Source organism: Charadrius vociferus, unplaced genomic scaffold, assembly GCF_000708025.1.
Source record: "Charadrius vociferus isolate BGI_N301 unplaced genomic scaffold, ASM70802v2 scaffold56, whole genome shotgun sequence".
Taxonomy (NCBI): Eukaryota; Metazoa; Chordata; class Aves; order Charadriiformes; family Charadriidae; genus Charadrius; species Charadrius vociferus.
The window spans coordinates 701532-770726 of record NW_009649057.1 but is presented as its reverse complement, the minus strand read 5'-3'; the positions used below and the strand labels follow the sequence as shown (position 1 = coordinate 770726).

The 69195-nt window shown below is 45.2% G+C and overlaps 4 protein-coding genes across 5 annotated transcripts in view; 2 read left to right on the top strand and 2 right to left on the bottom strand.

Moving 5' to 3' along the window:
• The window catches only part of PHYHD1 (phytanoyl-CoA dioxygenase domain containing 1), a 6522-nt gene extending 612 nt beyond the window's left edge, over positions 1-5910 (top strand). The window contains exons 2-11 of one of the 2 annotated variants that reach the window (XM_009888019.1): positions 232-390; positions 933-1008; positions 1141-1188; positions 2813-2868; positions 3053-3115; positions 3217-3238; positions 3583-3711; positions 5282-5398; positions 5546-5672; positions 5865-5910. In XM_009888019.1, coding sequence (XP_009886321.1) covers positions 232-390; positions 933-1008; positions 1141-1188; positions 2813-2868; positions 3053-3115; positions 3217-3238; positions 3583-3711; positions 5282-5398; positions 5546-5672; positions 5865-5910 — 843 coding nt within the window. The remainder of the gene's footprint in view (positions 1-231; positions 391-932; positions 1009-1140; positions 1189-2812; positions 2869-3052; positions 3116-3216; positions 3239-3582; positions 3712-5281; positions 5399-5545; positions 5673-5864) is intronic. The other variant, XM_009888020.1, reaches the window with a different exon arrangement.
• A 2937-nt stretch (positions 5911-8847) lies between these two features.
• Positions 8848-10690, bottom strand: DOLK (dolichol kinase). The gene has a single exon (XM_009888017.1). The coding sequence runs from the start codon at positions 10589-10591 to the stop codon at positions 9020-9022; it is 1572 nt and encodes a 523-aa protein (XP_009886319.1). The 5' UTR covers positions 10592-10690; the 3' UTR covers positions 8848-9019.
• Positions 10691-13854: 3164 nt separating this feature from the next.
• Positions 13855-43255, top strand: NUP188 (nucleoporin 188kDa). The gene is made up of 44 exons (XM_009888016.1): positions 13855-13877; positions 15746-15803; positions 16405-16478; positions 17070-17154; positions 17870-17950; positions 18454-18498; positions 19125-19217; positions 19350-19469; positions 19885-20096; positions 20855-20969; positions 21742-21942; positions 22767-22856; positions 23396-23461; positions 23986-24105; positions 24572-24698; positions 24819-24974; positions 25322-25448; positions 26154-26241; positions 26328-26404; positions 26568-26682; positions 27025-27145; positions 27382-27448; positions 27859-27987; positions 29175-29308; positions 29715-29821; positions 30637-30843; positions 31488-31657; positions 31996-32065; positions 32709-32776; positions 33395-33590; positions 34111-34188; positions 34540-34625; positions 35043-35188; positions 36357-36538; positions 36926-37126; positions 37800-37892; positions 37995-38153; positions 38945-39082; positions 39485-39559; positions 40263-40472; positions 41243-41374; positions 41515-41585; positions 42027-42156; positions 42389-43255. Exons 1-44 carry the CDS (start codon positions 13855-13857, stop codon positions 42557-42559), a joined length of 5214 nt encoding a protein of 1737 aa, XP_009886318.1. The 3' UTR covers positions 42560-43255.
• A 3207-nt stretch (positions 43256-46462) lies between these two features.
• Positions 46463-63966, bottom strand: SH3GLB2 (SH3-domain GRB2-like endophilin B2). The gene is made up of 8 exons (XM_009888015.1): positions 63804-63966; positions 63327-63455; positions 61964-62097; positions 61389-61481; positions 49724-49813; positions 49106-49206; positions 47711-47975; positions 46463-47045 (listed from the first exon to the last, which is right to left on the bottom strand). Exons 1-8 carry the CDS (start codon positions 63964-63966, stop codon positions 46938-46940), a joined length of 1083 nt encoding a protein of 360 aa, XP_009886317.1. The 3' UTR covers positions 46463-46937.
• Positions 63967-69195: the final 5229 nt, after the last annotated feature.

The following is a 69195-nucleotide window of genomic DNA, read 5'->3' as shown; positions in this document are numbered from 1 at the left end:
GATATATTGTTCTTAACTGTATGGTATCTGAGCCTGTTAACAAACTATCTTTTTTACAACAGAAACCTCTAATGAAATTAAAAACAGAGCAGGTTGTCCAGCTGCAGAGCTGAAGTTGGGATGCTTTTCACACTGAGCTGAGGCACAGTAAAGGGCCAGAATTGTTCTCTCTTGCTTTGTGCTGCTTCCCCTGAGGACTCTGGAGGAGAGCAGTCACCCCATCTCTTCCAGTTCCGTGAGGATGGCTTCCTCGTCCTAGAGCATTTTTTCACCACGGAGGAGTGTGACAGCATGAGGAACCAGATTCAGAGAATCATAGCGGAGATGGAAGTGCCACCGCACTGCCGCACCGAGTTCTCCACCAAGGAAGAAGAGCAGCTCCAGGCGCAGGTACTGAGAAGGGCAGGGCTGTCCCTGTCGGAGCGTTGGAAGGAGAAAGGGAAAAAGCAAAGAGCTTCTCAGGATTCACTCTGGGGGCATGTGACTCTTTCTTCTAATTGAACGTAACACTGTGAGAGGCATTTGCTCTCCAGCTTTCTACAAATGTTTGGTGGTGTCCTCATCAGAGGGTGAAGGAGTGCGTGTGGCTTTGTGGGGGCTGAAAGCCCAGCAGTTATTGCCCCTGGTAGCCACGAGCAGCTCTCACAGTTCACTTTGTACTTGTTCTGCAGACAGAAAATAGGCTTTTTTTCCAGGCAGGCAGCAATAGAAAAGCAAGGGTAGCCTCTGTGAGAGGTTCTTGTAAAGTCCTAATCAATGCCAAGAGATGTGGTTTTGTGTAAAGCCTTTGTATGAGTGATTTCTATTGACTTGTTTTGTTTATGCCGCGGCTTGATGGGGAAAAAGATGCAGGTGAGTATTAGCACTTTGATAAAAGGTTCATTTATGTTTTTGCAAGGATGCTATCTTTACTGGGCTCTTATCCCTGGCAGGGTAGCTCGGATTATTTCCTAACCAGTGGAGACAAGATTAGATTCTTCTTTGAGAAAGGTGTTTTGGATGAGAGAGGTAAGCCCTGGCCTGAGCTAGCCACAGGGAGGGGACAGCAGAAGGCTGAGTGAGGGGTCAGGGGCCAGTTTCCAGATCTAGGGACAATTCTTGCTTTGCAAACAGTGTTAAATTCTGATTTTTGTTTTGTAGGTAACTTTCTAATTCCGAAGGAGAAATCCATCAGCAAGATCGGCCACGGTATGTTTAAAAGATGGGGTTTTGAGAGGGATGAACAAAAGCGATGTGGTTTTCAGACATGAGAATTTCTCCAGACTTACTTACTTTAAATAACCTTGGCTACCTGAGTTGAAGTCTTTCTGAGCAGAGAAATGACGTCTTCCCCCTGCTGTTGCTTTCCTGTGCCTCCTCGGGACAACTGCATCAAATATTGCAGTCCTCACCCCTTCTTGCCATTGAGGCCATGCAGCTACCGTCATTGCAGCCCTGGACTGTTTTACTCTGTGTTTCTGCATTAAATTCTTCAACTAGATTTCTACATGTCAGAATGCTTTTCCCCATGTTGCTCTGTCACTGTCTCTGCAATTCTCTCTGTGCTGCCCCTCACTCTCTGCTGTCAAGGTCTTAAAAAAACCAAACCCTTCTGTTATGATCCTTTTTTTAAAAACAAACAAACAAAAAAAACCCAACACCAAAACAAACCAAAAAACACCTTCCGGGAGGTTTTTCAGCTATGCATATCTCAGAGTCACTGACATGCAAAAGTTTGGACTTCAGCCCTTGTCTCTCTTATGTAAGAAATTGCTCTGACTAATTTACCACCTAAGACTGGTCACATTCAGTACAGACCAAACTGTGTCTTCTGTGTCCTGTGCAGTGGTGAGTTGCCAACGCCGAAGCTGTCCTCCCTCCTTTGGTGTCAGCAGCACCTTTTCTTTACCCTTTCTGGTTTCAGTTTGACCTATTTTCTTTCTCCCAGCCACCAAACGGGTGTTTTGATCCCTTTTGTTTTCAAACAATACGTGGAAAAGGAGAGCAGGTTTCCCTGCCTCTCCAAACCCATGAACTTTGTTCTGATTAAATGTCATGAAACTTGGAAATTCAGTACTGAGAGTTCTCGGTTCTTTCATTTTCTCAGAAAAACACTCTTCCCCCCCGCAGCCCCCTGCCATTCCGTTATACTTCAGCTTTTCCCCAGGGGAAGTGAAAACAACTGTAGATGCCTCCTGACTCAGCAACTTAACAATTCAAATGGCTTCTTCTCTTGACTTATTTTTTGTAATTAGTCCTTTTGGTTGAGTCTTGCCTCATCCCTTGCTCGGGAGCAGCCCCTGCTGGAGCCAGTGTTGGGTCCTCCAGGCAAATTTGATCATGATGAGATGGAGCCACGATCACAAGCCTGTGCACAATCAATTCTGACCTGTGGGCTGTAGCGCCCTGCAAAGGGCACCAAAGATAAGCCCTAGCTCATTTTTGCAGTAATTGCTTTTTTGGTAGGTCTTCAGAGCTGTGTTTTTAAAGAGTGAATTCACCTGTGTGCCTCAGGGTCATGAATAGTGGTTGTCGTGTTAGCATTTGCATAATATAATACTTAATCACATAATACTGTTATACACTATTTTCTATATAGCTGCAGTTTGTGGCCAGTGAGTGATTATATTTTGGGCCTCTAAAGATTGTACAAATTACAAGTTTTTTATCACCTTAGGCATTATAAGGCATCTATATCCACTCTGGGGAGGGATGAAAGTTTCCGACTGCAATTTATCTTGCTTGGTTGTCGTCTCTGCAGCTCATCACTGAGAGCTGTTGAGTGTCCATCTGTTAATGAAATCTTCCTTCTGAGCCTTTTCTTTCCCCTTAGCTTTACATGCTTATGATCCAGTCTTCAAGCAAATCACCCACTCCTCCAAAGTGCAGGTGAGCTGTTACTGTTTCCTAAAATGGTCTGGGGAAAAAAATAGTTATAGAGTAGATAATTTGTTTTCTAGACTCCCATGGGTGGTAATTTTGTCTGTAAAAGGAAATTTAAGTATCTTCAAAGGATCTTGCTTTATAGTGTGCAGAAAACAGCAAACATAAATCTTGGGAAGTTTTCTTGCAGGAACTGGGAAGAAAACTTGGCCTTGAGAGACCAGTAGTTGTGCAAAGCATGTATATCTTCAAGGTACAGTAATTCAAGTAGTCTTGTCACTCAAGAAATAAGACCCTGTCAGGTGGGAAGCTGTGAAACTCTTCTCTTCACCCATCACCTTTCTTTCCTTGCAGCAACCTGGCATTGGCGGTGAAGGTGAGACTCGTATTATCTCTGTATCACACTGCATCTAATACTCCTTTGGGAAAGGAATATTACCAGGAAAAAGGCTCAGAATCAGACTTAAGCCTGTGAGTTTTGCGGTGTAAACCTTAAAATTATTAAAAAGCATCCACGTTTTCCAGAGATGTTTCTACATCGTATGGAACTTGGAACAAAGAGCTACTTTTGGGTTTGCAGCAGGCTGAAAGGTGGTATTTTTATGTAAGATTTAATGTGTCTGACAGATGGGTGGGTCAAGGAGAACAAGCCTGCCATTCTTCTAGCAGTACTGAATCCCTCAGGCATTAAAAGACCCTAAGGACTGTCTTTTGTTGCAGTGACTCCGCACCAGGATGCCACCTTCCTGCACACGGAGCCTCTGGGCAGAGTCCTGGGGTTCTGGATTGCCCTGGAGGATGCCACGCAGGAGAACGGCTGCTTGTGGTTCATTCCTGGCTCTCACACCAGTAAGCCTCATGGTAGTTTGGTGCGTGCTGTGAAACATGCTCCCTCATCTTGATCAAGGGTGGAGGGCAACACAGCCCGTGTTATGTTCTGTGCATCGCGCGGTGCCTGCGGAAACACACTGCTATTCTTGTTTGTTGAAAGGACGACTTTATTTACTACAAGGATCTTCTCCTGTGCTGTTGTCAAATCTACAACCACATTTTTCAGCAGATTAACTGCTTCGCTTTTGCTCTTGGCCACCACATGAGTCTAATATAACAATATTTTAAAATTAAAAATAGGTAGTATACATGACTGACACTGCGTTAGTTTTAAGTTGATATCTAGCCTAGAAACAAAGAATCCAGGGTACAGGGGCAAGGAAGGACAGTCGTCCTGGATATTTATTTACTCCAGAGCCTGTTAAGGGGAGACCGACTATAAACTACTCCCGAATCTTTTCACTTCAGTATTATTTCAGAAGCTTCCCCTGCAAGATTCAGTGTCTCCCTTGCCAGGCCACTGAGATTTAAGACTCTTATGTAAAGAAGCTCTTAAACTACTGGGTCCTTTTCTTCCTGTAGTGAAACAGGTCATTGCTCTATGTTGGTGCTCCTTCCACAGTTTTGACTGTAGCCTTGAAAATGTTCATCAAGTCTGATCTGGACTGCAAAGAGTAATAATCCTCCTTTTGCCTTCCAGAGTAGGAATACACTGAGAGATCACTCTTTTTTTTCCCTTTTTTTCCCTGTCCACTCACAAAATTGTTTCTTTTCCAGATTGCATCCCCTTCACAAAGATTCCCCCTTTTTTTTTTTTTTCCCCTGACCAATAAAATTTTTAGTCCTGACAGCCCTGTGTAAGGGGAATAAAAATCCTCTTACACAAACAACTGTCCATACCAAATTGTGGTATGAACTTCAGTAAACAAGGAAAGCCTCCAAGTCTACGCAAGGAGCTTTTGGGCAGCATCAGAGAACAGTCAGTCTCCCAGGGGAACACACAGACAAAACCAGATCAGTGCGGACTCAGGGAACGGCTGTTGTGACCGATGGTGGTTGCTGTGTGTGCGTAACCACAATTGGATTGCCAGCACAGTCTTTCTGTTTTTTCACTGCCTCTAGGGCACGCTAATCAGCGTTAAACTGTTGCTCACCTGAGCATTCCCTCAGTGAGCACAATCATAGTGCTCTTAAGATTTTAACGCACTCATCCTTCATAATTCTGGAGTCAGCTGCACTCTGATTGCAACTTACGCTCTTATAGAAAGGAGAAATAGACCAAAGGTTGGCTTTGCATAAGTCTGTGACTATTTGTGCTCCTAAAGGGCTATGTTGCAATGCACAGAAAGAGCCAGAAAGGCAAACAAAAGGCAGTTGTTTTATCTGTTTCTGCCACAGCTGGAAAATCCTAAACCTTTGTGTAATGAAAAAAAGCCCCACCCAAATTACTAAGGAGCAAAAGGAATATATTATAATAATAAATTTCGTATTGCTGCCAAGAGAAATCACAAATACTGTTCCTCTGCTGTGCAAAATGTAGCTAGCTGTCTAATTTTTATGTGTGTTTGCTTATTCTGTGGATTTGCAGGTGGAATTACCCGGAGAATGGTCCGTGCAGCTCCAGGTACCTCAACGTGTGTGGAGTTTGTAGGGTCAGAGCCAGCCTACGACGACAGCCAGTTCATACCTCTGCCTATAAGTAAAGGTAAAAACAACCCCCAAACAAGCCCTCTTTACAGCTCAAGATAAGCAAGAGAGCTAAAATTGTATTTTAACAATTTCAACTTCCATTATATATTATAGCTAGCACTTGCAATTTGAAAAAAGCAGTGCAGATGTTTCTTTCATTCAGGTGGACTCATTCTTATCCATGGTGAAGTCGTCCATAAGAGTGAACTGAACAGCTCGGACTCTTCTCGCCACGTGTTCACCTTCCATGTGATGGAAGCCAAAGACACCAGCTGGAGCAAAGAGAACTGGTAAGGTCACCATCCTAACAAGCAGCTGAGAAAACTACAGCTTTTCCAATGCAATAGCTGGGATAAACTTCTATTGGTGGTCTTGCATGTCACACAGTTTCTGTTGGCAGTACCTCAGTTAGCATGGATTTTGTATCTGTAGAACTGGAATAGCCTCTAAAGCTTTGTTTTTCCCTCTTCCTTACTTCCTAGGCTCCAGCCAACTCCTGAACTGCCTTTTCCATCGCTCTACACTTGAAGTTAGTGCTTGGCTTCTGGAGTCAATAGCTGATCAATGCTCCTTTCTGATTATGTTCCCTTTAAATACAACTTCCACTAGATCAGCTTTCAAGATTAATTTATCCTTTCCTCAGAACGAGGACCCCTGACACAGCCAAACACACCTGCATTAGGCAGAGCTTCTACTACAGCATGAGCCCTACTGGTATGAGAACAGTTGCCCAGTCCTTTTGGTAAGGAAACTCCTTCAGTCTTGAGAATAGGCCATTAAAGACCACTGCACGTTGATTGGGACCAGTTAAGAAGTATCGCAGATCCTCAGTATTTTCTTCTGTTCACATCAAGAGCTTGTCTAGTGAATTTCTTGGCTGTGTCGATCCCAGCAATGCAGGTGAATGTGTCATGTGAAGATGGCTGACTTCTTACCCTTAGGTCTCTGTCCTATTGTTTGAATAATAGTGACTAAAAATAATCCTATTGTGGGCAAAATTAAGCCAGAGGTCTACTTTTATAATCAATCTTTTAAGTATTTCTAGCAAAATGTAGCTGAGTGTTTGATCTCTGGGTGTGTTGATTAAAAAATATTACAGTTCTTAAAGATTTGTGTTGAAATTATGAAAACAAAAAACCCCAATCAAACTCCTTAACATTTAAATAAAAAAATAAATTCTCCTTTTAATGTCTTTCATCCTTTCTTTGAGGAAGACAGTGTGACCTTCTCCCAATAGCTGGGGCCGGCGCTGAGTTGTCTGATGACCGGTTTGAACCCTCAGTGTGCACAAGAACAATTACTATCCCCAAAACCCCAATAAAAGCAAACCAACTTACAGCAAGGTGAAACCTAGGGAATGTAAAGAAACGTAAGTTACAGCTGAGACAAGCTCAAGCCTGTCTCCTAAACTGAAGGTGCAGAGGCAACCCTGAGATACGAGCCCAGTATCATCAATGCACTAATTACATGGTGGAAACCTTAAGACTGCCTCGGAGCCCTGGCAGAGTCAGCCCCAGTTCTTGCTGACTCGTCCCTTTCGAAAGTATATTGCCTGTCTCTGGCACTTGTTTGATGTGAAACAGTCAAATTTGGTTTCTTTATGGGAAGAAGTTTCTTTTCAGCCCTTTGCTGGGCAATGCAGAATAGGTTCAGTACAGCAAAGAATTCATCGCAGAGGAGCGCTGAGGTGGCTGTAGTGGGAATTGAGAAGCTGGGTAATGGCAACAGCAGTAACCTGGAGTCCAAAGTTTGGGCAGGTACAGCTGCTGCCCTCCCCTGCCTTTTCTACAGTTTGTTTGAAAGCTGTGAGCGGGGTGGAGGGAAAATGACCTCGACTCTGGTACTATCTTATGATGTTAATGGTGAAGGTGGCAGCTCATGATGGAAGGAGGTAAAGCTTTTTCCCTGTCTTTCCCTTATAAGTTAATTTAGAATAGCACCTTTCTGCTGAGGACTGGTAGTTTCCCCTCTGATTACGTGCACCACTACCTGCAATGTACAAAGCCATCTAGTTCAAGTGCATCAAGAAAAGCAAGAAACCGGATTGATTTGCAGGATTTCCTGTTAAACATGAAGGAAGCTCAGGCTAGCACAATCACTGAGTTTGGCTTCCTACGAAGAGTATCTGACAACTGATTGCGTAATTAACCAAAACCAACTCTGGACAATTTTGGCATCCTCAGGAAAAGCAGTATTAAATCTCAGGAGCCCTGCCAAGGCAGGGGGGCAAATTGGGCAACGCTGCCTCTCCGCTGGTCGAGTCTTGGCTTGTCACAGGGACAAACACAGTATTAGATTCTGGGGCCAATTTTGCTGGCTCCATCTGCTGGCCCGGAGCACCAGTTTCACTCCACCCCCGGTCTTATTCCCACTCCTAAGACGGTCCCAGGGCTAGGGCTGCAGGACAGTATTGTGTAAGGTATCTTGGACTCGCACAAAACTATTCCTAAAAGTGAATAAAAGAAGTGTCAGCAGTTAACTCCATCCTGCAAACAAGACTTCTGGGAAAATGTTCTGCTTGGACACTCCTCAGGGGAGGAGGCGGCAGGAAGGGGACGTGTTAATGTGTCTTGTTCTATGGGACACTTGGCAAACTGGTGAGAAGAGATATTCAATACAAAAGCGTTTAATACATTAAAAATTAGGTGGTGTTTTTGGCCACAAAAATCATAGTTGTAATTAAATGGCTTTGCTCAATTGGTTGATAGAAGCATTTTTATAAATTATTTGATTAAACATCTAGTTGAAAAAATGTGGAAAGTAGAAAACTGCAATAGTATTAAAGAAGTTTATTGACCTTAACAGATTTTCTGCTTTCATGATTAATGCGTAATTAGATTTGTCTGTGACTTTGCTTAGTTTTTTCCCCTTATTGAATGTTATTCCAAATTAATTTAGAGATTAAAATCTTGAAAAAGATAAAACATTCTCGTTGCATAAACTTCCAGAGCTAAAATTGCAACCATCTTGTTAGTACTGTTTAGAATAAACAGTCTCAAACCCACTGCACCCGCCCTGGATAAACTTCAGTATTATAGCTGCTGAATTTGAAGTCGTGTTCATATATTGCAGTGCATTAGTATGGCTCTTGTTGATGGTGACTGGATACACTGGGACAGTCATAGTCGCTTGGTGTAGACGGTGGTCACCCTCATTATAAAACATGCTTTAAATGGTGCTTATACAGAAGTGGGGAGTTCGCATATGCAGTAATACCGAGATGGCAGGGCTCAGTACAGTAAAACAAGTTTTGGCTAGGATGCAATACAGAAGTGGCATAATCCAAGAGGTCTGCTTATTTATTTTTTTTTTTCCTCATTGACTTACCTCTTCTTCCTCTACCTCTGAGCACCCAGAAGAGACATAAAAATAGCTTTTGTGTTTAATAATCCAATTTACAAGTTACATTTGTGTTCTTGTGAGAACAAAAATAAACTCATGCTGTTTTAAATAGGGGGGAGAAACAAGACCAAATCAAAACCTTTATTTTAAATAGGTCTTTTTCATTTCTGTTTTTAACAATTTTATCTGCTGTACCAAAAGCAGTGTTTAGATCAGCTTTGAGTTCTCATTACAGTGCACATTCTATTACCACTTTTCTCAAGAAAGGGAGAAACCTCTGTTCCTGGAAGTGTTTCTAAGCCATAAACATTATCTGGAGGTAGAGAGGCAACAGCAGATTATCAATTTGGGTAGTATAAGCTTCCAAAAGAGAAACTAAACTCACAGATGCCAGAATCCAGGCATAGCTGGAGTTCAGATTCACACTGCTGTCAAAGATCAGAATGAGAGCTACAGCAATGATCTGAGCAAATATAGCTGTCATTGTCCCTTCAAAGGTCTTTTTTGTTCCTGGCCATTTGATTTCCCCCATTGTACTACCAAAAACAGAGGCAATGGTGTCTCCTACCCCTACTGCCAGTACCCCAGAGTAGGGGACCAGCGCTCCTGCCCCGGACAAGGTACCTTTAGGAGCACAAGGTCTGGGGAACAACCATACTGGGAGGGACATGCCAAGGAGGAGATAAATATGAGTCAAGATTAGAGGTCCACTGTCTCTTTCATCCAAGAAGAGAGACAGCAAGTGCCTGAGGGTTTGGCCAAATGGTTTGATCCTGAAGTACCGAATATACTCTAAGAAGATAAACACTGCCAGACACAGTACTGCAGCAACATAGAGAAGCTGGCGGTCATAGATTAGTCCAGGAACATAAGTAGCTACAACAATGAAATGGAAGTATTTCCTGGTTATAGTTGAGGCCTGGTGCTTTTTAGATTCAGATGATCTCTTAGCATTCTGGTAGAAAACTACGCCGCATGCTGAAGCAGCCAAAAAGGTCCAATATACAAGAAGGTAAACTCTTGTCTGTGTCTGAAACAGAAACTGCAGTAGCCAAAACAAAGGGTTCCTCTGGATCAGTCGGTAAAGCCAAGGCATGATGACCCCTAAGCCTAGCACTGCTGTCATCATGTGGAAAAACATGGAGGAGATCCACGTACCCGAATCCATGAAAATGAAGAGCACAGTGAAAAAAAGCCCAAGAAGAACAACTCCAACAACTGCCACCAGAAGGAAAAAGTCTATGGGATCACCTCTGCCCTCGATTACATTCAGTGAGCGTTTAATGAGCTGATTGAGAACAAAACTTATACCTCCGAGAACTAGCAAAGCTTCTCCAGGAGTAAAACATCGAGGCAACAAGTACAGCAAGATCATACTGAGGTAGACAAAAATTAGCAGCACTTCTAGGACCTCTATGACTTCTGAAACAGTCAAGGAGTGCTTCATGGTATAGATAATGATACTGCCAGCAACACCAGTGAGTATGCAAGTGTTGGTTGGCACAGGTTTTGTGACGCCAACCGCTATTACAGACAGAAAGAGAGCAACCAGCATGCCAGTGGAAGCTACAACTATGCCAAAACGTTCGAAGTACACAATGCCAGCAGACTTGCACCTCTCCTTCATCACTATCCCCAACAAAGGGATGACCATGCTAGCCGGCAGGAGGCCACTGTTTGCTGCTGTACGGAACTGGAATACAGCCCCACCCAGCTGGAGCAGACGGTCCCATTTGAATTGGACGTAAAAAGCCTGGACGGCGAGAGCGACGGCACACCAGGAGTACCGGTCCCACACCACTGCGTGCACAAAGACAACGATGACAAACACGATCAGGGATTCCACCAGCACTGGCTTGTTTAACATGATTCCACTCTGACGTGGCTCAAGCTTTCAAAATCCTTCTTGGGAGTCCCAATGTGCTCAATAGTTGTCCATTATGAAGAATTCCCTTTCATGCTACTGCAATTCCTATTAAAAAAAAAAAAAAAAGAAAACAGCAAACAATTAAAGCTATTACTAGAAAAGCTAAAGGTTCTGCACAGCTGTTTTGTTCTTAAGCTCAATTTACACCGACAGTTATGTGCCAATTGTTAATGTCAACACACAGGTGAATAAAAAAAAATAAATTAAAACCAGTGAGGTAATGGATCAGCCAATGGATCCCCCTCTGAGAATCAGAGAAGTCAGCCTGCAGTGACAGAAATGAACCATTGAATACTGGGGTGTTCAGATACAGTTTTAAACATTTCTGTTGCAGCATTTTTGAATTGAAATGTAAAGTAGAACAAGCCACAAATCTTCCCAGAAGGCTTCATTGTGATGGTGTGAATTTGAAATATAGTTAATTTAAAAGTTTAAAGTTAATTTTAGAACCTAACTTTGTATGTGGTTTTCACTGTATTTTTACAGGATGTTCCTCCTTTTATTAAATATTTCTCCTCCCACTGCTATGCAAAATCCCCCACTTACCTCTCTCCTGTTACTGGTGTTATGATTGAATACTTCCACTACTGCAGCAGGCATTTTATAATGCTACGTAGTATTTACAATAGAAGTAGGAAAGAAAGCATCACAATCATTAAAAAAAAAAAAAGAAAACTGTCAAATGGCATACTTTATCTGATTTTGCATTGTTACCAGAACTGTCAAGATAAGATAAGCTAAGCTGGAAAGCTGAGCACAGGAAACCAAAGTGAACAGACCTCATCTTGCCTGTAGCCATGAGAGGATGTTATCACATCCTTAGTATTAAACAGCTTAATTTGTTTTGCTCTGACAGTACTGCTGGGTCATATTTGTTACAAAGATATCTATTCTAAAATATGCTTCTAGTTCATCTTGACATATTGGCAATATTCTGTTTATCTCTAGGATGTGTTGTAGCGATGTGATTTAACTATTATACAGCTTCATATGAGAGTACACGAGTCTGGTTTATTCTTCCTTATTTTTAAAGAAAGGTATTGGCTTCGTTTCTCTAATCCATGGCACAGCCTCTTCCCCCTGTCAGCTATCCTGATTCCCATTTTCCAAGTGAGAACCCCACACTCCTATTTTACAGACTCCAGATCGCTTATCAATAAGTGAAATATTTTAATGTTAGTCAGTCATTAATGACACTAGACAAATATTAAGAAGTCTCATCTCAAAAAATACATCATTACTTTATAAGTGATTTGTTTAACTAACCTCTGGTATGCACTATTTTCCTCAAATTCTTCAAGAGTTCAGTAAACCTTGTAAGACATTCTTGATCATGATCTAAACCTGTAATTGTTTTCTATATCCCCTCACTCCCTTGTCTTACTCACACTTACTGCTTTTACAGCACTTACTAAACCTTCCTTTAAACTTTTGGACTATAAGATAAATAGTTGAGATAATCGGCAATGCCCATAGATGCTCCATTAGGTTAAATCATATCATATCTTCTTCAAAGTATTATGGGCATTCACAACGTTATGAAATTCTCACCAGCATTTATTGCTTTCTGGCAACCTTCATTTCTCCTTATCCGTAATTTGATATTTTCTCTTAGCCATACGTAAGTCAATGCCATTATACTGACATCTCTTGGGCTCTTTGAAGGTATCAGTTTTTATATTTGTTGTCAACAGAACGGCTGATCCAGTTGTATGTAACCCTGCTGGTAAGATATCTCCAGCTGAAACTCTGAATTGCTTCATCCTTTCTGGCCCACCCTTAAGCTGATTAGCAGTAAACTCTTACTAAATTCTGCTCCTCCAGACTCATTACTAATATCTACATTAGCACCTCATGGAAGGACAGAAGTTTACTTAAAGTTCTGCTTTGGATTTCCGGTCAGTGTTAAACGGTGTCACCAGATCATAACACTGATAGAGATCTCAGTAGTAATATTACTGAGTAACTATCAAAGTTTGTACTGTCAAAATCCCTTTACGCTGTGGGTCTAGAGCATTTATTTATTTATGACTTTGTACTGAAAATTCTTAATTATTAATAAATTGCTTTTTGGCATCCTTCTTCATATAGCCTGAAATACTTCATTGCCAAACAAATTCACTACATTTACTGTTGCCATACAGCTAAAACAGGCCAAGTGTCATCTTTTTGCCATCACAATTAATTTTTAAACAGAACAGGAAAATAATTAATCATATAGTCAATAAAACAGAACCGACATGGGCAATATCTGCCTACGACCAGTAAAGGTTTTGGCGTCCCGCTCCTTGCTGTTTCTGAGCGCAGGGGAGCTTAAGCTAAGCAAGTAAGCTTAAGGCTTCTTTGAGAAGGGGCAGGGTAAATACCATACTAACCAAGGATTGAAAAAGACCTCCCACTCAGTCTGGCAACTTTAAGGTTACCATCCAGCTCTTGCATCGATATGACCCATGACAGCTTCCCCCAGCAGGCAGCCTGCCAGCCGGGCAGTGAGACCGGGAGGAATTTCACTCTATCAAGCGCAGGTCTCCTACTGTAACGCAGCAGCTTGGAAAGCCGCTGGCCTGCAAATCTGCAACACGATGTATCTCACTGCTGAGTTATTCCATTTTCTTGTGCCTGTTGAATTCCCTTCTCCGGACCTTCTTACGGGTAACGGGAAGCCTCCAGCGCTCCTACCCAACGGGACCCATCGCCCCTCAGTTTTATGCCCGTTTTGCGACCCGCATCCCGGCTACTCCGGGCGGGGACGCTTCCCACTGAGGTGCTCCCAAACGCCCGGTAGCCCTCGCCCCGCTGCAGCCCCTGCCGCCGGCCTCTCTTCCCTGGGCCCTCCGCAGCCCTGCCGGCTCCCCTCGCCGCGTCCTTCCCCATCGCCCTACGCCTCCTCTCCCCCTCAGCCGCAGCGGGAATGGCGGCCGCAACAGCCCCCGGAAGATCTCGAGGGCTCTGCCCCGGGTGAGCTGCGGGTCCCGCCGAAGGGCCGCGGCCTTCCCCGATCCCCGCCCCCCCGCCGGCCGGGAGCAGAGCGCGGACCCCCCTCCCAGGACGCCGCCATCTTGGCGCTGCCGCCTGTCACATGACCCCAAACGGCCGGAGAAGCGGGCCGGAGGCGGAGCGGCGGCCCCCACCACGTGACGCCGGCGCTGGGGAGGTAGGCGGGGACGATTCCGCGCGGCGGGTCACGTGAGAGGGGAGCGAAGATGGCGGCGGGCGGGCTGTGCGCGAGGGGCGGGGACGCGGCTCCGGTGGCGGCTTAGGGGGGAGGAAGGCGGGGGCGACCCGTCCCTCGTTGCGTGCGGGCCCCCCTCCGCGGGGCGGGGGGGCGGAGAGGGGTCCGCTGGGAGGGGGGGGCAGCGCTGGCGGAGGGAGGGTTAACGGCAGCGGGGCCCGCGCCGGCCTGGCCCCGCCCTCCGCGCGCGCAGCGAGGCCCCGCCCCGTCCCTCACTGAGGCACTCGGCGGGTCTCCGCCGGGCGGCCAAATGTCGGTGTTAGGAGTGACTTTTTAGTGGGTTTTGGGCGGTTTTTTTTTTTTTTTTATTATTTATTCTGTCGCATTGTAAAGGGTGAAATGCTAAATAGAACTATTGAAAAGGTGTTGCTTTTGCGAAGCCGAAGTCGCCACTTCTCGGCGGCGTCTCGTCAGGCCCAGGGCTGCTCTCGTGAGGAGCAGAGCATTCAAGGGGTGGTTTCTCGCCTTTTGGACAGCTCTTTGCAAAGATAAAAATCAAAATAGAGGTGTGGGAGATGTACAAAGGAAGCTATTCAATGAATGCCAGGTTCAGTGATCACTTTAGATCGGTGCCTTCATTTGTGCTGAGCACGTTTTTTGACGTTTATTGTAATATTTTTAGACTCCGGGGTGTTCCTAGATGTCTGATTTTTATTAAATTAATATCTATAAGCCTTAATGGGGACAAGAACAGCATTGTTACATGTGGTCGCATAAAGAGAGCTTTCCTTCCTTAGCTGTCTTGGAGTCTAATTAATGAACCTGCAACAAACCGCAGTCTGTTTTACTCACAGAAGAGGTTAGGAGGGAATGAAAAGCAAAAGGGTTGGCTCAGTTCTACAAAGCATTTCTTTTCTTGGTGAACTTCTGTGGCCATTCGGTGCTCTGTGCGGGCTGGAGAGGTTGCACCCACAGCTGGTTGCCAACCAGTTCATGGGGAGGTTCATCAGCGTATACACAGGGAGGGACACCTAACTATCGAGGAATGAGGGGGTAGAAATTATGTTGATAGGTGTACTGGAAATAATAGGTCTTATCATTTAAGTGGCACCATGTGTCAGAAGTTACAGATGACTTTCACTGCCATTTTGATGATGCTGTTTTAAAAATAAGTTAATGAATGTTCTAGCTTTTGTAGACAGTCTTTGCATAGGGAGCTGTGGCGTTTAACTCCTGATTTGTATTATGTTGCTATCAAGTCAGTATGTGCCTAAGTTCCTGAAATGTTCTTTTTGGCAAATGCGCTTTTTCAGAGCTGTTGTAGGGAGTCTCATTTTTCTGGATGCGTATGCCAGGGTCAGGATTTGATCTGTAATACCTTAGAGCGCAGATTTGCTTTTCTACAGAGTTCTCAGGTTGAAACAAGAAGACAAGGGTAAATGTTCTGAGGGCCTGCAGCAAATCATTCTACCTTATGTAAAGGTGTTGCAATTTTTCACTTCACCCAGTTTTATGTTCCACTTAGAGTGAAGGATGAAACTGTTATGGAAGAATTTGGAGGAGAGCATTGAATGTAACTGAATAAAATATTGCTCTATACTTTCATTATGTTTCTTTTTACTAACCTCAAACATCCAATTAGCAAAATCAAATTGAGATAATAAACTGATGTAAATGTGATACTTCTTTGATATGAGTTTGCAAGTCTTGCTGTATCAATTGTCATCATCTTTGGCTCTTTCCTGGGTTCTTCCAGGACATCTGAAACTGGTCAGCTAAAAACTGATGTTCCTTAAATCAGTTTCATTATATTGTAGTGTGATCTGCTCTGACTTAATTGAAGGTTTGAAAAGGTGTAAGCTAAATGGAAGCCTGAAATAGTGCTCATCATTAAAATACTCTCCACCTTTTTCCCTCATATACAGGAGCAGCAGAGAATTGTGGACAATTCTTCTGGGCAGATCAGCTTTAAGAGAACCAGTAAGTCTGTGTCTTGCTACGCAGATTTGCCCCTCACTGAATGGACTCCATGGCCGAGTGTATCATTTGTACATCTGTTTGAATGTTAGTGAAAATATGTTTTGCTGCTTTTCCCTCTTCCTCAGTGCAATTTTTGTTCCTCTGTCTCCGCTACTTGTTCATTCTTCCACTCCTTGTTTATAGCTGCTTCATGAACTACCTGGAAGGGTGTATGTGAAAAGGTGGTTCCCTTTCTGGAGCGGACACAAGTGCTACTTACTAGACTGGCTGGCCTGGGGTATTCATGAGTGGTACAGCCTGCTTCCTTATTTTCTGGGACGGAGCCCGTGCTTTCAAGAATTTGCCCAGAGGTTGGAAATCCAAATGTTTCTGAACCTAGTCCATTGCCTTCTATTTCCTCTCCCTTCCCATGTTTAGGCAAGGCAACGAGCTTTCTCATAAAATACGCACCTTGAATCAGTCTGAATCATAGATGGTTGTCTTGTGTTGTTCCTGTCTCTTTGTGGTGGTGGAATTTCTTTGCTTTGCTTAAATTTACAAATCTGATACTCAGCAGTGTACATTGAGGAATCTGTTTAGTAGTATTTGGTTCTTTTTTTAGGCGCAGATTGCAGCAGAATTGAACAAGCACTGGCAGAGATTGTTAGAGGGACTTTCATACTATAAACCGCCAAGGTATAGTAATTGCCTGATTTTAGAAATTAATCTCTAAAATGAGGTCTCCTAGTAAGTAGAGGAGCGTGTTTAGTATTTCTCTCTGATTACATAAAACTAGATTTTTACTCTTTTGCATGACTTGAGATTTCAGAAGAGAAATACTAAGAGAAAGTACTTAATCCACATAACATTTTTGGGCATCAGATACAGACCAGAAAGAAGTAACAGCAGTTTCTGCTGTCATTACTTATGTTAGGTGGCTCTTAACCCTTGCCTCTGCTGAGCTGCAGTGATGGTGTGCAAGTGTGCAGCCTGTGGAGAAGCGATTCCTCTTGACACTCAGTCATCCCAGAAAGATAATGCAGATTCCCTTATTGGAGAAGGTGGAATGAATATAGCCTGCATTTATTATAGTAATAATTGCGAACAATGTTAGGTTTTGTCTGGTGGGAAGATTACAGATTATTGTTATATGAAACATTGAAAGGCCATTGAGGAAAAAGCAAATGTTCAGTTTAAACTGATAAAACTGAAAACTTTGAAATTAAGCCTCTAGTTCATTGCTTAGGATTGCTGCATTTTTCATGACTAAAGTTTCTTTTTCTTTAGTACAACTTCTGCAGAAAAAATAAAAGCTGATAAAGATGTAGCTGCTCCACTAAAAGAGTTGGGTCTGAGGGTCAGCAAGTTTTTGGTGAGTGAACGTGCTATTAAGATTATTTTTTATCCCTGCAATTAGAATGCATTGTAGTTGAGATTCTGTTATTTAAGTAAGCTTCTTGATGTTGAATGCAAACGTAAATTCCTTTCAGTTCAAAATAGTCTAAAGGATGTTAGAAGTACATATTGGGGCTGTAGGTAAAAATTTTAAAAAGTGATTAGTGACCTTGAGTTGTCTCCATTTTCCCAGTTAACACCCCTTCCTGCTGCAAAGGGCCCTGCTTTTCAGAAGCAGTCACCTGCTTTTGGTCTTTCTTGGGTTCTTTCAAGACATCTGAAGCTGCTCCGCTAAAAAACAATGTCCCTTAAATCAGTTGCCACGTTTGAAAATACTGTCAATTTACCTGCAAGGTTATGTTCCTTCAAGCCAGAAGTTGGAATCTGGTGGCTGGTGGTGGTTCCTTTTTTTTTTTAAATCACTGTTATACTCCTTTTGCTGAAGTTAAACTGGCTACATCTAGGTGACATCAAAGCTTATGTATTTTGCTTTAAACAGAAGTGCTGACTAAAGCAAGCATCTGCCTGATGCAAAAAAAATTTCTTTTGGCATATTTTGGAAATTACTTTCCAAAGTAGAGAAAGAGGCAGAGAAGAGCTGCCTGAATATTTGGAGATAATCTTCATGTTTAATGAATTCAGTTGCCTTTTATTCATTGCAGAGCATCTCTCTTTTTTTTTTTTTTTTTCAGGGTTTGGATGAAGAACAGAGTGTGCAGTTGTTACAGTGTTATCTTCAAGAGGATTACAGAGGAACAAGGGACTCCCTGAAGGTCCATAGCTCCCATTTATGTTCTATTTACTCCACATCTTTCTTTAGTACCAATAGTTTGTTGATGCATATGGTCACATGTGAGTCTGAGTTCAGATTTGGAAATGACTTTGTAGCTTTTCTTCTCTGAACTTAAAATGCTCAGGTGCCACTTTAAGGAAATGTGATAGCAGATGTCCAGGCCTAACCTTCTAGTACCTCTTCCTGCTTGAATCTCTCTGCAAGGACTCTCCTATATTGGGACTCTCTGCAGGGACGTTCCTTTCTATATTGCGGAATACAGGAAAGCTGTAGTTTTGTGAAGGAGAGTGAGTGGAGATGAAGAACAAATATGTAGCTACAAATGAGTGTTTTGGCTCTGTACTTTTGGAATCTGTCTTTCCAAAAGAAATGGGAAGAAAAAATCTCTTTTGTTCATTTCAGTCTGTTTTTTGTGAGTATGTATTTTGTCAATAGGTATTTCTGCAGTAGATCATTGTTTATTTTGTTGTGTTTTGCTTACAGACAGTTCTTCAGGATGAAAGGCAGAGTCAGGCTCTGATGCTGAAGGTTAGTCATTTCCATTTGTATTTTCTGTTGAAAAGATCTGTTCACAGAGAACAAACTTTATTTCTATGGATCCAGAAAATCTTGGAATAATTGAACTATTCCTTCATATAAAGAACAGATATTAGAAGACGCTTCTGAAATAGAGGCATGTGCATAAAGATTTGCACAATGGTGCTACAGAAAGGAAATTTTAGGCTTAAAATCAGTGAATTTAGCTGGGCAGACATACACTTCCATGTTTTGCAAAGGTCGTAAGTTTATTACTTTGTTACTGTCTGAAGTGACAACTCTGAAATGGAGACTGATGATCATATCTGACAAAGGATAATAGGGGTGAGGAATGAGAGATCATCTCTGTCTTTTTGTTCATCCTTTTCCAAGTTTTCTCACTTAGCAGTGTAATTATAGACATGTCCCTATGGGCATGTTTTATTGAGTTGTGTAAAGTTAATTAAGTGGGGTTTTTTTCAGATAACTTAAAAACTGCTTAGTTGAAACTCCATCTGTAGTAATGTTTGAGCACTGTATATTATTGTGATGAAGGCCTTGGCAGTGTATGGGAGAGGAAAGTGTATGGGAGTTGGATCCTATAGGAGATTGATATCAATGATGCTATGTATTCACAGCTTGCTGACTATTACTATGAAGAGAGGATCTGCATTCTGCGCTGTGTCCTCCACCTACTCACCTATTTTCAGGATGAGAGGCACCCTTACACAGTGAGTACAGGAACATTTTCCTGGATGTGATGTCATTGAGATAGGCTAAATATGTAAGTTGTGTAGTAATTGTCCGCTTGTGATTGTAAAAGGCACGTGTGAGAAGTTAATTTATTTATTTGTTTATTTAAGGCACAATATTTCCAGTGTGTTGAAAAGTTGGACAAGGAACTAGTTCCTAATTACCGGAAACAGTTTGAAGCACTGTACAAAGCAGAAGCTCCTACGTGGGAAACACATGGAAATCTTATGGTATTTTGTTTCTTGATGTTATTTATTAAACTTATAAAGTCTTTCCTTATATGTAGTGTATTGGAAAATGTGTATGTGCAAATGTAGTTAAAAAGGATGTTTCTTCTGGTCCAAGAAACCTAAAATTTGTTTTGTCTCTAACAGAACACACTTTTGCTCAAAACCAGAGTTGCATGGATCATATTGTTCCTTGTAATAAATCCATTGATAGCCCTAGGCTAACAGATCCATTTAAGTGTAGTTGTTCATAATCTCTCTGCATCAGCACACTCTGTATTTACAGTGGCTTTCCTTGCCATTGATACAAACCGCTGGTTACACAAGCTGTTGAGATGCTTCAACACTTCTCAGTTTCTAACTGCTTTGACTGACCTGCGAGCTTCGACATATGATGGTACAACTTTTCCTTGTGCAGACAGAACGTCAGGTTTCCCGTTGGTTTGTGCAATGCCTCCGTGAACAGTCCATGCTCCTGGAAGTCATCTTCCTCTACTATGCATACTTTGAAATGGCACCTGATGAGCTTCTGGCATTTGCAAAGATGTTCAAAGAACAGGGATTTGGCACTAGACAAACCAACAGACATTTGGTAGATGAGAGCATGGATCACCTGGTGGATCGTATTGGGTAAGCATTATGTGTATTTTTGAAAGAAGTACAGAGCAAGACAATTGTTTTCCTTGGGGAAAAAAAACATTTATAATTCTTGCTGCTGCCTATTAAGATCACCAGTATTTCAAGCTAAGCTTATTGCGATGAAGGCAAAATAGCTTTTCTGGTCACAATGAAGGTTTGTGGCAAAATAAGGGTATGATTGCAAAGTAGAGACTTGCTTCTGGTAAGAATGGCAATGAAGACACAATGCCATTCCTTAGATGGTCCAGTGGTAAAGTGAAATTGCATCTTCACAATCCTGTGCTGGTAGTCTGGCTGCTGCCTGCGTGGAGGCTAGCACTCCCTCTCTGACGTGTGTTGTTAACCGTGCTGCTTCAGGTCAAGCTATTGTGGGTCTGCTTACAAACAACAGCAATGTCTTCATTTTGCTGCATGGGACATAACTTGTGCTGCAGCCAGGGGGAATGAAAATCCTGCCAGGTGGCAGAGAGTTACAAAGGTGGAAAAGCTATCTTCGAATTTCAGTGACTCTTTTTTGTCTGTTCAACCAGAAATGGTAGTTATGAAGATTGTAATCTGTCGTACACTAGCATTTCAAGACAAAATTTGGATTACCTGCTGTTAATTTCATATAATTTCTTTTGCTTCAAAAAACAGACGAACAAAAGCAAACTGAAGGTTGTTTTTTGACCACTTATAATTTAACACTCCCCCTAAAATCTTTAACAAAGTTTCTGACCTACTTGTTTTTATTCTTTTCCTGCTTGTAGCTACTTTAGTGCTCTTATTCTGGTGGAAGGCATGGAAATTGACTCCCTCCATGAGCGTGCTTTGGATGACAGGACAGAGGAACACAAGTTAGCCAACAATGACCGCATCCACCAGGTAAAGCACTGGCAGAGTAAACCCTCGTCAGGCCTAACAATACAGAATGTACTGTGATTACCGAAGCAGTGCTGTTTAAAGATTATGTCTGTGTGTTTCTGATCCTTGGGTTTGTTGACCAGGTGTAGGAAGTAGCATCCACGTAACATTCTGGAGCAAATAAGAACGAAATTTAAACTGAAAGAGGGTAGATTTAGATTAGATATTAGGAAGAAATTCTTACTGTGAGGGTGGTGAGATGCTGGCCCAGGTTGCCCAGAGAAGCTGTGGCTGCCCCATCCCTGGAGGTGTTCAAGGCCAGGTTGGTCGGGGCTTTGGGTAACTTAGTCAAGTGGGAGGTGTCCCTGCCCATGGCAGGGGGGCTGGAACAAGATGATCTTTAAGGTCCCTTCCAACCGAAGCCATTCTGTGATGCTATGAAATTAATTCCTCTCCCCCTATTTCCTTGGTCATCCTGGGCCTTTCTCTAAAGAAAGATGTGTACAAAGAAATAGGCATTGTGAAGTTTGTAGAAGGGAACGAAACAAAAGATTTTTAGTGTCAGTGTTTTTAGGACAGAGAACATCTGAGGTTAGACCAACTATAAGTCAGTAAACCGCACAGAAAAGCAGACCGAGCCTTCAAGTATATGATTTGTTCAGTTGCACGGTTGAAATAATTGTCTGCAAGGGAAAGGCGACTGTTAGCAAGACACAATCAGTTATATGCCTGCCGAGTATGAGCTTTTTTCAGAAGATCTCAGTTATTTTGCTTTTGTCTTGTCTCTGCACAGGAGATGGACAATCAACTGCTGCAGTTAGGGGATGTCTCACATCATGCTCCGGTGCTTTTGGCCTGGGCTCTGCTCCGCCACACTGTAAACCCAGAGGAGTCAACAAACATTATCAGGAGAATGGGCAGCACTGCTATCCAGCTGAATGTTTTCCAGTATCTCACAAAGCTTCTACGATCGCTGAGCAGTGGGGGGAAGAATGTGAGTTTCTTATAATCATATATGTAAACACTTGAAAGTTTTTAGCTGCTACTGATGTGAAGGTATGATGGGAAGCGGATGATTTTCAACCGATGTTCTTTCAAACTAAGTTGGGTTTTAAGCAGAGTATGCAGTAAAGTGTGTTTTATCGTCTTACCTTCTTCCAGTGAAGATCAGAAATCAAGTTGAAATGAAACAGATTTTTATGCCCAAAGAGGTTTAAAAAAAAAAAAAAAAGCTTTTGTAAGTTGAGGAACTACATCTCTTTTGAGCAGAATAGACTGCATTTAATCGCGTTTGTTGATTTGCCTCCGTAAGCGTGCTTGCCATTGTGGACCTTGAATATTAGATGATTTAACTCTTCACTATTCTCTGTATACGGTTTCATTACACAATACTGTGTATGAGAGTAAAGTACTTCATAGGCAGAAACCAGTGAAAGCAAATCCTTTTATTTTTATGAACACTGAGTGCTTCTTTTTTTACACAATACCGTGTATGAGAGTAAAGTACTTCATAGGCAGAAACCAGTGAAAGCACATCCTTTTAATTTCTATGAACACTGGGTGCTTCTTTTTTTGATGTTTGGAAGGCATTTCTAATGATAATGGTAGTGGCAAGATTTCCCATTTCAGTGAAATATTTGATGTTAATGTGGAGCTTAACTAATGACCGCTTCCTGTTTTACTGCCTCTCTGGTGACTGCAGCAAGGATGTATGAAGAAGGCAATTACTCAGTTTTTAAAGCAGATTGAGTACGGTTACAGCGTGTTCTGTAATTCACAGTGTTTCCTATAATGGCCTTGTGTATTCTTTCTTTCCAGTGTACTGCCAGCACAGCTTGTATGTGTATTTATGGACTTCTTTCCTTTGTCCTGACATCACTGGAATTACATACATTGGGCAATCAGCAGGTAAGCATCCTGTCATAACTGGCGCTGATTACTTTTGTTAAATTGTAATCCTGCATTTGAGACTACAAACTTTATGGGGCTTAGATCTAAAAGAGTGATTTGCTGTTTTTCCTACTGCATTTACACAATACAAACTCAGCAAACACCTCTGCTGACTGGCTGATTAATAATGAAAGAGCATATCTTGCACTTGAAGTCCTATGGATGTGAAACTAATTGTTGATGTATTATTTCCAAAGCAATGGAAATAATATATACTTCATTTCCAAGTTTGAGAAGAGTCCTATAGCCCTTTGCAGATATAGTGGACATGTTTGTCCTGGCTGGTCCATTTATGATAAGGAGCATAGCTTTAGGCTGCCTGTGTGTTCTGGGTTTGGGTGTGTTGGGTGTTTCTTTCTGTTTGACTAGAGGAAGTAGATACCTCTTGGCTGGTAAACATGGAAACTTAAATTCCAAAGACGTAGCAGAACTTGGTTGGGGTGAAATCACCCAGTGTAAAGTAACTTTTATTTTCTCTGTTCTCCCTTCCTTTGAAGGATATAATTGATGCTGCATGTGAAGTTCTGGCAGCTTCCAGCATTCCTCAGCTCTTCTGGAAGACGGTGAGTGTGTTGGCAACTTCTTTGACCTACCTTCCTTATAACTAAAACGTGATAAAATAACCCCTTTTAGGAAAGGAACAGGCTAGTTGTATTTAGTTAGTTTCTAGGAGGGCCTGCAGAGCTGACGTTCGTTTGTATCTACCTTTGATTTATTTTTGCCCTTTCCTGCCTTTTAGGTACAGCCTTGGCTTTACTCTTGAAGGATACTGGAACAAGTTTTAATATAGGTGATAGTTTAAACCAGGGCTGGGTCTGCAAGGATTGAACTAACTGCTGGCAAAAGCATCATGCTTATTTTTCTGTTGTCACAGAATTAGGGTGATATGTAATGCATTATAGTCTGACTTCCTGCCTTATACTTGCACACTGCCTCATGCTTTAGTCTGTGCAAGGACTGGAGTGATATTTTTGTGCATGATTAATGTTAAATGTACAACTTAAGGAACTGTATCCTTGTGCTATACTGAGACCACTTTAGCATTTTTTTTAGTAATATGACATTTGTTTTCTGTTTCCACCACCAGGAACCTACTGCAGGTCTGGGTATTGTCCTGGACAGCGTGTGTGGGATGTTCCCCCATCTTCTTACTCCTCTTCTTCAGCTGCTCCAAGCTCTTGTGTCTGATAAATCTACTGCAAAAAAGGTAGAGAATCTCTCTTGGTGTTCAGGAGTTGATTTATTTTAAGACAGGGATAACACGCTATGTGATAATGCTGTGTGATTCTTTCTTTCCATTACATGTGGTTATCTCAATTGCAATCTTAGGTAACAGACATTAAGCTTTTGTCAAAGAACAGTGGATAGGGCTCCATTTTAGTCCTGTGCTGTTGCAGGACACTGTTTTCTGTCAGTTTTCTTTTAGAAAACTTCTAAATTCTAATGGCTGAAGATTAAGATATTGCCTAATTTTTGACGTTGTCCTTTACTCATAAGAAGTTCCTGATTCATTGGATGAGACGTGTGGGCTGTCTAACAATGTTTTGGTAGGGCACATTAGAAGGATATTGTCCACGTCAAGAAAACTTACCTATTCCTGGAAATGACTGGTTGATTAATTTTTAAAAGGTCTGGCTCTTCAGCTGTATTGTTTAAGCTCTCTCTGTATGCAGGTATACAGTTTCCTGGATAAAATGTCCTTCTATATTGAACTGTACAAGCATAAACCTCCTGATGTGATCTCTCATGAAGATGGCACACTTTGGCGAAGACAGGCTCCAAAGCTTCTCTATCCTCTTGGTAATGAAACTGCACTGAAGCCTTTCTTTTTGAAATGCTTTGGGGAATTTAGTTCTTTATCTGGCTTCTAACTCATGGGTAAATTTCTGACTTTATTTCATCTGCTTCTTCAATCTTTAGGGCTAGGTCAAACAAATCTGCGGATACCTCAGGGAACAGTGGGCCAAGTGATGCTGGATGATCGGGCTTATTTGGTACGATGGGAGTACTCCTACAGCAGCTGGACACTGTTTACCTGTGAGATTGAAATGCTGCTCCATGTTGTATCAACAGCAGGTGAGACAGGCTAGGAGTATAAAATAGAATAAATAATTGTTATTTGTTATCAATTTGAGGTTAATGGATTGAACAGCTCTTAGTACTTTTGAAAGAGCATGGAATACTTCCCCAGAAACCTGGGTTTTTTTTTTAATTATTATAATAATACTGTAAAATTCACTGCAAAATCATGCAGTGAAATGAGATAAATTTTAGATGAGGGAAAAGTTGGGATAGATAAAATAAATGTTTTTTGATATGGGGAGTGATCATGGGGAAGTGTGGTAAGGTTAATGTGCATTGCTCCAGTTTTGATTACTGCTTAAGTATGATTTTGCATTCTAGTGTTAGTTTTCTTTACCCAGATGTGATTCAGCATTGCCAGAGGGTCAAGCCAATAATTGATCTGGTTCATAAAGTCATTAGCACTGATGTATCGATAGCAGATTGCCTTCTGCCAATTACATCACGAATCTACATGCTCCTGCAGAGGTAAGTCACTGACTGGCATGAAGTGACTAACAGCGGAGGTACCTGAGGACATATAATGAGCTGGGAGAATGGCTAATTACTAATTTTGCCAAGAGCTTTGCAAGAAGTATGTCTCAGTGCTTGAACTTCCCCAGAGACTGGTGTTCAGTTCTCAAGACTGTTCTGGCTACACACTGTTAATGCTTCGATGCCGCAGAATGGCCCCTCCTCAAGACTGTTCTGGCTACACACTGTTTAATGCTTTGATGCTGCAGAATGGTTCCACTTCTTTCCTGAATGTTGTGCAATTTTATCCATTTAGAGGCATTTTTTTATCAGTAGCTATATTTACACAAAAGCGGAATAAAACATATTAGAGCAGTAACTTCCAGGTGTTAACACATTTGTGCTTACTAACTCTTCTCTCAGTGTTAACTGCCTGGGAATTGATGTTCTGCTGCATAATTATTTTTCACTGTGACAGTCTGCTGTCTTGCCAGCTTTGCCTCTTGCAGTAAATTGATCTGACTCAGGTATGAGGGGGAGGCGGCAAGTCTAGACTGAAAGTGCAGACTCTGGTGTCTGCATTTACCTGATTAGGTATACTTGTGTATAATTTATACTTGTGTACTTCAGTGAGAGAGAAGCTTTTTTGATCAAAATAACAGTATATGGGCTAGACCACAGATGGCAATGCTTTTTATGCGTAATATTTCTTTTTCCTAGGCTAACAACTGTGATCTCCCCCCCTGTGGATGTTATTGCTTCTTGTGTCAATTGTTTGACAGTACTGGCTGCTCGGATGCCAGCCAAGGTGAGGAAATGACCTTCTGGGTTTGCTGGGTTTGAGAACTAGTAGAATGTGAATGAGAGGGAATATCTGTACTTTTTCTTTTGCAGGTTTGGACTGACCTTCACCATACAGGGTTCTTACCATTTGTTGCCAATCCAGTGTCCAGTATGAATCACATGATTAGGTATTCATGATGTCCCAGCCCCCCCCCTTTTTTTTTTCTTTTGCGTAACCTATTCATAACCTGTCATAAGAGCTTTTTGCCAGTGTGAAATCTGTGCATCTGACATCTCTCACTCGTCAGAATCCTGCTATTCATGTAATAAACCCTCTTCCTCATTTCACAGTGCAGAGGGAATGAATGCTGGGGGCTATGGAAACCTATTGATGAGCATAGAACAGCCTCAAGGCGAGTACAGTGTTACCGTCTCCTTCCTGAACCTGATCACAACTCTCGTCCGGGTGAGTGCTTCTGGAATGGTCTGCATGTGAAGTCAGCTGTAGGCTGTTGTAATAGGAAAGTGAAATACAACCATGTCTGAGATCCCCTGTGCAGCGAACGGGTCTCTATGAGTAATTGTTGGTTGACGCTCCCTTCCGCGCTACTCTTTGTGCTTTCTCTGTAGTCTGATTCTTTCAAAAAATGTTTTGATTCATCTGATCTACAAGAGAAGTTGCTTGTAAATCTATATCCCCATGCTCAATAGTTTTCTCACACTTTAAAGACATATGGCATATCTTCCTGCAAAAGGTGTCTTGTCCTTTTAACCAGAAGGGGAACAATAACATTTCTGTTTCTCCCAGGGACAACTTGGTAGCACCCAGAGCCAAGGACTTGTGCCTTGCATTGTGTTTGTCCTGAAGGAGATGTTACCGAATTACCACAAATGGCGTTACAACTCTCATGGAGTGAGAGAGAAAATTGGTAAGGATATTGGGGTGGGGGAGAAGGAGCAGGAGGGGATAAAAAGGATCACCTGTCTTCTCATAGAGGATGTGTGAATTTTTACTCCTTTTTTATCATACCTTTTCTAGCAGCCATTTGGGATTTGATTTGTATGTCTATGAGTGTTGCTAGATGCTGTGATTTGTCTGAAAATGCTAGGAACTAGGCAACAGATGTTCCTGAGAACTGAGTAGTCCCTTTCATCTCTGTTTCAGGATGCCTTATTCTGCAGCTGATCCATGCTATACTGAATTTATGCCCTGAAATGGATCCTCGCAGCAGGTAAGACAGGTCATGGATTTCGGATCTGCACTAGCCTGGCTTACAGTGCAGGAAGGCTTTGTTGTTATCTTTTTTGATTCAGTTTTGGAATGTATATGACTAGGAATAAACTGGCATGGTTGTGTAGTGCTGGTTTCAGTTCTTCTCAGTGTTGCTGAGTACAGGAAGGGTAGAGAAAGATTAGGGACATTGTTTTTTAAAACACCTGGTGAAGAAAGAGAAACCAATAAATAGATTTCCTTGGACACCTATTTGGTGTATCCACTCTGAACAAAACAGAAAGGAAAATAAAGTAGGGGTTAGTGGGGGTGTAGAAATTAAGAGGTTACTTTGTGGTAGTTTTCTAAGTGTTAGGTGGGAAAATACTGCAAGTGCTGCTAGTGATGAAGTCCTGTGTCTGTGTCTCACAGCAATGCCCCCAGCCTTCAGTCCTTGTGCATCTTCAGCCTGGCCAACACTGAAGCAGGGCAAGCTGTCATTAACATCATGGGAATTGGTGTGGACACTATTGATATGGTGATGGCCTCCCAGTCTAGTAGGTGAGTGGTGTATTTCCTTTCAGTAGTGTGAGAAAAGAAGCAAATGATAATATTTGAAATGTAGCTTCAATTGCTTGCATGGCAGCCTGTCTTGTATGGACTGGAGGAACAAGCCTTGTTCCGGATCTGTGTACTTTTCTGTACACTATCCATTTCATGCTGTTGTTTGAGTTTTCTATTTCTAAATGACATTTGGAGCGTGCTGGTGGGTGTAAATGTGTTCAGTTGTTTAAGATTTGCTAGCAGTTACATTTTTTTAAATAGTGAATTCCCTTGAATACAATTTATAAGTTTGAATGAGTGAATTGGAAGCAAGATTATAGCAAATGTTAGAAGTTCTGTGTCTTCAAGTAACACCAGAGTTCAAGGGCAGCTATGCACATGAATAAATTGTAATAAAGCTTGAACTGTAATTTTGGATGCACTAGGGGGATGATCAGTCTTTTCAGGGTGGTTCTGAAAGCAGCTTGAAGTACTCTGGAAGTATTGAAGACATCTCTGGTGTTGAGCACCTTAACTTCCTTACACGACTTTCAGTGAGGCTTGAATCTTTTGCTTTTAGCTATGGTTGAATCTCTCTCCTTTACTCTGTTCTCTTTTCTTGGCCAACACTACTTGACACATAGCCTGCTTAACTTGCTAGCAGGTTGTTTCTGAGAAAGTCTGACGTTTCTTTCTTTCAAAACAAGTCTGGAAGGGAATTCAACTTGTTAAGGAGAAAGTGAGACCTGTTTGAGAAACCTTTTTGGCTTTAATGTCTCTTCAGAATGTTTATCTGATAAGGAAAATCTTAGGAAAATATCAGACTTGAAACCAGTTTTATATCTTCATCCAGTTTTGGTACACTGTAATTTCAGTGAGATTGGTTCTGTAAATAGTTCTCCTTTTGTCTTAACACATTTTAAATCTCTGTATCCCCAAAAGGGGAAAAAAGTGATAACTGGCTATCAGGCTATTTTTCTTTTTTGTTTGATGTTGGAAACTTGGGGCTGGCTAGACAATATAATTTGTGGATTCGGGGGGTTTGTATTTCAGCAGCTTGTATGTGGTGACATGACAGTCTTGAGTAAAAATGTTGTATAATTCCTGACTGACAGAGTATAGAATTTCCTCTTTGAATGTTGTACAGGTAATAAATGTCGGTTGTCAACACAGTTACTTACTTTGGTTTCTTTTTGGAAACACAGTGATGAGTCACAAGGCCAAGGTCAACTGCTGATCCAAACAGTTAAGCTGGCATTCTCAGTTACTAATAACGTCATCCGGTTGAAACCTCCCTCTAGCGTGGTATCTCCATTAGAACAGGCACTTACTCAGCATGGTATGTATTTCTCCATGGGGGCAGCCTGGGAAGGTCTGTTTTTTTGTTATTTGCAAACAGTCAGTGTGTGTCTCATTACAAACAGTGGTTAAGATTTCAAGGTTCCGAGAAGTGGTTTCTAGCGATGGAGAAGGCCTGTTGTCCCTCCTCTAAGGCATGCTTCTCCTCTGGGACAGCTTCTGAACTATTAAGCAAATGTGGCTTCTTCTTTACTGCTTTGTAATGAGATGGGTGTAATTACAGAATATAATAAATCAACTGCTGTTAGTACCTCTGGCTGGGCCCATGCTTTGTTCTTCTCAAAGACTGACATACTTCTCGCCTTCTGTTATGGAAATCATTATTTAGTAAATAGTTATATCTTGTTGCAGTTCCTTCTCTTTGATTTTAATTGTGATCTCTCCAGGTGCTCATGGAAACAATCTTATTGCTGTCTTGGCCAAATATATCTACCACAAGCATGACCCTGCGCTTCCACGCCTGGCCATCCAATTGCTCAAACGACTGGCTACGGTAAGATGAGACTCACACAAGTGCTCCTTTGCTTCTCCCCTTGTGACCAATTCCACCACTGAAGTAATTATCTTGAAAGAATTTCAGACTTTTTTGTATCAGGGAGCTTAATGCCTCAACTAAGGCAGGATGGACCGAAAGCTCTAAGTTAGAGCACATTAAAAATCACATAAAGGGCCCTTAGTTTTTTTAATGTAATCTTCTGCTGTGTCCAAAGTCACTTAGCATCTCACTGAGAGGCTTCAGATGAGTGGGGTGTTTTTTGCAAAGTATTTGCACCTTCAGTTGATTTCTTTCCACTTTTTTGAGCAACTTTCTCAAGTCACACTCTTAAATACAATTCCTGCACCTCTTTAACTGGAACTTTCACATCTTACTGAGAAGAGACTCCTATTTAAGTATTTATTGGGAGCTTTCAGCTTTGCCTTTTAGACTTACCTTTTTTGGCTACTGTATTTCTGAGAATGTGTTTGCAGTTTTATTAAAGCATATAAGTCCAGCTCTGGGTTTATTTATTTCAAGAAACATTATTCCAGAACTGTTTTTCTCTTTGTCTTTTCCAGTTTTGTCATAACCCTTGAGAAATAGGTGAGGGATAGAGCAGAATTACCAAAGAGGAAAATCTAGATCACTTTGCAAGTTTCTTCCTGGTTAATGACAAAAACTTACTTTTGAGTTCCCTCACTTATGTTCATAGGTTCAATGTAAATATATTTGGGAGTTTCAATTTGAAATGCAAACCACCTTTTATATAGAGAAAAAGCATTCTGTAGAGTTTGGTTATTCTTGCTTCTGATGTTTCTTTACTGTTGCAGGTTGCTCCCATGTCAGTTTATGCCTGCCTTGGTAGTGATGCTGCTGCCATCCGTGATGCCTTCCTCACCCGCCTGCAGAGCAAGATTGAGGACATGCGTATTAAGGTCATGATACTGGAGTTCCTCACAGTTGCAGTGGAGACACAACCTGGGCTCATTGAGCTGTTCCTGAACTTGGAAGTGAAGGATGGCAGTGATGGGTCAAAGGTAGAATAAAAGATATTTGCCCAAGGACTCGCTAGCCTTATGTAGCATGCATAGCAGTCTTATGGCACTAGTCTCTAAAATCTGATAGTTCTCACATGTAACCTGATATGCTTAATGTAAAGATAAATGCAGCTTGTCCTTGCAGTTAGTGGGTGTGCTGCTATTCCAGTTCCACTTTTCCCTGTAAGGAAAACTTTCCCCAGTGTTTCAAGGCAGATACTAAGTTAACACGAGAACATCCACGGGGTCAGACCAAAGATCCCTGTGGCCCACTCTCTTGATTCTGACAGCGGCCAGTCAGTGAGAAAGTTGAAGATTGAGGTACAATGGACAATATCAGTTTTCCAGAATACCCACTCTGGTGCTTTGCAGTTCAGGGTCTTCTTGGGTTGGGACCTTTTGAAGGCACTTCATCTTACTAAGTCTTAGCTTAGCTCGTTTTTTCATTCCCCTAAAAATATTTTTTTTTTCTCGCCTGTGTTATGACTACATTCCTTGTAGTCTTAAACAAAATATATGATGGCATCATGTACTCAAGATTTATTTGTGTCTTGTGCAAGTGGAATCAAGCACATTCTGCTTTAATAGGTGCCTACATAGTGATTCTGTGGCGATGTAACCTCTCTTGTTTCCTTTTGCTTTAGGAATTCAGCTTAGGGGAGTGGAGTTGCCTCCAAGTAGTCCTAGAGCTTATAGACTCCAAACAACAAGAGAGGTACTGGTGCCCTCCCCTCTTGCATCGTGCTGCCATTGCCTTCCTGCATGCTCTGTGGCAGGACCGTCGAGATAGCGCCATGCTAGTTCTGAGGACAAAGTGAGTTGTTGTTTTCCTACAATGCCTTTTCCTTCCTTTTTCCAAAATGCTTTTTCCTTGGTTCATCAGACTTTTCAGGGACATGTGCATCTTAGTCTTTGTCCGCCCTGGTGAGGGTATGCAGTGTATGGGCTTTGAACTTAGTCTCTGGGGAAAGGTGAGAAGCCTGTATGTGCATGTTCAGAACCAAATATATTTAATTCTCTTTCTTTTGTACAAGGCTATATAAGCTTGTGTTTACCAAAGTATATTTTCTATGAAGTTATGAAAAGTCCAAGTGCTGCTAGGCATGTGGTGTTGTGGAGATAACTGATTTTGCTTCTGTATATATCTTTTAGGCCAAAGTTTTGGGAAAATTTAACCAATCCCCTCTTTGGGACTCTTCCTCCGCCTTCAGAATCGTCAGAGGTGAGTTACATCCAAACAAAATTAAGGTAGTTATGTACTTCTCAGAAAAGTGATATATATGGCTCTGCCCTCTGCTTGTAGTTTTCTAAAAGGAAGTCTGATCAAGTGGTTTAAACACAGGCAGGAGATTAAGTGAATGCTTTCTGGCTTTGCAGAGACTGTACAGCCATGAACTGTCTTTTGAAATTCTCTGCTCTTTATTCACCTATGAAACAAAAATAGATGTTACCTAGCATCTGTGGTAACACTCTTTGGCAGGTATGCTTTCTGTAGTGTACCTGTGATATACCTCATGTGCTGTTTGGCAAAAGAAACTCATCTTTTTCATAGGCATAGCTCAGGCTGACTAGTATTGCAGAGGAATAGGTAAGGGTCTTGTTACCATTCCCTTCTGTGGGAGTTTTCCCCTTCATTGTGAAAGTCCTGTGCTCTCACTCAGAGGGCCGCTTTGAACACAGCATTCTTTCCTTATTGTTACCGGTCCATAGTAAAATGACATAACTATTGCTGTCGTGGGAGAAACAAGTCTCCTGCAAAACTAGAGTATCAGTCACTGCAAGTGGATGGATAGAGATAAATCAGAATTCCACTCACCCTGCAGAACTAGGTGCTCAGATTTTGTGGGGTTTTTTTGTCTTTGTAGCTCAGTGTCTTGGATACCTGTGCCTTAATCATGAAAATCATCTGTTTGGAGATCTACTATGTTGTCAAGTGAGTCTTTGTTAGTCTCTCCTTCATCCCTATACTTTTTAATTATCTAAACTGTGTGTGTTAAATCTTGATAGACCATGCAGGCTTTGAGGGACAAAGTACATGTAATCCTGTGAAAATCTGGGAGGAACAGTGATTTAGAAACAAATCACAAATGCACATTGGAGGTTCTTGCAATCACTAATTGCAGAAAGAGGTGTTACAGTGCTTCTGCAGCCTGTAGGTGAGAGTGTTAGTATTTTCCTTGTACCCTGGAATGAGAATATACAGTATTTCTTAATACTAAATGTAACACCTACTATAGTGATTGCTGAACAACACTTTTGTAGTTTTCTCCCACTTGTTTTGTTTTGCTGGACATAACTGCCTTTTAGTGTTGAAAAGTCATGATTAACTAAAATCTCTGCTTAAAAAAAAAAAAAAATTATAGATTTTCTTCAGGGATCATGTTTTTCCTTCTCATTTGATGCAAAAAGTGGGATTCCCTGCACAGGTCTAGTATGTGGAATAACCTTCACTTGCAAGCTGTGTCCTTGGCTTTCCTACTTGAATCTCAGAAGAGGTATATTTTCTGACCAAAGAATAAATGAAGATAACTTCTCCTCTTGATTTGGTCAGGGGCTCACTGGATCAGTCCCTGAAAGACACGCTGAAGAATTTCTCCACCAAAAAGCGCTTTGCCTATTGGTCAGAATATGTGAAGTTACTGGCATACCACGTGGCAGAGACAGAGGGTAGCAGCTGTGCCTCCATGACAGAATATCAAATGCTGATCTCAGCCTGGCGGATGCTGCTGATAATCTCTACTAGCCATGTAAGAGCTACGTCTTATCTTTGATGATAATCTGAAATTAACATTTGGAAGAATGCAGTGTCAATTTCTCAGGGCCAGCTAAGCCATAATGAAGGATTCGCTGGTTTTTCTTTCAATTTTCTTGTATACGTGCTTACAACACAAGTTGGAGTGAGCATGGTACAAGAGGTTACAGTAGGTGGTGTTTTGCTGTTTGATCAAAATCAGCATATTGTCTGTCTGAGCAGAGGAGGGAGGTAGTAAATAATTTTTATAGCAATTATAAGTAATTGCGTAATCCTGAAGAGACTTTCTTGAATCAAGTGAGGCAGGGATGTACCATTAAGGAAATTAGTCATTGCCGACTTCTTGTCAACTGTTCATGTAATACTTCAGTGATTTCTGTAAAACTGCATCACTCAGCAGATATAAAATTTAGTGAATTCTTAAAGTAACAAATGAGAACAGTAGACTGAAATTAGACTGCTAAGAAGGTGCATTTTTTTTGTGCTTGATTGATCTCTGTCTTTGTGGATCTTAGGCGGATATAATGCATCTGACTGATTCTGCCGTTCATCAGCAATTGTTTCTGGATGTGCTAAATGGGACCAAGGTTTTGGTAGGTGCTGCTTCCTGTCAGTTCCTTAATTTCCCAGTTGCTCATCTTCTTTGTACTATGAGGAATTCTATTTCTGCAGCTGCTTGCCATAAGTTTTTTTAGATCTGTGAAACTGCACTGAAACAAAGTCTCTCTCCGTGAATTGATGAGCTTCCTACAAATCTTTATTTTGTATGTGTTATTCTTGTCATCACTGGCTGACCCTGCAGTGGGTCCTGACTGGTTCCCTCCATGCTGCTAGTTGCTGAAGAACAAACCTGGTCATTTGGTGGTGGTACATGGGCTGAGGATTTCTTAAGTGTGCTTACATATGACTATTGCAACTGTAACTATTGCAATATTTCTTCTTAGCTTCTAGTTCCCATGTCAGTATCCTGTCTGCAGCTGGGATCTATGCTATGTACCCTTCTTCTAATTCTGCTCAAACAGTGGAAGAGGTAGGTATTGTCCTGAATATAAAAACTTTTGAGATTATGTTTAAGTGTTTTGCTCTAACAAGATTCCCTTAGTGATTTGGGGAGGAAATTGAAGCCTTATCATAGAATTCTCTTGGGATGGCAAATGTCATGGCCACGGTTATTGCTGAAATATCTTGTGGCAAAGCATTAATAGTTTGGCTTCCTGCTTGCTGGTGAAAAGTGTATCAAAAAAACCTTTTATGATAGTCAGTCCTGCATTCTCACTGTACTGTGCAATGTCTGTTGTGAGATCCAGGTGGTGACTTAAACTTTACTTGGAAGAACTGTTTTTATTTGTATAGATCATATAAATTATGATCCACACAGCTCAGTCAAGCCAATATATTTATTGAGGGATCTTGTCTAATCTGAAGAGCTCTCCCTTTTTGTTGTCAGCGAGTTGGGTTCTGTGGATAAAATCATAAACTCCTTGACGCAGATTCTGGAGGGAGTACTACAGGCAGATCAGCAGATGATGGAGAAAACCAAAGCCAAAGTGTTCTCAGCTCTTATCACTGTGCTGCAAATGAAGGAGATGAAAGGTGAGGTGGTGTATGTACAAGTGTCAAGAGCAGGGCTGCCATGGCTGAATACACCCTAACACTCTAGTGTTTCCAAGATAAAAATGCGTGTGGTGTTAGTAGTAGTAAAGGATGCTGAATATAGTCACCAACCTGTGGGACTTCTCTACTTTTCTCTTTCTTGTTTAGGCTGGTTTTAGAAAGTGATGAGGTTTGTCATTCACAGTATTTGCATGTCTTCCCTTCTCTTGTCTTTCCCCAACAATAACCTCTGCATTGATCAGTTTGATAGAGACAAGATAGGGATCCCATGTGTTTTTGAAAATAGCTCAGCAGGTGTGGGAGGAACACCCCTGTAATGCCATCTCACAAAGTGATTGTAGAGCTTAGATTCTGACATGAATTTCTAGTTAGAGATAATGACCCAAACACAAGAAAGTCTTCTGAGGGTACTTTTTGTTACAAACCAGAGAAACTAGTCTGGTCATCATTCCTGTCACTTGTGGGGTATCTTATATTGCAGTAGCACTTGAAGACCCTCAATGGAATCTGGGCAGTATTTCTCTGTACCACACATACAAGGGCAACTGTGGTGTTGAGAATTATATCAGCTTACCTTTCTGTGTAGTCCTTGTCCCACTGCTTGGGCTCTGCAAGCCCATATATTTTGGGAAATAAATAGAAAGCGGACGCTTGGGTTGTTTTTAAGTGTTTTTCTTTGCTATTGAATTTGAGTTTCCAGTCATGCTGGTAAAAGGTGGTACAATTAATTATAATAGTTTTGATGAAAACGTAGTATTTATACAGACTCACAGAACATAGACTGCACCTGTTGGCCAGTATCAGCAGTCTGGCAAAATGGGTAGGAAATGCTGTATTGAGAAGTTACGGAATAATCTGTCCATAGCAGTGCTTGATTTGTGCCTTGAAATGTCATGAATTTATATGACTTCTTGGGAAAACTACATGTTTTTATTATCCATATGACTGTCTAATCCCTTATTATATCCTCCTAGACTTAATCATCTAATTTAGTCACAGTTCCTCACATTCTGTTTTGTAGGTTTTGAAATGAAAACAGAATAAATACTAACTCCAGAAAATGTGGCCCAGTGATGTTATCAGTTAAACTGGAAACCTAAGTACGAGGATTGTGTGTTAACTGGTGTCTGTTCTGTGTGTGTCACAGTGAACGAGATCCCACAGTACTCCCAGCTGGTGTTGAGTGTGTGTGAAACACTCCAAGATGAGGTCATTGCGCTCTTTGATCAGACTCGACACAGCCTGACCTCGGGAGATGCTGCAGATGACAAGGACAGCATGGAAACAGATGATGCCTCTCGAGTTAAACACAAGGACCAGCGAGATGGGGTAAAGGACCAGTTTGTCTGCTTTGCAGCCATTTTTTTTTCTCTAGACAAAAGTTCTATGTATATTTGGAACAGCTTTCCCTTGCAACCTGCTGCCTTCAAAGGAAGTTTCAGTCGTTTCTATTTCAGAGTTACTCCGTGTCTTTTTGGCACACATCAGTCTGGGAAATTGGCTGTTGCTGCCTCTCTTTCAGACCTGTCCTAAAAACATCGTCACAATTGCTAATACAGCCTGGAAGTGTGCAGAATATAGTGTGAGGGATACCAGGTGCCTTAATTTGTGATTCTGAGAATGATTGAACTTTAGGTTGTGTTAGTAACTGCTTACAAGATTTTCTCGGTATTCATGTCAAGTCTATACCTCATTCTCCTTTCCTTGTCACTGTAGGTGTGTGTTCTGGGTATGCATCTGGCTAAAGAGCTCTGTGAAGTTGATGAAGATGGAGACTACTGGCTACAGATTACTAGGAAAGTCCCTGTGCTTCCTACTATCTTTGCCGCGTTGGAGATCAGCCTGAGAGTTAAACAAAACCTTCACTTCACAGAGGCCTCGTTACATTTACTGCTGACCTTAGCAAGGACTCAACAGGTGAGAGATGCAGAGAAATGGGAGCATATAACTATACATTTTTAATAGGAACTGTATATCTCATTATTCTGTGTGATGCAGCTGAACAATGATCTGTAGATAAAGGGTTTTTTTTAGAGGCTGGCAAGCAGTAGGTCCTGTTGTGCGCCTGCTTAGTTTGCCTTGTTCTTCTCGATAATGAGATGTCTCAGATGGAAGAGCTGAGCCAGCCAGAGCAGACCTGTAATTTAGAGCAGGCGCTTTCACTGAATGTATTCTTCTGCAATGCAAATTAACACCCCGTAGTTAAAACATCATTAAGTGTTGGAATCTACTTTCTCATTAGTTGCAATAAACCGTTATTTATCTATTACAAATGCAACTTGTGTGGGGCTTTAGGCCACACAAAGGTCGTTCCAAAGCCAGCCCTTTTCAAAGATTATGTATGTACAAAGCCAGGTGATATCAACATGGAATTCAAAGTACAGTTATGCGCGTTAGATTTTACTTCAAGAGCAGTGTTGCTTTTCTTGCTATTGATTTTTTAACAACATAGATGTGTGTGTAGATGAAAGTTCTCTAAAAGGGTGGTGACAGTGCAAAGGACAGAAGTATCTAATGCAAAGTAAGTTTATTTAGTCTCAGAGAGGGGAGACACGTAGATTTTAAGAGTAGTTTGTTCTGTGTCTTGTAGGGAGCAGCAGCAGTGGCTGGAGCTGGTGTCACACAGAGCGTCTGCCTGCCCCTCTTGAGTGTGTACCAGCTCAGCAGTAATGGAGCCATTCAGGTGGGTGCTGATTCCTTTTGGATGGTGTGAAGGGTTTATGGCATGTGCCACACTGGGCAGCAGTGTAAATGAGTAATATCTTTTTGTATCTGATCTGTTCAGACATCTGCTTCATCTCGAAAGTCATTGGATGCCCCCTCTTGGCCTGGGGTCTATCGTCTCTCCATGTCACTGATGGAGCGCCTTCTTAAAACACTTAGATACAACTTCCTGACAGAAGCACTGGACTTTGTTGGTGTCCATCAAGAGAGGATTCTGCAGGTAGGTCTCACATATTTCCTCTGTGATGGTTCTTTTGGCTTCTGTGTTGGAATAGCAGTGGAAACATGTCAGAAAGTGCAGGAGCATTGAAAAGAGGCTCCTGCCTCAAAGGTTTACAGTAGAAATAATTCAATAGTGGGAAGAGGAGGACAGAATATTCAAGCCATGCAGTCAGGCAGTGGTGATTGTTATGATACTTGTTAGAGCTGGGCAGTCACCATCTGTTCATCCTGGTCTCTCTTGGGGTTATAACATTGCTGCAGTTGTTTAATATGCCGACTCAACACAGTAGCAGAAGTGACAGCTTGATGGGAACTCACTTTGTCGCTGTCTGCTCTTGAAAGAAAAGTATGAGAGCTGTTCTTGGAGGTGGCTTCAGCTCAGCCTTGCTCACGTAATGGAAATGCTGTGGTCAGGGTTCAATCACCATTTGGGTCAGCAAGCTCTCATGTCCTGCAATACTGAAATACCTGTGCTGGCTGGATTGTGTCAGTGCAGATGTGCTGAAGAGTCCTGTTTGTACATAGGTACTGAATTACCTGCTTATACGCATGCTGCCTAGACAAATAGCTGGCTTCATATCGCAGCACAGTTTGTGAAATGGATTGACCTCTGACTAAGAATGTAAAGTTCTCTGAGTCTGAGCCATGTGCTGTGCGACTGCATTCATGAATGCATTTTTGTCCCTAAGGGCAGATCCTCTGTGTTTTCAGCTTTTTCTTCTAGAGAAAGGAATGGACTTTCTGTGATTTAACTGTACTCACCCTAATTTACTTCTCTCTCCTTTCCAGTGCCTGAATGCAGTACGAACAGTACAGAGCTTGCCCTGTCTGGAGGAGGCCGATCACACTGTTGGCTTCATTCTTCAGCTCTCAAATTTCACAAAGGAGTGGCATTTCCACCTGCCACAGCTTATGAGGGACATGCAGGTAGGAATTGGGAGACTGCTGTGGATAATACAGCAGGGATTTGCACGTGTTAAGAGAAAACAGCACTATGTCACCTTTTTATTGCTGCTCTTTTAATAGGAATTATTGCTGAGGTCATTTAAATATCTGTTCTGTCAGTACCTTGTCTGAATTGAGTGAGGAAAGATAATTGTTGGGGGCAGACAGATGGTGGCTTGGATGAACGACTTGGGGAATTCAGAGTCTTAATCTCAGTTCTCAGTGCTGAGTGACTCGGAGAAAATATTGGGAAATCAAGACACTGCATTGGTCCCTTATGATCATGGTGTTCTGTTTAACTGAATTTTCTAGCTTCTGCCAGTGGTAGTGAATAGATGGGGTTTGAGCTTTTAAGAGATTCCTCCCTCACCTTATTTATTTCAGGTGAATCTGTGTTACCTGTGTCAGGCCTGTACGTCCCTCCTGCACAGCCGCAAAATGCTCCAGCACTACCTGCAGGTGAGGATGGGGACCCTAAACCAAACTGTAAGTGAGGAGTGTTGCATGCCTGTGCTCCCTGTTAAAAGGCAAATATTATTCAATATCCACGTTCTTGGATATCGAATTGATTGTCAGTAACCCTAGTGGTGATTATTGACAATCATCAATAGCATTTGCATTTCTCCACAGCAATGAAAAAACTGCAGAGCAGTCTGGACTTGAAAAACTCTGGACTGTGCAAAGCCAGTCCTAAAGAAACAGCAGCCTGGGTTGGAATGGTGCTGTTATCATTTTATAGCTGCCTACACTGCAGCAAGAAGGCTGCATTGCCATTAATTAAGCCACTGTTGACCTGGTGTCCTTGATCTGATTTCATTTGTTTAAGAGAGGTAGCTCTTGTTCTTGGGGAATCCTTAGATTCGTGAGGTGGAGAGGATGCATTGGTACCGATGTGTTAATTCAGCATGGCTCAGGCTTGGTGTGTTGATTAGAAATTCTTTTTCCGGAATGTGGAATCTCAATAGCCTCTGCAGCTGCCTCCCTGCAATGCAGTGCCTCCAGTGATGCGCACTAAGTGTAGATGCTCGTGCTTCTAGCAGGTGGCAGACTTTGGGTGCTTAATTTCCTCTTTCCTTTTTTTGTTCATAGCTTTTTTTTTTCCTGAAAGTAGTGCAAAATAATCATACCTGTATTCAAGACTTTTTTTTTTCTTTGTCCACAGACAAAAAATGGTGATTCCCTTCCATCAAGTGTGACTCCACGAGTGCAGCGTAATCCCCAACCCTCCTCCAAACATCCCACCCCTGAGTCAGAGGCAGCAGAGCAGAAAGCACTGTTTACAGTGCAGTACAGCCTCTTGAAAATCCTCAGCAAAACTCTTGCTGCCCTGCGCCATTTCACCCCTGATGTCTGCCAGATCCTCCTTGATCAGGTAGAGAAAGAGGAGAGATGCTGCTCCCTGAAGGGGGGAGTTTCCAGCATCCCGAGTGATGTTCTGGGTCTATGTAGAAGCACAGCCTGCCCTGCCCGAGACCCCACCGTGCATCTGGCTGTTGCTCTGCTGCACAAAGCAGGAAGGCAGGACACAGAGAATTCCCCTGAGGAACTGGGCATGATCAGTGTGAAGGGAAGGCTTGGCTGAGCTTTTGTGTGCTCTGTACAACCGTGTGTACGTGTAACCTTACTGGGGCAGGCTAATAACCCAGCTGGGTTTGTATCCTCAGTATGTCACTCTTCAGAAAAGACATCCTCTTGTTATCCTCCTGTGTCGGTGTGACCTGGTGGCTGGTCTCCCAGTTCAGAAAAGGAAGGGTTAATCCTTGATTCTGTTCGTGTCCTGCTGCTAGCTTTTGTATAGATAACTTAGATAACTTCCTTGTCCTGTGCTTCTAGGGGCACGGGCCTGGGTGTTTGAAAACAATCTGGAAACAGCCGTTACTTCAGCTTGCCACTTGGTGGCAAACTGTACAGCGTGGGGGTTGGAGAAGGTTCATTCATGTGAGGAAAACCATGTAGTCTGATTGTGCAGTACTGCTCAGAATGCTCTCTACTGCTCCATCTCTATATTGAGATTTGGGAAATTATCTCAATGCTTCTAGTTCTCCATACAGAAATTTTGACAAAGGGACTATTCCTGTTACTATGACAGTAGCATACGTATGGCTGCAGTGGTCCCTGACTCGTCTTTCTGTTTCTCCACAGTCGCTGGACCTTGCGGAATACAACGTGCTTTTTGTTTTGAGTTTCGCCACACCAGCCTTTGATTCAGATGTCGCACCTTGCTTTGGGACCCTCCTTGCCACAGTCAACGTGGCCCTTAACATGCTGGGAGAGGTACTAGCCATTTCTCTGTCTGGGAGAGCACAGCAGTTGCAGTGATCTCAGAGCACTCATTCGACTGATACTTTGAAGAGTAGGAGTATTTCTTCTTTTGTATCTCCTGTCTCTGATGCCTGTCTTTTTTTCCCTCCAAGCTGGACAAGAAGAAGGAACCTTTCCCTCAGGCTGCAGGGCTGAATATGCAAGAGGGAACCAAAACCCTCAAGTAAGTTTCTAGCTGTTTGATTTAGTGGTGGCTAAGGAGCAGAACGTAATGCTCCTCAGATCAGAACTGAGGCTTAGACACATTGGTGTAGCGTCAGAGCTGCTCACTCTGAACCCAAGGAGTTCAGATAGCCCGACAGAAGCTCTCCAAAGCAAGCACGGGTTCTTTTGGGGAGGGTGTGTGAAGCCATCCCGTGCTAAGGTGCAGTGTAGAGAGTTGTTTGATAGTTATTTATGAGTGCATTTAAGTCAGACTTCCCTGATGGCCAATGGGAGTTCCTGCTCTGCAGACCATAGCTTTTGGCCATCACTGCTTGAGCAGAATGTGAACAGTGTTGCCTCATATGTACCCCGTGCGTGAAGTTTTTCTAGGAGTATTTGACCTTGAAAGTAGAATGTGCTGCCTTTTTTGGCTCCTGCTGACACGCGTTTCTTTGCACAGGTCTCTGCTCATGTTTACAATGGAAAACTGCTTCTACCTGCTCATCTCCCAGGCTGTTCGGTACTTGAGAGACCCAGCTGTGCACCCCCGTGATAAGCAGCGGATGAAACAGGAGCTCAGCTCTGAGCTGGTAAGCAGCTTGTACCATCCTTCCTCGCTCTTCACTGCAAATGTGTCTTGTGGGAGAAGGTCATTTGTCTTTGGCTGCCCAGTAGAGCCCATTCCGCAGCATGAGTCAGCAGCCTCAGGGATCTTGGGCTGCACGTACTGGTGCCTGTTCCTCTGCCACCGGCACCTCGTTTGGGGAGGGAGAGGGGCACGTGTTTGAAAGAAGCTAACTTGTTACACGCTTCTAATTTCAGAGTACTCTGCTCTCCAGCCTGTCTCGTTACTTCCGCCGCGGTGGTCCCTCTTCACCTGCCAGCGGGGTTCTTCCCTCTCCCCAAGGAAAGTCTGCCTCCAAGCTGGGTCCTGAGGGGCAGGAGCCTTTGTTTCAGCTCGTGCAGGCCTTTGTCCGGCACGTGCAGAGATAGATCCTGTCCTGCCCCTGCCTCCCTTTTCAGGACTTGCAGCAGAACGATTCATGTCCACCACAGAAGGCATCACCTTTGGCAGAGCTCGTAACAAGGACTGGGAAAGGGGGGGAGGCCTGGTGTGGGCAGTGCTGTAAACTGAGCTGTAACATCAGCAGCGAGATCCCGTTGAACTCCTGCAACCCAGTAGCAGAGTGAATGTAAGGAAAGCCGCGCGCGGCTCTTCAGTGACCAGCCCACGTGCACAGCCTGCCCGCTCCACCCGCTAGAGCATCCTGGCAGGGTACAAGTGCTGAACTGTCAAAACCTTTATTTTTATAGCTTGTACCTCAGCCGGGGAAGCTGTGGCTGGATGGAGAGAGGAGACAAACTTTCCGCTGGGCATTAACTCTGCTCTTAACACAAGGTGCAATCTGCCTCTCCCTCGCAGTCAGAGTCCAGTTAAGGCCCAACCAAGGGATCAGCCAGCAATTCAGAGACCATCTTTCTACTGCTATTTTTGTATTGAATGGTTCCAGGCGAGACGGTGTATGTGTGCTCACGCCTTCCCTTCACCCTGCAGTCTGTGTGTTGTGTGTGTTTCTGAAGAGCAAGGCCTCACTCAAGGTTTTTAAGGCAAAATTCCATTGCTCCAGTCTTGCAGTTTTTTGTAACTGTGCCCTATTTATACTGATATTAAAACCTTTATAGACAGCAGCTGGGTTCATGGGTTTGTATTGGGTGTAGCAGCACCAATTCTGCGTCTTCTGTGTAGTAGTTCTGCTGCATCAACTGGGCTGAAGTCGCAGCTAACAGCGATGAGAGCTGTGGCTTGTGAGTGATGATCCAGATACTGTTTGAAGCGATTATAATCAAAAGTTGATTCCCTCGGCTTTCCCACACCCACTCCCTTTCTTTTACTCTCATGTTGGGGAACTCGTAGGAGGTTTTAAACGAGCATCACTATAAAGTACTCCTCAGGAATGATTCTCCTGCACACCGCGGCATGGACTATGCGCACGGATTGCACTGCGCACAGGTGCAAGCTGCTACTCTGCCTCTTGCAGCAGCAGGGGAGGGCGCAGGCTCCAGCTTGAAGACAGACACGGTGAAGTTGCGTTGTGCTGTTGTAGCTCTCTCAAGTAGATCAACAAACGCTTTAAAGTTCGAAGGCTCAGTGTGTGATGGAGACACTAAGAGAAGGTCAGTGATTATTGCTTAAAATGAAGCCTGAAATCTAGACAGACTTTTCTAAGGTAATAAATCAAATTTCAGTGTAGCTGTGAGCTAGTAACCTACCAATTCTTCCCTAAAGAGACACTTGATTGCTTTACCAGTCAGAACCTTTTTAATCATTATGTTTTTAAGAGACTAGAGTGAGAAAATTATATTATGTTGCTTTGAGGTTGGTTTTTTTTTTTTTAATCCTTGTAAGCTTAAGTGATGGTGATTTTCTAGCACACTTTTTTGGATCTAGTTTTACTTGCCCTGGAGGCTTTGGAGAGATTTGAACTAACTGGCTGGAGCAAAGTGCTCTTAAAGTAGAAGGGAGAGGGGCCTGGTGACCTGCCAAAAGCTCAGGTGAGCTGCTCTGGCAGCGAGGGAGGTGGTGTGACAGTCCCAAGCCTGACGGGTTTCAGATGGAGCTGCCTGTAGCTGTTAACACTCTCTGCCATGGGGAACCATGAGTACGAGCATGGAGAGGTGAAGAACTGCAGAGAAGATAGCAAATTGGTGACGGGTAGCTATGGGGAGTGGAAGTGAAGCCGGAATTCAGTACATCTAAACAAGTTCAGTAGTGCTTAGGGCTGTTACTTGATAGCTCCTGTCAGTGTCTTTCCTTTTGTTACAGCTTTTGAAGTGACACGCAGTGTGCTAATCACTTCATTAGTGTTCAACGAGAATGGATAGAATGAGAGTTTAGGGAGAAGTAATACATTCCTTTAGATATTTAGGTATCTTTTAGATATTACAGTGGATGCTGTTGGTCACACCCGTGTTCTAGAGCCGTACATTCCCTTCAGACAGCAGCAGTTCAGCCCTGAAGGGTACCTTTACCCGCCCCTCAGCCACAGAGGGGCATGGAACAGCCTTCAGCCAAGGGTGGCTCACCGTGACATCTGCAAAAAAGCAGCACGAGTGTAATCGTTCTGTAGAAAGCTAGTTAGAAGTAGCACCAGATTTTCTATGTGCCTTTTTCTAATGCGGAGGGAAGGGAGCGCTGCTGCCAGGAACAGACCTCCTCCTGGCTGTCCTGAGGGAAGAGACACCATTTTCTGCATCATTAAGTTGCTGCTGTTTTTGCTCAAGCTGTTCTTCCCCTTTCTTCATTGTGCCAGGGAGAGGAATAACAGGGAAACGGGGATACCACTGGCCTGAGGGAAAGGTATACATAGTGGAAGGTGGAAGGGAAACAGGCAGGGGTAAATCTACAAAAGGTGGTAGTGGTAGTCGTTGCAATTGTAAAACTAACTAAAACAGTAGAATTATGTGACTTCCCCATTCCCTTTCATTTGAGTTTAACTAGAAAAACTGAGCACTATTGCTACACTACAGAGCATTTCAACAGCTGCTTTTCCCAGGAGTTCTTTCCAAGCTGTCTGCTAGGGACAAGGCTCTAGGATTTTAAATTAGCAGCAGATCTAGTTTCCATAACAACAAAAAAAGTCTGTTAGATCTAGAATAGCATTTCCAGTCTCTCAGCAGCTAAAGTCATCTCGCTGCTCTATTTCTGCATCAGGTTAAGGAGGAGCTGTTGTTTCTTAGAGTTCCTGAATCTGTAGTACAACTGAGATGTGTCATCTGGGAAAGGAACTGCAAGACATTAACAACCTTAAGGCATGTTGAGAGTTTCAGCTGGGACAGGAAGAATGAGCAGCTTTGTTTTGCTTTTACACCTGGCTTCCAAGACCGGGATAGCAGAGCGGCACAGCTCCCACCCGAGCTGCCTCCCCTCGCCTCCCTGCCAGCGCCGCTTCTCCCCGCAGCCTGCAGTCGCACGGCTGGAGAGCAAGGGCAGCCCTGAACCCACGCAAGACGCTGAGGCAGAAGGTCAGGCAGTTTGTTTATTGGCAAATAAGTGCTGAAAACCATGAGCCCTACATACACAGGTGCTCAGTGCCCTGTTACATTACAGTGGTCACCATACCATTGGGGAAAGTGCAAAAGATCAATAAACAAGCAAAGGTAGTTCTGACATACCGAGGGGAAGGTAGTGAACAGAGAGCTTGGTGCAGGTGAGTTTCTCTTCCATCCAGCTTGAGTGGAAAACTAGTTACACAGCAGCGGAAGTCCTTTAGGCGAGCTCTAGCTAAAAAGCTCATTATAGGATTAAAAGGCGTACACACCTGAGTACTCCCTTTGAGCTAAACCACCATGTACATCAAGGGCAGCCGGGGTTGTTTAGTGTGTGTACGGCCCAGAACAGCTCATTGTTGGAGATAACAGCACGTGGGACCCTCCCTTACTGCACTAGGATGCACCAAGTCTGTTCACTGCTGAGATGGGAGGGGAAGCATTAGATAAATCGGTGATCTGGGGTGAAAATAAAGCCAGGCTAAAACACGCCTGGAACAGACACATTGAAATAAAAGCCCGGACAATCAACACAGGGAGCAAAGCTTGTAAAAAGGCTTGTAAACTCTTTGCAGTCCAAGAGCAGTTTCTCAGAGGAAATGCAAGCAAGATGCATGGTCCCTTGCACTGAGGTTTGATTTTCAACATACAGGCCCTATTTCACAAAGAAGTTTCCTTCCAGCTTCAGAGGACAGTTCTAGATTGAAGCCATCAGGCACCACGATAGTAAGCATGGCTCTTGGAGAGCACTGCACTGCTGTTCTCCCACAGGTGAGCAAGGTGGATGGGTTTAACAGGCTCTTAATTCTTAAATTCGGCTTCCTTGCCTCAAGAGCTTGAAGGTGGCAGAGGGTTTGTGTGGGACTCTTCCCCACCGGAATGCTTGATGGTTCGACTTAGGCAATTCTACTGCTGAAGAAGAGAGAGGACGGGAGGGGCAGACAGGCACTAACCCACACCAGACACAAAGGGAAGTGTAACTTAAACTGTGAGCAGCTGCTGAGGGAGACAGCTTGCTGGCCCTGGGAAAGCCACTGTGATAAACAAGACTAGGGTAGAAAAAAAGTAATCAAGGAATCTCGTGCCATCAAGACTAACCTCAAAGCAGGCTGCACTGGTAGTTAACGAATTCAGTCTTGGGTGCCATCAGCCCTTTCCCAAAACCTTACTGTAACAGTTTTACCACTTTTTTCCCCACAATTCCCATATTAGCAATAGAGTGTCAACCCTGAAGAGAGCAATGGTCTCGGATGAAGAAATCCGCGTTAGAAGTGCCAGGAGATGAGGGTGCATTCTGCTTGTACATTCTTCTTCCTGGAGACATTTAGCTTAACAGTTCCAAGTAAGTGACAGGAACTTTCCCTTTTTGGTTCCCTCTTTCCCCTATGAGCCAGTCTGGATCCATGCCTGGCAGGCTGTACACAGTGATCATCTGGGGAGAGAAGACAGCATTAGACAGGACCTTACTCTGCAGACAGGGCCAAGAAGTTCGGTCAGATGGGTACCGAAAGAACACCAATTCCTGAAGTTCATTTAGCAGCCGTCTCACTGGAGCTATCTGCAGTTTTAATAGAAGATCTACAGATGTGCCCAGTGACATCCCTCTTGCCTTTTCATTCTCCAGATTGACTTAAAGTATTTTTGCATACAGGGTGGCACGATATTGCTATGTCATCCCTTCTGAATACAAAAATTCAGTCTAGTCAACAAGAGAGTTTGCAACTTGCTGAATTTCCTTTTTTCTCAGCATGATTAGACCAGGCCTTCAGCCAGGAGCTTAACCTACCCCTCTCCGATAAGGTAGCTGTCTTTGAGGGTCACAGTGAAGATACAAAGTATTGGGCTATTTTGTGAGCTGGGTACAGCTGGACTCCAATAGGAACAGAAGAGTTACGGGGGCGATGGTCTTAAATAGCAAATGGCCATGAGCACAAGCTCACTGAGTTGCAGTGGATACTAGTGTCAAGGAAAAGATTCTATTAGCACTTCCATAAAACAGGGTTTTTAGGGGCAGGAAAAGTAACCAAGACCTTGCTGAGCATGCAGTGGGCTGCTAGGCAGTTATAGCAAAATTGAACGCAAAGAAAAACTACCAACCTCATCTGCAAGAAGTGCCAGCTCAGTGCTGTCAGCTGCTTCATAATCATAGAGGACTCTGGCCTTCCGTGTCCCACTGGCGGGAGGCTTGACTTCGTTTGGGTTCAGTACACTCTCTGCCACAGTATTAGGCACCCCAGCAATCGTGGGCACAACTGGAATAGTAGGCACAGTGGGGAGTGTGGCAGCAGCAACAGCTGGAGGAGAGGTAGCAGCTGGGGGAGGAGATGTGGATTCCGCGTTGCCTACGAATGTGCCTGAAAATCTTACGCAGGAGAAAAAAAGCAGAGTTCAGTAAGGTTCTAGTATGGGGAACCAAGAAAGAGCCCTCTGTTTCCGTAGTTACACTGCAGAGATAATGCTCAAGAGTTCCAGCAAACAGCTGTAACGTCTATGCTGCCCTTTGGGTGGGGAATCGCACTCAGTTCTCAGGTGCTGAGACTGCAACAGGTAATATTTGTCTGCTTATTTGGATTCCAGCATCCTGTTACAGGACTGACACCTAACTTGCAGAGTACGAGGCTGAAGCGTTGCAGCGGGGAGGGGTCTGGGCAGGTGCCATTCTTGGCTCTGCAGCTGTTTTACCAGGTCCATTGTGCTGTGTCCTTGCCCTGCTCTCACATGGCCTGTGTTATCTGTTTAGTCTGCTAGTTCTTCAGGAAAGGGACAGTCATTGATGCTGTCAAACTGGATGCCACAACTGGAGGCTCACAGGCTTTCTGGGCTCTCTAGATAGAGACAGTAACGGAGCTTGGTCTCATCTATCTGTAGATACCCCCCTCTGCACTAAGGGAGTGCAGCTCTGGCCCTTGCTGGCCTTTGTAGCGAGTCTGCGGAGACTCCAGAATTTGGCTGAGGTGGAGAGCCATTAGAGCCAGTCCCGTGCAACATTTTACTTACATTTCTCCTTTGGAGCTGCAAGCATGGAAAAGAATGGAACAGGAGCAGTGAGTGATCACGCAGAGGCAACAGCCCCTCCTGGGTCGGGCCACCGCACTGATGCGACAAGTTAACAGACAAAACAACCCTGCCTGCGCCCACGGGATGTGCAGCCAGCGGCACAGATTCAGTTACTGCTCCAGCTGAGGCTTGCTGCTTGGCAACAGGAATTTGTCTCCCATGCAATGTAACTAATATTAGAGGAAGACTGTTCGAACTCTCATAGCCATCGTGCTTCGAGATCAATGTATAAAAACCAGATGAATCCAATGGCAAAGGCTGCTCTAAATGCACTACCACGGGGATTGGTCACCATTCTATAAGCTCAGAAGCTCTGTCAGAGCTTAGAGGGGGCTTTAAAACTTCTACCCAACGTTATGACACGGGCTGGGGAAGGAGGCCTGAGCTACAGTAGCCAGATGAGTAACCCTGAGAGAAGTAAACCTCTTATCTCACCTGCCCAGTTGCTTCTGCAGGTCCAGCATGTATTGGTAACACTGAGCATAGTAGTTGGTCTGAGACTCCACAAACTCATGGAGACAGCGAAGATGATTCACCTGGAGGGAGAAGGACCATAAGCTGGTCTGTGAGTTGGATGCCAGGTACAGGAACCCTCTTCCTGCAGCAACTACCTACCCACCCCGGGAAGCAGACTTGTGCAGGCCAGTATGTAAGAGTTACTCGGTTGGCTTGAATACACTCCTTTGTTCACTTTGGGAACGTTGCATCAGCCCAAGGGTGATCTTGGAGACGAGGCTGCTGCTGGCACTCCAGCCTTGCTCATGTGGCTAGTCCACAGCTCTAGGTGAGGAAAGAACACGGTTTTTCTGGCTCAGAAGCATTTTGAGGACTGTAGAACTGCAGGTGTCACAGTGGCACTGCCTGTGCATGCTTCATTGTTTTTAGTTTGAACATTCCAGGTTTTATGAGGAGGTTGCTGTAGCCTCCAATGTTATGACCTCTTCTACCTCTGTTCGAAATGCAGCGCTCTCGCATCCTCTTGGCATTCTTTGAGAAAGAAGCCAAGAGTCCCTGTAGTCCCTGTCATCCCCTCAGTTACCGAGGAAGACTCACATGTGTGCTGCTGATCCCTTCCAGCAGGAGACGTGTCACCTCGGCCTGTCGATCAAACTCGGTCTGCGTGAGCCTCAGCTCGTGTTCTGCCTGTAAAACGGGACAGGGTGTTCAAGGCGGCACAAGGCAAGGACCACTGTTCTGCCTCTTCCAGGGAAAGGCAACACCCACCTCCTCCACCAACCCCCCCTTTTGGCACTGAGACAAGTGTGCTGTTGGCTCAGTAGGATCCATGTGCACCTGTGACACTGAACACCAGGCACAAGACACCCTGGGTGAGGATCCCAGAGGCCTCTGGCTGTATTTCAACTCGATTCCTGCTCGATCCTGCATTGGATCACTGCAGGTCATGGAATGGCAGCTCAGGACTGATACATCAAGCTAGGAAGGTCCTACTCCCATAAGACTAGACCATGAAGATGGAGAGGCTTTGTTAATCTTGAGGTATGTGGAAAGCCAGTCCCATGCCAGCACCTGTCCCTTCGTTGCCTGTTGTAGGACTCTGAGTACTGGACAGCCAACGCTGCTCATCAGTGTCTGTCCCCTGCAAAGGTAACACTGGAAAAAGGACGGTTCCCACGGCCAGCAAGCCCGAGTCTGCTGCAAAATACAGCTCTCTCAACCCCCTCTCTCAGCCTATAGGCATAGGAATGCAACAACTTCCTTCAGTTTCTCTCCAGAAGTGCAATTTTTGCTGGTATCCTTTTTATCACTGCAGAACAAAGGCTGAGGCCAGGGAGCATTTACCAAATGGCTGTTACTCAACTGCATCTGTCCACAACGGAGATGAACATCCCAATCAAACTTCTACCCAAGGGTCTCCTTTGAAGCTAGTTACTTATTTTGAGCTAGGAGGAATTGGTTAATAGAAGGCAGCTATGCAGCAGACCTTGGGAATTCAAAGAGAGACTGAAACTGCAGACCCTGTTTACCAAACAGACAGAACATCTCTGCCCCACCAGCAAACACCGTATTTACATGAGGGCAGTTTTGCAGTACCAGAATACCTGGGTGGATCCTTGCAAAGAGAAGAGCTCCAGAGGTATTGGAGCAGTCAGGTGCTCTGGTGCCAGCTCTCCCCTCCCTGCTGCCAGGGGGAGACGGGTGACAAGCAGGCACATTTGTTCTCTCTTGCATTCATTACTCCTGAACACCAAGCGGAACGTGCCAGTTCCCTCTTAGGACGTGCTGTGAGCGACAGCACAGAAAAGTGATGTCCGCTCAGCTACAGCTTGCTGGACAGACAGGAGTACGGGCTCTGTGTCCTCTTCCCCTTCTCCAGGAGGGTGCAGCAATCGGAGTGCTGCCTGCCTCGGTGCGGTGCCTTCTGCATGGCATCAGTTCTGCGCCAGAGCTCCTTTTGGTGCTTTAGAAATGCCCTGATCGTTCTGGCACAGGAGCGACTTGTCTGGAATTGACCCCAGAGAGCTAATCCAGACAGGCTGATAGTCTCAGAGCAGAGGCCACACCGCTGGTGTTTCTGAGCTGGGTCACCCCAGAGGAGATGCAGCCTTCTCAGCAGGGCAAGCTGGAGTTGCTGCTGTGAGCTGTTAACATCTCTCATCCAGTAACAGCGTTACCAGTACTGTTGCACAGCTAGGCCAGAACAAAGAAATGCTTTGACTGTCTTTTAATCAGATTTGTCTATTTTAAGCTACAACTGATCTATTTTCTTGCATCCTCCGTATGAAAGGGATTATTTAAAGGAGAAGGGGGAACGCAACAGGAAATACCAGTGCAATGCTCCAGTGAGCTGGGCAGAGGCTTGGGTAGCGGCAGAGCAATTTGAAACTTGTGACAGGCAGACCCTGCTCCGTTTGGCACTGCCTGGGATTTGACCCGTTGCCTCTCCCTGCTAGCTCTGAGCAGTTGCAGGATGTAGTTTCCCATGAAGCCAGCACTGGACGGTGACCTGGGAGGTCCCTTCCACTCTTGTGCTTCTCTAAGACACAGAGAACTTTGAAGTTTGCTGACATACCTTGGTCTATCCAGCCAGGTTAGACCAAAGATAGAGGACAGAGGAACAGAGCCTTGCATGCTTATAGCTGACTGCAGTCAGCTTGTTTGTTTAAGGGACTGAAGGATTTAAAGTACGGGATGAGCTGGTTCAAAAACAGCCAGTCTGCTCTGATGATGCATTTAGAGTAAGGCAGTAATAGGTTGCTATCATGCACAGCATGCAGGACCATGCCATTCTACCACCTTGCAGTTCAGGCTTCAGACTAACGTCTGCTGGGGGGTGTTTGAGGTATGAAAGGTAACGGGATCTCAGAAAGTGTCTCTGGAAGCTCCATACCATGCTGGAGCTCCACACAGAGCTCTCCCTGGTCTCTAGTCCACTAGCAGCCCTCTGTCCATCTTCATGGATGAGTCACACTCCCCTTGGAGGACCCAGAAAATGGGTCCACTCAGAATGGTAAGTGCAGCTCACCCACAGTCAACTCCACGACAGGCTCCAACCTTCCCACCCTGCCCTCCGGACAGAGCTCTTCCCTCCAGCAGCTGAGGCTGTTCATGGGAAACCCTCTGCCCTTGCTTCAGCTCTGCTCAGAGCTCCTGCTTGGACCCCAGAACAAGCAGGCAAGGGGCTACTAGAGGCTAATGCGTGGCACATGCAAAATTGGAGCAGGCAGGGCCTTTGCCACAGGAGCAGAGCTGAATCACGTCACAGTGCATCACCTCTGCTCCTGTGACACCAGTGCAGGGCTCTCAGAGTTGTCTTATCACATATGCACGAACGCCCGGTTTGCCTAGGAAGTCTCTCACACTAGGTACAGCCAACTGGCCCACGGGGCAGGCTCTTCCCACGCCACTGTCAGAGTCGCACTCAACCATACGGCTGCAGGATCAGGGCTGGGGCTGACACCAGCAACATCCCACTGATCCTCCCCCGCACGTGTGCAGGCACACGAGCAGGAAGGAGCCCGCAGCACCCCCACCCCCTAAACACCACCAGCGCACCCAGAGGGTTTGAGCACAATTTCAGCTGGGTACTTACTTTTTCCACCTCGTCGCTCCAAAGCTGTAGGGGCCACAGAGCAACAGGAAAGGAGATCAGTGTTGGAGACGTCGAGAAGGACTCGGCATTAACACCAATTGGCAAGGACGCTCCGTGGACACAGCAGGCCAACTCCGGGGACAAGCTAGCCCTTCACCCAGCAGCAGCTGCCAGATCGATGCCCCTTCCCCTCATTCTTGAACCCTTGAGCTCAGTTTCACAATGGGAGAGCAAACCCATGCCACCAGAGCCAGCGGCACTCCAGCTCTGCTCCCTGCCAGGGCTGTTACAGCAGCTGCATTCAGTAGGCTCCAGGGAGAAAAGAATTCAGCGGTGGAGTCCTCTGAACAGCAGTTACTTTGCTGTTCAGAGGGGTTACTTTGCTGAAGCCCGCAGAAGTTGGTGTTGAAGGACAGCCCTTCTTTTAGGATTGTGAAGAGGCAAGCGAGCTGCTCGAGTCCACAAATAGGGCCTGGGAACTGCTGTGAGCTCAAGCCAGACGGAGGCCAGTGTTCCTCACCCACTAGTCTAGAGAGCTCAGGTTAATGGGATCATAATCCGGCCCGTCTGCGCTACCAACAGGTATATTTAGCTACAGCAAGGAGGAAGCAATGGCTGGATGCTGCCTTTGAGGCAGGCGAAACATCATGCTACTCCTTCCTACTCTCCTTACCCACAGGGGCACATTTGGGGCAGCACAATAATGCCAGCTGCTTGCTGGGATCTGGCTGCAGGACATGAAACAATTGACAATAAAAGTCACGCACAGCAATGGGAAAGGGAGAAAGAGGTAGAAAAACAGATTGAACCTTCCCAGAGGTCCTTGGCTTGGCCTTTCCTCAGCAGAGAACTACTCCCTCAGCCCTAGCAACATGAAGAGAAATCACCCTGGATCAACTGGAACCGAACCAGCCCGCCAGCAACACCCTAAATCAGCAGGGCCAGGGGGAGATGGCCCCCGAGGCCCTCAGCTTCACTCTAATGCCACCTTTGGAGATCAGGGAAGTTCACCGTAGTTGCTGAACCTGCGCTGCAGGTACTTGGAAGCCTCATGCTGGATGCTGGGGCATCAGAGGGAGAACACGCTCTGTTTAGACCCAGGGTCTCCCAACCGAACCTTGCTGAGGTTTGCTCACAGCAACTGCTCTCAGGTGTGCTGTGGCAGCCTCAGGTGCAGAGACAACTTCCCCGGCCAATATAAGGAGCACCTGCAGGAGTTGCCTGCACTGGTGAAGGGCTGAAGCAGGGAGGTGTTATGGCAGCTCCTTGGCTTGCTGCCTGCTCCTGTTCCAGCTTCTGCCCCCTGGCCTGCAGCGCAGTTCTATGGTACGTAGCCTGATTGGCGTCTTTTTGTACTTGAGCAGAGTTATTATAGCCGGTCCCCTTACAATTGCAGGCTGTCCCTGTGCAGTGCTCAGTGTACCGAGGCTGGGTGTTTTCTCTGACCTTTAGGTGGATGTTTTGTTACTGCAAATCAGAAACTGGTTCAAATAAGGCCTGGGCAATTTCAGCCATGCGTGGGGACACAAGCCCTTTCCCCTTCTCTAAGAACTCCTACTCTGGAAGGAATGTGGTAGGCAGCTGAGAAGCAGGTCCTAGCCTGAAACGCTGCTCTGGCACGAGGCCTCTGTCGGTGAACACCTGTGTTTTTGGAGCAAGGTTTACTATAGGGGCAATGGGAAGCTTTCACTCTGGCCATGGGTCTTCCTACTTAAGTGGTGTAGACAGTACTTAAGCCGTTTCAGGCCCATCTAATCATTGCAATTCTGAATTTGTAACCAGAGTTGTTTCTCTTCTGTTGGCTTTGCTGTGCAATCTCCAGCTCTGACCCTTTGGTGCTCTGGGGCAGTCCAGATCCACCCCTGGGCTAAGGCACTGTGCAGCTCTGGTCAGAAGTGTTTCAGGCAGCTCAGGGAGCAGGAAAGGCCATGATCTGCGCCTGTCTTCCTTCCCCCCCAGCTCAAGCCAGAAGAACCCTCTTTAAGGTACTCAATATGTTTTTCTTGGAATCATTCCTAGGAGTACAGCGCGTGGCAAGTGGCAAGGTCTGAGAGAAAGGGATATTTAGGTTTACATGGCCCACGTACACTTTCTTACACAAAAACAAAAGGTCAGTGTGGGAGAGAGGAGAAATGGCTCCTCAGCCTCCAACTCATACAAAACAAGGGAGGTGCTTGTCTCCAGGTGGATCTAATTTCATCTAAGCCCTCCTGTTACAGAAAGGGAATAAACTAAAAGCACCATGTTATCCACCTCTCCAAAAAACAACAACATAAATTTAGAATCCAAATCAGAGCCCTGCTGCGGGCATGTGGTCCAGGAGAGAGCTGACCTGTTTGCTCACCTGTAAGACAAAGTTGTTACCTGGGCATAAGCAATCCCTCCCTCCAGAAGGGAGCAGAGCTCAATAGCAAGGTGAGCAGTAACCACTGCTCTGTACTGTCGGTACACTCTAAGACTAAAGTAGCACAAGGATCCTGGCCTGGAAGAAAAGCAGAGCAACAGTATGAAGAGCTCCTACCTTGCTGCAGTGCCTGACCCCTTGGGATGAATGCTGGGATTAGAGAGCTTGTTGCAAAGCAGTCCTGCCTGCACAGAGCTGGGGAGCGGTCTGGGCTCAGCCCGTATTTTGCTAATTAGATATGCCAATTGTTATTCAAGTCACCCCTGCTAGTGCAGCTGGACTTCAGGTGGCACTTCAAGCACCAGTTGTAACCTCTGAAATAGATAGTTTTGGAAGCCACAAGGACCACTGCTGGCTACATCAGCAGGTTTCCTACAGGCCCTCCTCATAGGAGGCCCTGCTGTGTAACCATCAAACATGATTAAGTGATCAAGGTCAATGCTGGTTGCTTACCTAGAGCAAGTCAGTCTCCTAGAGCCCGGCTCTAGTTGTCCTGCATCTTCATCACTGCTGTCAGAGCTTCTCTAGCAGAGCTCTGAAGAGGGACCACTGAACTAGGCAGAGATGTTCCTGGGTAGATGCCTGTGGGCTAAAACCTCCCTAAAATCTGTTTCTCCTGTTGTTACTGTGCTTGGCATCTGCTCCCCAGAACAGCGTTGCAATAAAGCAAAAGCAGATCAGCTTGCAGTTCAGTGATGACATGTTCAGCTGAGCATCTGGACGCTCTGCAAGATGCTAATGCACGTTATGCAAATACTTGCCTTCGGGTCTGGTTTAGAAGGCCTTGGGGAACGATCAGGATACCCTGGTCTAATCAGAGCTATCCAGAGGCAGGGGAAGTCCAGTTTCTCTCCCAATGCTCCTAAAGCTCAGTTTTAGTCTGTTATTGCGCTGTCCTTGGAACAGACCTTTCCAGGGCAGAGGCCAGAGCCACCGGCTCACTACTAGTTGCTGTGCTAGAAGAGATGGAAACTGAGCAATTGCTACAGCATCACCAGTATCTGCCTAAGGAGTCTCATCACCAGGACAGTTATTTCCATAGGGAAAAAGTTTTCTAGCTATTGTACAAAGCTATTTCTGATCCCAGCATCACTCTCCAACAAGGTCAGGACAGATTCCCCTGGGAACTAACACTGATGCTACCAGACATACATCTTCCTCCAAATGGGATGGGTTGCCCATTAACCAAATCCAACTTGTTTTCATGATGTTTTTTGTTTGCTAGAAGGCTGGGCTGTCCTTTTTCATACCTACAGATCTCACTCCCAGATTACTCAATCAACAGGCATCAGTGTTGTTCTGAATGCTATTTAGGAAGCAAGATGATCAGTTTTCAACATTTTAACGAGAAATGTGACATTGTGCAATGGGGAGCCACGAACGCAGCACGGAAAGTCAATTGCTTGACCACAACTACTCAGTGCAACACAGTAGAGATGCAACGGGCTATTCACGCACCCCCAGCGCATCTGACTGCATAACAGCCACCAACAGACAGGCCCCAAGATGAAAGGGAAAAAAATTTGATCTCTATTTGCAGAATAGACAAGCCTGCACTGTCAGCCTACTTGCATTACTGATACGATAGGTGGCAGAGAGATTCTTCCACCTTTGCTTCTCTTGACCGGCTACAGAGTCTCAGAGCACTGACACCAGGGTACTGATCAGGCAGTCACACACATGATGTTGCCAGTGTACGGCTGGAACCATCCAGAAAGGCTAACCTTTGAGGTTTTTTCCTTTCAATTGCTGCACTAGCAATAAAAAACAGTCACAAGATTCCCACTGGAAGTGTGGAAATGGATTGGCAGAGAAACTGGAAAGCAAACCAAGCAGCAAAAGTGCCAGACCCTGACCATCCACAGGGGTGATCTGCATCCTTAAGGTTGAATCAGGAACCCTGGGCAGCCCATGTCACATTAAAATGTTGAAAACAGCAGAGCACTAGGTCTGAGTTTAAGTCAGGTGAAGAAGGGGGCAGGAAGAGGTTGGAGAGGCAACATCTAGGAGGAGGCAATCTTACCGCTGATGCGCTGGCGGAGAGAACGTAATTACGAGGTCTAGTCTCCTGAAAGTCAGGCACAGCCTAGTGGGGGGAATAGAGTTTCATGTACAAGTCACGGCAGAAGGGTCCACAGGAGTCATTCGGGCAACGGATGGAAGAAGGGACTAGTGTTTTTTTCCTGTCTGTGCTGTGAGCTTAGTTCAAGTTCTTATGGGATGGCAGGAGGGAGGTCTCCCAACAGCCTGGACAGTGGTGCATGGAAGCCAGGCTTGTGCAAGAGGAGGTGGACTGGCTCATGTGGTCATACCCGGTACTTGACCGGCAGATGCTTCTGCTGTTAGAAACTCTGTCTGTACTTCCAGCTATCCGCTCATACAGCAGCCAGCTGGAGTGGAGGTGAGACGGCACAATCTCAATTTCCCATTTCTTTGTAACCAGCAAGTTGCTTATGTCACGTTGGCTCAGTACAGTGGGCAGGACCTTTTTTCCCCTTGCTTCCCACCTATGGTCCTAGAAGTGTCCCTGTACAGGGCCTTGTCCTTGAAGTGGGCATATTTACTAGCATCAGAGCATCTTTTCCATGGTGCCTTTTAAAGAATCACATCTACTTGTTCTTACTCTCACCAAGCCTCTGGGCATGTTTTCTCCTAGGAGACTCAGATCTGCTATTTTCAGTAAGAGGAATGGTTTAGCCAAAGCAGATCTAGTCCAAAGCCTGTTACCAAAGGTAGCATATGAGTTTTCAGCCCAAAGGTCAGAAAACCTCCAAGCCACCTTCTCCACAGCTAAACCTCTGCCCTGGGGCAGGAAGACTTAAGTAAACACTCTGGAGGTCTTCCTCATTGGGATGCAAGGGATCCAGTCCACTCCCACACAGGTGTGGGCTCACAAACCATCACAGAACACGGCCTCTCTCTTCAGCTAAGCTAAGACCAGGCCTCCTCCTAGGATGGCCTTTGGCTGTATCATCACCCAAAGAGACAAGCCAGCCAGCTATCAGGACCATTGCACTGGTGTGATGGATCAGGGCATCCTCCTGGTCAGGCTTTACCACACAGTGAGTTGGTGTGAAAGGCTGGCACACAATCCAGCTGTAACCCAGCTACGTTGTTAATCCTCTCAGGCCCCACATTTCCTCTCCCAGGTTAATCTCTTTGCAGCTCACCCAGATCTACTTATACACGCTGACCAGATTTGCTGGGCCCTGAGCAGCCTGCTGGAATGAGTGACCAGTGTGTGGAAGAGCAGTCAGGCAATCCCAGCAAGAGATTTTTATTTTTTTAAATCATCTAGGAGTTTTGGGGATGGCTGGAGGAAGGAATAAGGAGGAGTGATTCCTATTACAAATCAAACCTGAATATAAGGAGAAAAATGCACCAGTGAGACTTGAGGCCAGGACAGCAACTAGGCTTGACTCCTCCCTGCGCAGAGAGGAGGTATTTTGCAGCAATAGCTTATTAGCTTTTTTTTTTTCCTTTAAAGATCAAGAGAATTGAAGAAACCTCTCCTCCCATTCCCTGGTCTCCAGAGCGTCCCAAAATTAGTCACAGCACATGGGATGAAGGGGCAAGCTGCTCTTGCACTCCTATGCATGGACAAGTTGTATTTGCAAGCAGTGGTCAAAAGGGACCTGCCTCCCTCCCCCTCCCGCTCTTGTAACGGGGAAAACGGGCAGAGCCCTGGAGCCTGGAGGACAGAACACCACCACAACCAGACCAACCTGCCTGTCATTGTCTCTGGACTGCTTCCCTTCCAGGAGAGGGTCTTGCCACCCAACCTGACCTCCTCCTGCCCGCAGCCAGAGGAGCTTAGGTGGATCTTTAGGAGAGCCCCTGTCTCTCTTGAGCACTGCTTGCAAGCAGCATTGATGGAATAGAGTGCATGCTCCAGAGGGGCTGCAGGCAGCCGACAGACACTCCCGTCTTTCTGGGGCATCTTCCCCAGGCAGCTGCAGCCCTGACCACGCTCAGTACATGCTCCAGGGCCAGTCCCAACGGGACAAGGCAGATATGAATTTTCATTTAAAATGGGAAAGAGACAATGAGAGGTGTTAAAGAAAAAAAAATAAATCACAGCACTGTTAGCACAGTCAATACTCACATCTCCCTCACACTGAGCAAATTACAAAGAAACAAAACAAAAAGGTTAGTAAACAAAACAGCATCAACAGGAAGGACAAAGCACGAAGTCCGAGGGAAACGCACAGGCCCAGACACTTGAACAGCAGCTCACAGGTCTGGGCAGCAGCACACTTGAGAGGATCAGTCAAGAGAAAGAAGCTGTGGGAACACAAATTTGCACTACAGAGGGGAAGAGCAGCAAGAGAGGGGTGAGCTGGGAGAGGTGTGATACTTTAGGCCGGCTGGGATGGAGAGGTGTGACAGAGGACTCCAGGCATGTTACAGGGAACATTGTGGTCTAATGATGAGTTAACACACCTTGAGCAGAGGCAGCAGTTCTCTCCCCCACCATGCTGAGAGCCTATGCCTTGTCCTCTAGTAGTCAGTGAGGTGCCCTGAGGCCAGGGACCCCACCTTTAAGCTAAGCTGGGTAAGAGACTGGTGCCCTCAACAGCAGCTGAGGCTGTGCTTCTGTCGTGTCACCCCTGTTTCAAAGAAGCAGACTGAAACATGGCTTGGGGCAAACACCCTGGAAAGCCTAGACTGGCTCTGCATCCTGCCTGGAGCAACCCAGCCCTGCAGTTCCAGTGCGAAACCAAGCTTTTCTTTTCCAGCTTCAGGGAAGTCCCTCACCCAAGGGTCTGTGTGCAGGTGAGAGGCCTTGGGATCACTTCATGTAGGAAGCAAGGTAAAAAGGGTGGAAAGGGAGGAAGCACAGGAGGTATCTGAATTCCTCCTCTGATCTGAGCTTAAGATAAAGCAATGGCCACCACTTCCCACTGAGACCGGGGGCACCATCCCCTTCAGAAGGGGAATCAGGGACCCCTGAAGTTACCTTCAGATGATCTGGGTGACCTGACTGATGAGAGGAGGCTTTTTTAATAGGGCAGCTATCGCTTTTTTTCACCCAAAGCTTTCTCTGGGGCTTTCCCACATAGGGCTGAGCACTCTGTCAGACCTGCTGATGGGGGCTGCTGAGCTTAGTGCAGCTTCCCCATATGGCATGTATACAGTTAGAGCTGGAGAAAAGGGAAAACACCTGGGAACTGGCCACCCAGGGAGCTGCAAGGCCAGAGGCCCAGCTGAGCAGATGGCTAGAAAATGAGCTCATGGCAGGGCTCCTAGGCTGGTATCCCAGTGCATCCCAGACACTGACTGACAAGGATTCCTGCCTATTCTGATTGCACATGTTTGCTAGTTGAGCTCCTGGCCCCAGGCTAGAAGCAGAACTTGGCAGGATGGCAACTTGCTTCAACAAGGCTCTCCAGAGAACCCATCCATGCCCACCTACATCCTCTCTGCCTCCTGCCACACTGCCTCTGCCCAGGGAGAGTCCAGCTCCGGGAGCTGCCTCAGGCCCAGGGAGCACCCTGAGCTGACAGGTCATCAGCCTTAGAGAAGCACTTTGAAGGGCTTGTCCCCATTGCCCAGGCCTGCAGACACAGACACTGGCTGACTTACCAGTCCCTTCTGCACTGCTCTGAGTTGAGAGCTTTGCTAGTTTACTTGCCATGACTTCCCCAAAGCCAGGGGGCAAGACTAGCCTGTAACTAGACAGCACCATTGAATTAAGTGAATAGAGAGGCTGAAGGAAGGGCTTCTTGGTAGCCAGTCTGACCCTGGCCACCCCTTGCAGGCTCCCCCAGCACTCCTGTCTGGGGAAGACTGAGTTGGCAGAATCCTAACTAGTCTGAAAGCCTGAGACTGCTGCAAAGCCCCAGCATGCTCTTCCCTTGTGTGCTTCCCAGCTCAGCTCTCTCTTGGCTTGCTTTGAGATCCCCAGGGAAATGTAGCAAGTCCTCAGAAGATGCAGCCTTTTAGTTACTAGCACAAATCATCCAGCAACTACTATCAGTCAGGAGACAGGAGCCTGGGTCAGGTAGAAATTTCCAGACTTTGGAAGCTCAGAACTATTTGTTTCAACAACTCCCCTCCATGGGAGGACATCTGAGGAACAGGCGCATGGCTCCTGCTCCCAGTTCCCTTGCATACCAGAGACAGAATACCCCACCCATGCCTGCCAGAGCCAGGACATAGTAGGGCAGTCTAATTTTTGTCCAGAGAGCATGTGGCATTGCTCATGTGAGCCAAGCCCTGGAGCCAGAAGGACAGTGAGGGAAATGAGGGGAAAAAGTTACCGCTGCTTTTGCCTCGGCAGCTTTGGCTTTCTTCAACCTGGCTTTGCAGGCATCCAGATCCAGGCGGCGGTTCTGCAGGATCCTCCGCTCTTTCTGGAAGGGACAGAAAATGGGGTAAGAGCAGACTGCTTAGGAACTGTTGGGGAGAGAAAGGGACAAGGTATCATCTAGGAATCAAATTTATCTCTTTAGCAAAAAGAGCTAGTGAGAAAGAAGCATTTGCTATGTCTGTCTCATTAGCAAGAGTTTTGGGCCTGGCTGCCAGGGATACAGGCTAACCTTCTGGAAACAGGGCAGCCCATGGGTGGGTGGTGCCCACTAAGCTGCAGGAGTCAAGAAAAGAGTTACCTTCCTCATGCACATCAATTGGCAATCCTACTCTGCTGCAAAGGGAGCCCTGAACAGATCTAGGATTGGTATTTCCCTATCCTTGCACTCTTTGAGGGGAGAGGTTTGGAGTCGTCCTTTCTCAATAGGGAAGGAAAATGAGTCCTTCCAGCACCATCTCCCTCTCCCCCTGCCCTCCTCTTCTCTGGGGACAGGACAAGCTTCCCCTTCCCTGCTACCATACTTACAGATATGGTTCGCCAATCTCCTTCCAGGAAGTTGCGCAGTGGAGTCAGGAAGTTGATGGAGGCAGAGTGGATGAAGTCCCGTTCTGCTGCACCTAAGCGCCTTTGAGTCTCTCCAACTTTTATCAAGGTCTTCCCTGCAATAACAGGAGCCTTCAGTGCCAGGAGAAACCAATTAATATTGTGTTGGCTTCAGCCAACTCACCCAGAGTTACCAGACTCCAGTGCTGGGAGATAAAGGTGTAGTGTACCCTGCCTGGACAAGGTGACCATGCCCATACCACACCAGCTTCAGTCCTAACTACAGTCTGCTTTTCGCTTGAGGCCTCTTCTCAGCTGCTCCCAGTGCAGCTTTGATCTTATCTATCTGAGGCACTTATTCCACTGATGTCCTTTTACTGCTATACCTGCTTGTGCAGAATGATCTTTGTTTGTCTCATAAAACAGAGGCACAGGAACAGAGCAGCAAATTAAAAAGCACCAGACCAGAAAAAATGAGTTGATTAGGCAGTGCTGGCTATAGATGCAGTTACAGCTGTTCTGCCTGTAACAGGACTCGCTATTGAACAACTATTGATTTGGAGAGCAGCAACAAAGATCACGGCAGAGGCAAGGACAGCTGGAAGTTAAGGCTGTGCTTCTGTGCAGGTCTGCTGCTTAAAGCAGCCCAAAATTCCCCCAGGAAGGGGCAACTGTTAGGATTTAAGAGCAGAAAGATGTACTGTGTGGTCAGGAATGGGACTGTTGATGCTTGTAGCCAAGCACCAACCTTCCCAAGTCTGTTTTCTTGTCATCTTTCTGCTGGAGAAAGCTTTCCACCCTCCACTCGCAGGACGCAGTTAAAGGATGGTTCTCCTGTTCAGTCTAGAGAAACTGTGCAACTAGATACCACCTTAGACTAAATATATGCACAAACCAGACAAAGCTAAAGCTATTCACTGCAACTCCCTGTTCAGGCGAGCTTAGAAAGTCATAGAAATCGCAGAGAGTAGTTTCTGCATCCTATAACCAGTTCCACTAGCTACCCTGGATCTGCGTATCTTTACTCTCTAGCTCTGCCAGACTCAAGGACTGTATAAGAATTAGGGAGACCCCTGCCCCTTTTTCCCCCACAGCATGGAGGATGCTCTGCTGTGCAGTAAAACTGACTTCCTACTCCAGGTGGGCTGTTTGTTTCTATGCTACAGAAGACCCTTCTCTGGCATCAGCATTGACACACTAATAGGCAGGCTGCTGCAGCAGAAGCAGGCCACCCTGCCACCTTCAAGAGGCATGCTGTGGAAGTCTTAACCCAAAACAGTCAAGGGGATACTCTCTTACAAAGGGATGGATCCCCAGGGCTTTTTAATTAGCCAGGCTGACTTACCATAAGGTGTCCCTGGCCCAAAGTCATTAGCTGCTTCTGTCATGTACTGTGCCAGCAGCTCCCCGTTGGTGACCCGGGAAGGCACCTTCCGGTCAAGCTTCTCATAGAGGAATTCTTCTACTCTGGCACCTGGAATGAGGATGCCACCAGCAGTTACAGGATGGATGATAAAGAAGGGGCCCCTGAAACTGGCATTCAGGGTAGCCCACCCCATGCAGCCATCAATGCATTAGATAACAAGCATCAGCACCAGGAGAAGGTGTCCCTTCCCCAGCCCTCAGGAGCGCTGCCAGGCTGTGTAGGGCAGCAGCCAGTCATCTCTCAGCTACACAGGGAAGGGAGGACAGGCCCTGCAAAGACAGGTTTCTTCCAACTCTCACAAACTCAATGGAACAGGGATCTCTGCCAGAGGGCATCTTCTAACACTGAGCTACAAGTGATATTTGTCCTTCAAGCATTAGAAGAACCTGAACTTACTAGGGTTTGGCTGTAGCAGAACCTCAGTCTGACGCAAGATCTTCTCTGTCCAGTTCTTTGTGCAGTCTGCCCTGGCCAGAAGGTTTTCAAAGTGGGCATCTAGTTCAGTCTTCTCAGCCTGGCCCAACTTTTCTTCAGTAAACTGCAGGAAGGACATAGTCATTAGAAGGTCTGTTCTACTAAAGGAAAATTATAGTGTGCTATAGAGCTACTAAGAGACACTGAGGTTTATTCTGTCTCATGCATTCATCTTGGAGTAGAGCTAAGAAGCCTTCATGGTGTCATTCTTTGTTCCCGGATATCTTTCAGGGAAAGCGGGCAAAATTTTGCCCAAGAGTGGAATAAACACTGAGCTAAAAATAGAGCCCAGGTTTGAGAGGTGTTCTGGAGTAAGTAATTTTTAATAAGGTCTGGCACAGAAAAATACTCTAGTTGTGAGAAATGTAGTTGAATGTGCACTGGCTTCCAGTACTTCAACAGACAGTAGAGCAACAGGCATCCTTCAGGTGAGGCAATATCCCAACTCCCTTCACCTCCTACTAACCAACTCTATGTCCCACAAACCCAGCGGGATCAGGAATGTTCAAAAGTCACACTTTCTTCTCATCTCATCAGACAGGCATGTACACAACATCGGTTTTGCTACAGGGTGCCCTCCAACAGCCATCAGACTGACAGTGTCCGACTGCTGCCTCCCAACTCACCTCCTGCCTTGCTGGCAGTGAGCTGCCAACTGAGCATCTGAGGTTTAAGGAGGCTCAAACTCAGGATTTAGATAAAAATGCTTCCAGCAAGTCACCCTTCCTCTAGGACACACTCTGAAGCAGGGCATTGAGAGAAATATAACAGTGCCTGACTTCTCTCAGCACTTGGATTCATACTGGCAATGGACTATCCCTCCCTCCGTGATTCCTTTTAAGTTTAAAATTAGCAGCAGAAAAAAAAAGCAGGGTGTGCAAATTTTCATACTGGGCAGTAACATCTGACAAGCAAGATCTGTCAATCTGGAGGTGCAGTGTCAGATGGTCTGGATGCCCCCCATTGCTTCCTTGGGGGATTTCTGAGAGAAAAGCCCATTCCTTCTCATCCCATCCCCATTTTCCACTCACCCTCTCAGTGATGTTGGCCAAGCAGTTTCCTACTCTTGATGGAACCAGCATCTTGTTGGATCCTACTAAAAGTCCCCTTTAGACAGCTATGCCACTTGGGATCCTACAGAGGTTGCAGCTGTCCTTCTAGCCCTTGTTGCTGCCCTCTGGTGCCACTGTTATCAGGACATGGTGCAGCACAACACCTGGTACAGCCAGCTGCCGAGAGATTAAAGCCTGGCTAAAAGTCTTAGATGAAATACAGCTCCTGTATAATCTGCCACTTGTACCTTCTCCTCTCCCCTCCCCTGTCCCAGAGCTCAGCTCTAGATGGGCCAAGATGTCCTCTTCATGGGCTCTAGGTCTGGTGTCTGCTGCCCCTCCAGAAAGGCTTTTTGGCAAGCTCCGTTCCTATTGCTGCCCCACAGCCCCAGCTGCGCTGGGAACAATGCTGGGAACAAAGCAAGATAAGGGGCAAGCCCAGAACCAGCATTTGAGGCAGGCAAACAGCCTTTAGGAGTCCTGTTACCAGCCCTGTGCAAATGTTACCAGATGTCCGAGATATACAAGCCCTGCAGGTATGTTTACACAGTGACCTGTTTGGGCAAGATTCGAGCTAGAGCTAGTGAACCACTTTGCCTGATGTTGGTGATGACAGACACGGAACTGCAAGGACAGTCACACTTCCTCCTGCAGCTGCGTGAGCACAGAGGAGTTGCAGCCATGTATGACCGGGGATTGCTGTACTAGTCTCTTCCTCAGCACCAGTAGCCCCTGGTTACTGACAGTTATTTTCAGCTCAGTCTTGCCATGGACCCTTGGCTATTGCTGGACATGGCTAAAAGCAGATTCAAGGTGAGAAGGTGTTTTTATTGCTTTGTACCTAACGTTTATGATTGACTTTGTGGGATGCACATGACTATCAGACATGCGTGAGCGGCTGAGGCTCTCTCCCTCTGTCACTGTTGGAAGCCCAGGGCTGTTTCCAGACTCTGCCAGGCTGGGCTGAGTCACTGCCATGCAGCAAACTGGGGCTTCCCAGGTATTTGGCACCAATTCTTGAGTCATCTGTTTAAGAGCTTTCTTAAACAAGCCAAGACTCTTTGATGCAAGCATAACAGTCTCCCTTGCCCCCCTTTCCCAGACAGCTTTTGGAGATCTCATCTCACTTCCAAGTCCGGCTCTTCTTCCTGCAGTTTAGACTCTCCTGCACCAGCATCTGCCCCGGAGCTGTCAAGCCTAAACCCAGTTTCTTATCAGCTGAATTTAGTCAGCTTCTTATGGCATTGCTGCAGAGTCAGATCAGCATCTCCACAGTGCTACTGTCAGCCTCTTGAATCACTCCAGCTCTGGGGTCCTTTGCTATATTCACAAGTGGCATCTCCAAGCATCGCTGTCCTTTGCGGCTGTATCCCACCCCTTCACCCAGTGCAGTGGAATAACGTGTGTCGTTTGCACAGCGCTTGGCCAGGAAGCAGCCAGGACTCAGAAACTCAGCTCTTATCTCAAGTCAGGCACTAAAGCTGTTTGTCCTGCAAGAGGGCTGAGGACATGCACTGTGATCACTGCAAGCCTAGGCTATGCCAGAAGGGGAGGATGGGCAGGAATCTCAATCACAGCCTGTGGCTCCAAAGGGTCAGGCCAGAAAATGATTTCTTATTCAGGCTTTCTTTTGGTGTTGGAAAGCAGGACGTGAACGTCATGAAGTGGGTGCAAGGGCACGGGAGGCTGTAGCTCACATGCTGGGAGGCTGTTACTCCATTTACACTTAATTCCCCTAGTGTCTCTCTCTCCCCTGCCCAGAATTCAGCTATGCTTCACAGCCAGCACAGCCTCAGGGCAGTTGGTACCACTTCATGAGGGTTGTTGCAGAGGGTGCCCTTTTCCTCCCCTGCAGCACGCTTCTACCTCCTTGTCTGTGCATGGGGAGTCACTGATCCAGCTCAACTTGACCTCTAACATGACTTTTCAGGCAGATCAGAGAACTCACCCGACTACATAGCACTACTGGGAATGTGCCATCATCAGGTGCAGAGGAGAGCAGGACCACCTCTCACAGGAGCAGACTGCAGTGAGATCAGATGAAGCTTCTCACGAAAGCACAGCCAGTGAAGGAGATTAGAGGTAAGTTACACCACCTTATCCTATGAGCTGGTTCTTTCTTATGTCTGGTGCAAGTGGAGATCTGAGCTTTCAGGTGGCAACAGGTCTCAGCTGCTGATCCCCTCTTACCTGGCTGCCCAAGTCAGCGTCCCCAGTGAAAAGCAAGACAGAACAACAGCAGTTTATGAAGTCTGCCTACTCAAGCATTTCAAGCAGAACTCCCCCATAAAGGACTTGTGTTCCTAGGAATTTGTTTTCATAACACTTACAGAAATTTCATTATTTTCCTTTCCCATTGAACAGGCATAAGATTTCACTGTGAGGCCAAGAGACGCCTGAGAACAGAGCTGATCATACATTCATGCCTCCTGACTGTAAAAAGACAGATTAAAAATATTTTGTGTCTTGCTGCTCCTGGACTAGAGGCATTGGTGTCTTTTGCAGCACCAAATACTCCAGACTGCCACAAATAGGAGCCTTATTTGGCTGTATCAAGTTGACCTACAGGCTTGGTGAATAACCACCTGGGACATAGTCAGGGCACGCAGAGAACACGCAATTGCAATGTCTGGGGAGAACCTTAAGCTCCTCCATCCTGCTGCAGTAGAACTATTCCCATTTGTTTTCTAGAATCTGATGGTTGGGTCAACAGTCCTGCGCTGAACCAATTCCAGGATCTGCATCCCGGGATCACACGCCAGGTCGTGGTGTTAAGAGGCTCCACTGATCCTGCCCTGCAGGGAGCGCACCTGCAGCTGATCCAGCTGAGCCCCAGTCCCGTCTTTGTGCAGGGAAGCCAATGAGGTGATTAATAATGCAGGGCAGCCTTTTGTCGAGTGCCACTCTCGCTCTCCAGGAAGAGGAGAGTCATGCTGCATTCCAGGGCATCAATAATTCAGCCAAAGGTTGGGTTTCCTCTGGGAGGCTTGGCTGGCCAGCAGGGATGCTAGATGCATTATCCGGGCTCGTGTGGGCAAGCAGGCTGACAGATCAGGAGAGCAGCATTTGGGTGACAGGCCAAAAAGAAGCAAGATCGTGCTGGACTGCAGCGAGGGCAGCTGCCTGCATTCACAGCTTGGGGGAGAAACTCCCTTTTCCCCAAGAGAGTTGGTGGAGACACTACAGGGATGTCAGGAGGGTGAGCTAGTAGAGCTAGGCTGGATCGGTCCCTCTGCACTACAGCTAAAATATCATAAAAGGCTGCGCGTACCACCCTAGAGACCTAAGGCCATCAAGGTTAGGCTTTAAAATAGCACATGCGTTCCTTTTCCTTGCTGAAAGCATTAGCACCTTTCTCCCCTTTAAAGCAAGGGGAATAAAATGCCAGTGCTCCCACTGAGTTATGCCAACACCGCAGCTGTTTTGCACAATGCAGCACAAGTTGACTTGTGTCTCTTCCAGGCTTGTGTGACTTTTCCGTCCCTCTCCTCTCCAGCTGGCCCAGGCCACTATGCTGTGAGCTCAGACAGGGTAGCTGCAGCCCCCTTGCAGAGCATCTGGTGGCAGCGTTCAGGCCTTATACCACTTGCAGGGTCCCTATTTTTTCCAGTTGGACATCACTTATGACTTTCCACCTTAAATCACAGAGATCAAACCAAGGGCCAAGAGTCTTAAATCAGGAATAGTCCTGTACCTGCCAGTAGATTTGGGCCGATGGATTTTCTCAAGCCTCTGAACAGCTTCATAATGCCCGGGCGATTGTGACATTTGCTTTTTTGGTGATCGGAGGCATGACAGAATCAGTTCAGCCAAATCTACCTCCCATCTTGTACAGGGTTGCATTAAGAGAGAAGCCATAGCCACTTAGTCAGCATCTAAAAGCTACCTGAATCTCAACAGCTCTGGACCAGATACAGAGTATGCTTCAAGTATTTGGTCACCGGGAGTCAGGAAAGCAAGGCTGTGAGCCAAGTGAAACTGTGCTAGAGGACAGAAGGAAGCCATTAAAAGGACAGCTTGGTTAACTCATGAGCAAGGCATTTAGGAGAGGAAAAAAATAGTGCCTTGCAGATTCATAGGTGTCTTTCAAATGGAAACATGCTCTGGTCTGTACCTCTTGCTTTCAAAACACTTAAGTCACCTCCTGTTCTTTTGGCTTTTAAGGTGTCCAGCAACCAAGGTATCAACCCCAGTAAGGTCAGCAAGTAGAGGGAAAACATCTATTTTATCACCAGAATTGAGAGAGATGGGGGAGTCCGTTT

Coding starts and splice junctions, on each gene's coding strand:
- NUP188 (XM_009888016.1), top strand. CDS start 13,855: ATGGCGGCGGGCGGGCTGTGCGC. Junction 15,804..16,404: donor GATCAGCTTTAAGAGAACCA/GTAAGTCTGTGT, acceptor TTCTTTTTTTAG/GCGCAGATTGCAGCAGAATT. Junction 36,539..36,925: donor ACAAGGACCAGCGAGATGGG/GTAAAGGACCAG, acceptor TTGTCACTGTAG/GTGTGTGTTCTGGGTATGCA.
- DOLK (XM_009888017.1), bottom strand. CDS start 10,591: ATGTTAAACAAGCCAGTGCTGGTGGAATCCCTGATCGTGTTTGTCATC.
- SH3GLB2 (XM_009888015.1), bottom strand. CDS start 63,966: ATGACTATGTCCTTCCTGCAGTTTACTGAAGAAAAGTTGGGCCAGGCT. Junction 61,482..61,963: donor GAGATTGGCGAACCATATCT/GTAAGTATGGTA, acceptor TGTCCCTTCCAG/AAAGAGCGGAGGATCCTGCA. Junction 47,976..49,105: donor CTGCAGAAGCAACTGGGCAG/GTGAGATAAGAG, acceptor CTCCTGCGTAAG/ATTTTCAGGCACATTCGTAG.